Source organism: Squalius cephalus, assembly GCF_949319135.1.
Source record: "Squalius cephalus genome assembly, chromosome: 22".
Lineage (NCBI taxonomy): Eukaryota > Metazoa > Chordata > Actinopteri > Cypriniformes > Leuciscidae > Squalius > Squalius cephalus.
In genome coordinates, this window is record NC_137143.1 from 7,797,343 (window position 1) to 7,856,410 (window position 59,068).

At 36.1% G+C, this 59,068-nt stretch overlaps 2 protein-coding genes across 2 annotated transcripts; both read right to left on the reverse strand.

Moving 5' to 3' along the window:
* Positions 1-7,643: 7,643 nt before the first annotated feature.
* On the reverse strand, positions 7,644-21,314 carry cdh27 (cadherin 27). Its single transcript, XM_079856521.1, has 17 exons — positions 21,183-21,314; positions 16,848-16,964; positions 16,383-16,532; positions 16,148-16,292; positions 14,490-14,653; positions 13,055-13,186; positions 12,579-12,761; positions 11,591-11,886; positions 11,017-11,159; positions 10,558-10,785; positions 9,883-10,104; positions 9,526-9,647; positions 9,315-9,410; positions 9,112-9,198; positions 8,929-8,964; positions 8,733-8,819; positions 7,644-8,615 (listed from the first exon to the last, which is right to left on the reverse strand). The coding sequence occupies exons 1-17, from the start codon at positions 21,204-21,206 to the stop codon at positions 8,385-8,387; spliced, it is 2,463 nt and encodes an 820-aa protein (XP_079712647.1). The 5' UTR covers positions 21,207-21,314; the 3' UTR covers positions 7,644-8,384.
* Positions 21,315-26,806: 5,492 nt separating this feature from the next.
* On the reverse strand, positions 26,807-55,695 carry LOC307150691 (dysbindin). The gene is made up of 4 exons (XM_079858122.1): positions 55,401-55,695; positions 33,371-33,520; positions 32,375-32,518; positions 26,807-28,126 (listed from the first exon to the last, which is right to left on the reverse strand). The coding sequence occupies exons 1-4, from the start codon at positions 55,441-55,443 to the stop codon at positions 27,864-27,866; spliced, it is 600 nt and encodes a 199-aa protein (XP_079714248.1). The 5' UTR covers positions 55,444-55,695; the 3' UTR covers positions 26,807-27,863.
* Positions 55,696-59,068: the final 3,373 nt, after the last annotated feature.

Sequence of the window (59,068 nt, forward strand, 5' to 3'; positions counted from 1 at the left end):
CTGCAAGTTTACTTGCAAGTTTTCTTTAAGTGAACATAACATTATACTTACAGTTTGCTATTTATATATTATTTTTGCACTTGCAGTATAGCCTACTACTATGTTCAAATTATGTTTTATACTTGAAAAATACATTCACAGGGTATATACAGGAATCAGTTAAATTTAATACCTTTTAAGACCCCTTCCATACATTTTAAGACCTCATCACCACTTCAAGTTTTAACCGTTACATCGGTGACACCTTACATTTACTATTGATTGTAAGATAGCACAACTAAACAGTCTTGTTTATACTATATAACAGTTTTTGATAACTCCTTATCAATGCAACATTGAAACAGAAAAGTGGGAATGAAGCACAAGAGAATTAATTGAGTGACTAACCCAAATGCAAGGTTTATTAGAAAGAGAAACCAGATTAGACCAATAAACAAAACAATTGAAAAAAACTTATGGAAGTGGGAAAATAAACCTTGAGTTCACAGAGTATATTCAAAAGATGTATTTGTAACATCAACTCTTGTAACTGTATGCAAACCATAGCTCTTTTGTGGAACACTTCTCATGACAAACGCATGACTGGCCATAGGCTACAGTTTAATTACCTGTGATTAGGGTACGGAGTGCTTGATTTGATGCACCAGAGCAAGTGTCAGTACTTTTTGAATTTTACTACATTGCTTTGCTGGCAGTAAATGCTGTGAATCCATGATAAATCCAAGCACTAACTCGCAGTTATATAAATGCACTGGGTGGCGCTGTGGAGCGTGTTGATTGTATTTGATCACATAATGTCATCGTCTGCCTCGCGAAGTTTGGAATTACTTGGATGAAATTGATCTTACTAAATGATATTACAAAATGGAATTACTTTTAATCAAATTAATTAATGATACTGAGCTATCATAATATCATCACCACGAGAAATCCCATGAAATCCAAACACCAGTCGAATGGGATGACAGCTATCCACCACTGCATTCACGACAGGTAAGAGCAGCTGTAGCCTACCTCGAGTGAGCGAGATGATAACTTATCTGATAACAAAATGATTTTGAGACATACACTTCCTTTAAAGCTACACTGTCTAGGATTTACTCCCATCTAGCAGTGAAATTGTATATGACTACCAACCAGTGGCGGCTGGTGATAATTATTTTTTGGGGGGGGGGGGCAAAATACAAACCAGAAACAAAAAAGCTATTTTGATCTCTTTTTATTTACATTTCAGACCAACAAAGTAGTAACAAAAAGCATGTTTCCTACTTGAACATAATGTTGCTCTCCTTTATATACAGACCCTTTTATTTTATAAAAAAAGGCTGATTGCTTGCAAAGTGAGATATTTTAAGCCTTGATTTGTTATAATTTTGATGATTATGGCTTACAGCTTATGGAACCCACAAAATCAAAAAAAATTAAAATTAGAATAGCCTATTACATGAAATCACACTGTAGTAGTTACACAGTAATCCCATGGTCATTGAACCAGGTTTTGGTTATTTTGGCAGTGTGGGCACTGGGCAGGTGAAAATCCTGCTGAAAATCATCTTCATCTTCATAAAGCATCTTCATAAAGCTTTTCTGCTGAAGGAAGCATGAAGTGCTCTAAATGTCCTGGTAGACGGCTGCATTGACTCTGGACTTCCAGGACATTAGCCCATTCAGACCCTGCGTCCATTACAATGGACATCACATGTCAACCCCCCTTTTTTTACTTCTGGAGCATTTCACCTAGTTTAAAGCCTGCAGTCCATTAGATTGGACGCTTGTCATCCAATCAAATGGCAGTAAAGCTCTGCATGTAGTAATTATAAAAAAAACACTACTTTGAAGAGAAGCATGTCAGCACTTCACTCCAATCACAGAAGCAAGCAACATTTTCTATGGTTTTATTTACATTTTTTGATATGTTTGTCAGTATTTCATAGTTTGTATGTAAAATAGAAAGATTGAACTTATTAATTAAAGTTAAAAATCGATTGTAGAATTTCAAATTTTAAATCAGGATGTGTCTGTCCATTAGAATGGTTCAAAAGCCTGTTACTGAAATCACATTCCAGTAATTGAAGTCCAGTAATGCTGATTGAAATTTCTTATATAAAAAATAGTTTTTGACCTTGAGAAAAAGCTTTAAGTATATACTAACAATTTTTATGTTTATTATTTAATTTTATGTTGGTACATTTTTGTGAAGTACACCTGCTTTGACCTGACGTCCATTGAAATGGACAAAAAAATTACAATTAAAGCCAAACATTTTTTTTTTTTTTTTTTTTTGGTCTCATTTATAGAAGCCTCATGAGCTGGGAAAATGTACTTTTATATTTTTCAGAAACTTAAAACATAATTCAGGTCTGAAGGGGTTAGAGCACTTCATGCTTCCTTCAGCAGAAAAGCTTTATGAATTGCATGGCATCTACTTTGTATTCTTTATAAAGCAATGTTCTATGTATTTGTCCCTGTCAAATAAATATTAAATAAATAAAACTCATGCTAACTTAGTGTTTAGCTAACGTTAACTTAGTGAAGATTATTAGTACCAGACAAAAAGACGACGTCTAACGTTATATGTAAAAAAATTGCACATTGAAACATATGTTTGCGATGTCTGCCATCATATTCCTGTCTCTCTTCAACGTCTCGTAAGTTAGCATGTGTTTGTTGTAGAGAGTTCATCTGCTGTCAGTCAATCCTGCATCACCATGGCGCACACACTTACCATGCTTCGTCCTCTGACCTCTGTCACTTGCCTGCTGCTGGATGTGTAAATCTGGTTGTTCCGGTCCAAGATCCTTAATCTTTTTTTTTTTTCTTCAAGGGAAAGTCTTGAGAAAGGGGTTTTTTTGTAAATAAATAACAGAATTTGGATTAACTGCTGCCATTGCGTAATAAAAAGTGAGTGATCAGCCTAGTAGCAAGCAAGGTTATTGGTTATTTCCCGCCGCGAACAGTTGAATGACAGGTGACGAGAACCAATCAGATTGGATAAAATAACATGTATCCAATTATGATTGGCCAGGGACGCAACGACTTGCGCCCCGAGGAGGATCTTTAAGAAACCAATCAGAGACCAGCTTCAGGTCACATGCTGCCCGAGAATTTGTGTACTTACATAAACACCCATGTGTCCGGCGTCCCTCGCCCATGAAACGTATTGAAAAACATAGTAAATAGTTAATCGATTAAAGACAGTTTTTTATTAAATTCTGAGGCTCTTACTACCAGCCGGCACATGAGTAAACTATTATTTTTATTTTTTTTATTTCATTTTAATATAATGTTTTTACACATGTTAATTTCTGAAATGTTGATGGGGGCGGCGCCCCAGCGCCCCCTATGGACGAGCCGCCACTGCTACCAACTGAATATAGCCCCTCCCATTCCGAGGGCGTTTTAACTCCGGTGGCCGTATTATTTCAGATCTGCCGGTAGTCGCGAGTAATCTCCCCTCGCATTCATCACGGTGCCACTGAGTGTAAAAACGCAAAAGGCAAAGCTTGAATTTCCAGGTATGTCCCTCTTTGGCTAATGTATTTTCAAGATGGATGCGCAACATGGCTTCCGCCATTCGAGCGACTCGCTCGTATGTATTCTAAATTGCAGATTATACACTTACGAGAATACTTAATTAGTTGGTTGAAGTGATTACACATTAATGAGAACGTATAATTTTGAAAGAACAAAGTGTTTTTGCTAAAAATCAACTTAAAATATTACACAGTGTAGCTTTAAGTTTCATTAAGGGAGACAGGTTTAATATTTTTAATACTTTTTTAAGACCCCGCGGACACCCTTAACTGTAGGCTACTTTAATTTTAAAAACATTTTATTAGCTTCATGCATCCCTTTTTATCAACACTTGAATGTCGGTAAGTTTGATAAAGAAAGGCAACATTTTAAACTAAAAAGTTGAGAAAATCACATTTTTGTCAAAGACTACGCCTTGATCAGATTCAGAACAATGATTAAAACACAGATGGAGTGGATCGAGTCCAACAACCCCCAAAGCTTCACAGTCGTTTTCTCTTCATGGATTCGACATTTCATTTGGTAACATTAAGCAGTTTTGATTTACATGCTGTTTAATGTTTGATGATCACGTTATTTTACATTTGTGTGAGCAATCTTCTATCACTTGTTTCAGCTCCTTCTTCTCCAGTGTTTTTTGATCCGGAGATTCTGTACTAGAAGATGTGTCATAGCGCCCCCTACCGTATAACAGTGAAAACATAGATAGCTGAAAAATTCAGTCAATGGTGGGGAAAGAGTAAAGTAGGATTAAAGTAAATTCCTATGTACACTACCAGTGGACTAGCTTACACAAAAATTCAGATACGCAGAATTAAAACATATCTGTTTTATATCAATATTCTAATCAATATTTTCAAACAATGTAAGTTTCATACGACTGTATGTGAAAAACAATGTAAAAGAAGTATATTTAATAGCTACTCGATCAAAAGAGTTAACACAATTACAAGCCAAGTATACTTTGAATACTTAATTATACTTTTAAGTCTTAATCAAAAGATTGAGTACGATTACAAGTACAGGCCAAATATACTTGGACTTTTCTCAGTACAAGTCAAGTACACTTAAGTGTAATTTTAAGTATATTTCTGAGAAATACATAAAGTATATTTGTTAAAAGTATATAAAATGTAGACTGAAGGTCACCGTGATTTTGCCAAGTAAGACATGTTCCTGGATCAACATATTTTGTTGATCCTGGAATAACATTCCTGTCCCAAAATGTAGTCCTTACCCTATCCCTACCCCTAAAGCTAACCCTACCCATAACTTTTCCCTAAAATCAGAGGGACATGATAGGTGAATAACACTGATGTCGAAGCACCTCACCCTGGGTCTAAGCCTAAACTTGACATAAACTGTAAACTTGTCCCTCAAATCTGATTGGTTGATTGGAAAGTTGTTCCAGGATCAACAAAGATGTTGATCCAGGAACATGTGGCACTTGGTGAAATCACGTTCACCGTAGAGGGTCAGTATACTTTCTTGTTTTTAGTTTAAAAGAAGCATACTAATAGAACACTTGAATAAACTTATTTTTCACAAGGGACCGCACATATACTGTTTTACAGTTTTTTCCAATTGCTAACACACAATTTTGCAAACTAGGCTGGTTTTATCAAAATACTTAAAACAATTCACAAAACCACACACCCAAACTGCATTCTGCAAAATGAAGTACTGCAACCAAAACTACATATAGCATTATCAAAATCAAACTTTTGCACAAAATGGCACACAGTTTATTCATATTACCAGATTTTTGTCTAACCAACTACACACTGTTGGGCATAATGAAAAGCAGTCTCATCTTTAGTGTGCTTTTCAATCGTTCTAAAATAGTTCAATTTGTATACATTTTTCAGAGTGTTCACATGCACAGAAATATTTGCAGACACACACACATGCTGTTGAAACATTTATTTTTTTTATTTTTCACCAAACAAGTCAGTGCAACATATGCACAGCAGATATATTTACATTGGACTTAACACACATATGCTCACAAAAACAGTAAACTGAAAAAGATTGAAGTGCTAACAATTAACCATTGAGGTGTTTGGCCAGGTGGCACATGTATTGGCCAATTAGCTCATGTAGTGTCATTTTGAATGGCAGTGTCTTGAAATGGCAAACATGTGACTTTATGTCAGATTGTTGTGTCTTATGCAGAGAACTGTATTCAGTGCATTTAAAAAGTGCCATTTCGAATTGCAAAATGTGTGTAAAGCAGAAAATGTGTTTAGGCTTTTGGAGACTTGAGAAGAGGTTTTGCTCTCTGTATGTCAGTTTAAATAATTGTGCTGTGCATGTCATTTTAGTGTGTTAGTAATTGGCAAAAACTAATGGAATTTCTGTCTACACCCTGCAAATATTCCTGTCAGGCAACATTACATGTGGCCCATGTAAAAAAAAAAAGTTTACTTAAAAACAGAACACCCATATTGTTCCCCCTACATTCCCATATAACTTTAAGTTCAGGTCATCCACCCTTTTCATTGTTAACAAAGAATCTGAATCCCCATTTCCAGGACCAACATTCAATTGCATCCTGCATTTTTTCTAGTATTATCCATTAAATGTAAAATAGTATATATATATATATATATATATATATATATATATATATATATATATATATATATATATATTATCCTTATGAATTGAGTGCAGGTTTAGTCCAAATGTATTGTTTAGTTAAAACAAAGAGTCACGATCGCTTTATTTAATGAAAAGATTTAGTTTAGGCTATTATGCACATTGATCAGCAAACTTAAACAGAAGCTCATCCGAACCTTCTTGACACGTGAGAACAAACCTCATTGGTTCTTGCGGAAGCTCAAACATGCTGCGTAACACACGAGAATGAACCTCATTGGTTCTTGCTGAAGCTCAAACATGCTGCGTAACACACGAGAATGAACCTCATTGGTTCTTGCTGAAGCTCAAACATGCTGCGTAACACACGAGAATGAACCTCATTGGTTCTTGCTGAAGCTCAAACATGCTGCGTAACACACGAGAATGAACCTCATTGGTTCTTGCTGAAGCTCAAACATGCTGCGTAACACACGAGAATGAACCTCATTGGTTCTTGCGGAAGCTCAAACATGCTGCGTAACACACGAGAATGAACCTCATTGGTTCTTGCTGAAGCTCAAACATGCTGCGTAACACACGAGAATGAACCTCATTCTCGCACGTCAAGCAAACATGCTTGAGCTTCCGTTTATCATAATTGATGTGTGCATTGATGAATGTTTATAATTGAATAAAAACCTAAATTAGATCTTGTCAGCTTATAAAGCGATCGAGTCTCTTCAGAAAATTTGGACTAAACCACTCAATTCATATGGATTAGTTTTACAATCTCTTTATAACCTTTTTTTAAGTGTCAGATTGGTAGTTGCGTAGCTGTCAATGAAGGCACAGAAATTGCTCAGATTTTATTACAAATATCTTCATTTGTGTTCTGAAGATGAACGAAATGAAATAAAATGAATGACAGAATTTAAATTTTGGGGTGAACTATCCCTTTAAGTAAGAAAAGGCACCATTTTTCCCCACTTAAGCACTAGGTCAAGGCAACAATACAATGTTACAGGTAAGTCACTGTTTTTGACAATTTCATGATTTCTTATATATTTTTGTCGATTTTTTGTCTTTCCACTTTTTGTTGTGTACATATATAAAAAAAGACATTTAAATAGTTAAGATATCCAATCATCTTACAAAACAGTACAGCTAGGAAAATATGCACTCAGCATTCTTTTATAAAATGGAAAACCCTAGGCAAGTGTCTGAATGCTTGCAGAATATTATATACTATTTCAGGCATAAAAAATCCATTGTGGAAAATAATAATAATAATACAAATCCCAAACAAATTGTCCAGTTTACCTATGAGGGACCCCATCTATTTATTTATTTTTGTTCCTTTTGAAACAAGTTGCCCTTCTGTTTAAAATAACCAGTCTTGTATAAGAATGTAAACCTCCTGAGGCTGGATTCACGAAAATCTTCTTAAAAAAGAACTTTAGAAATTTTTAAAAGTCACCATGAAATCAAAATAGACAATTCTTATTTTCCACTATTTTCTTATATTCCGCTATTTATTATAAATTATTATCCGTGCACATCAACATTTTTTTTAATATTCAAGTTCCCTCGTAATCTTTCATCAAAAAAACTTGCAACGACATTTCTTCTCTATGACATGTTTACTGGCACGAGCACATGAAAACATGTCACTCACATGAGATCACAGCAATAGCAACAACAAAGATCCAATCAATCCAATCAAGTCCCGCCCTACATTTGATCTTGTTTGAGAATCTAGAAGATGTTTAACCTGGATATGTATGTCACAATAGGAAATGAAGGACTATCAAAACTTCCATTGTATGCCAACTTCAGGATAAATTCCATGAAGTTCATAAGAATATTCCTCAGGGCACTGCTTAAAAAGATCTTAAGAAGTTGTCAGATATTTTTTTAAAGGGTTAATGTTTAAGAAAATATACATTATTTGTGAGTTCACGAGAGCGCCACGACGCATGCGCGAGAACTGAGAAGAAGCGTTCACGATCATTTGATGGGAAAGTGTGAAAGGTAATTAAGCCATTCATTTTGCAGCATTGGCAAGGCACTTTTACGTTTTCTCGTTGGTTTCTCACGATTCAGACATCCAGGAAATGCACACTTTAGAACCATTTTAAACACTACATCGAGACCAATCTTTTTTTCTTTTTTTTTTTACTTAAAAAACGAAAATAACAAGAAAATAGCAATTACAAATAATTGTATTCTTAAAGAATGTTTTGTGAATCCAGCCCCTGATCTGTAGACTATCTAGTCCCATTCTTCATCACTGTTTTTGACCTCATTGCTGGGTTACAGATAGAAGCCAGATGTTTAAATGCTGGTCCAAGATCAGATAACTGCTCAGGATCAAACTCATTAATGGGCAGGTCTATGGGGTCAAGCTCTGCAACGTTCTCAGAGTTGTCCTCAAAAGCGTAAATCTGAGGCTCATAATCAAGCAACTCATTTTCTAGGGACTGTATTGTATGCAGCCTCTGAAAGTTGAGAAAGAAATTTGTTCAATGAATGAATGAATGAATCAGTGTTGAATTTATCTGTTCCTTGTCTGTGGAATACTGAAGCTGAATCGGCTACTTTGGAACTTACAGTACCTGAGAAAGCAAGTTTTGAAGAGTCGATCGCCTGATGAAATAGGAACTCTGTCTTCTATGTGAGCTCCTCCTGATAAATGTTGAACCCTAAGGGGTGTAAGGAAAGCCCTGTATATTACTGACTTTAAGATTTCACAAGAGAACCATTTTACTGAACAATAACAAGTTTAGATGTGTTTCAATGATTAAGATTTACCTGGTAGCGGCTTTCACTCTGTATTTGTTTCCACATCTGTTTCATTGGTACAGAAGACAATACAGTAAATATTGAACTTCCACTTTTACTTTTGAAAGGATGTAAAACATTACATGAATTATTTTGAAATTAGTCATTTTTAAATGATTATGACAATTTCGTAAATGAACACTGCTGTATTACCTCAATATAATTCTGTGATCTGTCTCTAGACCAACACTCATCCACTTGAACTGGGAGACTTCGAGTGGCTTTAACGTTGCTAGATTTCTGTGGCCAAGAAATGAAAAAAATAAAATAATTCTATGTAGTGTAAAGAAGGACAGTGGCCATATGAACTTAGTATTTCCAAGACCTTATTATGCAACAAATAGAAATGTTTATACCCGCTGAATGTCAGATGTCTGTTGAACCCCATTATTGACAAGAGTTGCTTCCTTTGACTGACTAACAGATGGTTTCTTCAGTAGAATAGTCGGGACCTTTATGAATGTAAATAATAGATGAACAGTCATTTGTTATATTTAAACAATTGACTTGAAACCAAAATCCAAATCAAAAAAGGAAAGCTTGATTTAGCTTAATGTCAGATATTACCATACAATCACTGCCAGGTTTCTCAATGTTAGAAGGCAGAAGGGCATCTTCAAAGACATTGTCTACCTCGACTAGGGACTTCACAGTCCCACAAGAGCAAGTGAGGGACAGCAACAGGCATGCTAATAGGAAAAATGGCTTTTAGATTCAAGATTGAACTTTCTTACCTACAACATCAAATATTAGAAATCTTAGTGCACTCCCACAAGTACTACCAAATCCTTGTTGTGCCAGAGGCTAAAAGGCTGTTAAAAAGGTTTTCAATATGTCCTGCCCCAATAATAATAGGACAACACGGGATAAGAATTGTGTTTATTCATCACTTTTATGGGGAATTTAACAGAATCCAGTGCTTACCCAAAATCATCAGCGCGGCAAAGATGGTAATTCCCATCACACCACTTCCTACTTTTTGCTGTGTATTGCGCTGCAGCAGACAGTTTGGTGAGACAGCACAATCACATGCAGCAACAGAGAGATTCTGGAGGACAAACTTGCCCTGCTTATCAGAGATTTTCACAATCAGTATGTACAGACTGGCATGAACGCTTTTATCCTTCACCAAATGCACTGTGGTACCTAAAAGACAAAGTAAACAAAAGACGAAAGGTGATGGTTAAGGGTTTTGCATCAGAGCTTAGTAAAAGACTAACCAAATGATTGAATCAGCCTGAAGGGGTTGTATTCGCTATAACAACCGCCTCGCTCTACATTATCCCGCTTATTACATGGCTACCTACCAAATAAATCAATAATTTGACACAAAATATTGATTTAAAAAGGAGTTTATTGATTTAAAAACGATTGTATTGCTTCCGCTAAAGAAAATGGTCCATTCCGTCTCTACGGTTAGAATCCTGCGTCCATAGCAACGCTCTGTTTTTCATGGCAACGGTGTGTTATACTTAGCAGCGGTCTGTTATCAAGAAATAGCAGACCGCATTCTACATTAGAATTCAACCAAGCCATGTAATAAATGATAATAATCATCACCTGGTGAGTTGACAGTGGAAATGGAAAGATTTCACTTACCATGGCTGGGGTCAAAGCTCCATTCACCCTTATGATCTCCTATTATTTCAAAATTGAATGGTCCGCTGTACGGATCTCCATCAGGGTCATAGGCTGTGATCTCTGTACTTGACACTTCATCAGACTGACAGACAGAAACCATGTTCTCCTTTAACAAGGGGATATTATCGTTCTTGTCTTCGATGTAGATCTGAATTGTTGCAGTGCTTGTCATTGGAGGATGGTCATCTGGTGTGGAAAATCATAATTCGAAAGAGAAAAAAAAGAAATAATACTTATATAGAGTGGATAACAGTTTTAGTAAACTATGAAGGTGTTGTCTGTGCATCCGGCCTGAGACACTATGATAGGCTCCAATGTAAATAAGACCCTACATAGGACAAGCGGTGTGGAAAATAGATGGATGTAGGTTTTCACAGTTTTTTGCAAGCCAAATACAAAACAACCATATTGTATTACCCATCTCTGTCACAAGAACAGTGACTGTATAAGTCCCGTTGGTCACATGACTTGACTCTCTGTCCAATGTCTCTTTTGCAAAGATTTCCCCGGTTGTTTTGTCTACTCTGAACCAACCTGCAGGATCTTGTTCAATAGAATACCTGATGGGAGGAAACAATAATTTTAACAAGCATATATCTGGATCCCCCAGAGTGGCATCAAAAGGTTTTTTGACACTTTTAGACAGTTAAATCACAGTCAAAATGTATATCTGTCATTATATTAGATAGAAAATAATGAACAGAATTTTCATTTTTAATGACTTATAAGCAACTGGTGTCAAGGTGATTTTTAAGAGAGGAACTGATTTCAGACACTAAAATTTCAAACAGATGTAGTTCATTACATTAATACCAATATCTATTGTTTTAATTCAAACAAACTTCTTTGTACTATTTTTCTTTTAAATAAATACCATATGGTTTGATACTTTGTAATAGACTGCAACAACACCCAGACATTTTTAACTGTGGCTTTAGAGTCCAAATGGAGTTAAACGATTCTGATGAAATTGAACACATGAGAAACATACTCTAGTTTGTGAGGACGTCCGGTGTCAGGATCGACTGCTGTCACTCTGTCCACAAAAGCTCCAATAACACCATTTTCTTCCATAACTATTTTCCTTTTTGGGTCTGGGAAGTATGGAGGGTCATTTGCATCTTCCACTGTTATAGTAATATTAATAGAGGATGGTTTTGATGGATTTGTGATGACAGTCCAGAGGCCATCTGCAGGTTTAGCCTTCACCTCACAAGAGAAATAAGGCTCTTCATTCTCTACAGAGATGGTGAGTTTATGTTCTGTTTGTTTTTCAAAGTCTAGGGGCTGCATGCAGAGAATAAAAAAAATAATGTACATATCAATACAGCAGGTATGTGCTTGCTGCATGCTAAGAAATAAACTTGTCAAGACGACACTGCAACAAAATAATTTACAGTATTTTGATTTATGAATATTTCCATTTTCTAAATAAATACATCTCAAAAGCAACACTAAAAGGCTTAACCCTAAACCTCTAAAATGAATAGTGTTAAGATAAATCATTTTACATTTATATTTTATACATTTATATATACACAATATGAAATATGAATTCAAAGAAAACATTTTCATTCAATTAGCCTATAGGTTAATGAATAGCGACGATCTAAACACACACACACACACAAAAAAAACACTGGTAACAACATGCCACTTCTGCCCCAATTTATAATTTGTTATTTTATCTTTATACTTCAAAATTAAAACAATATTGTCTACTTCAAAAATCTAAAAACAGTAATGTGTCTACAAATCCCTCATTACCAAATAGACACAAAAAACCTTTGATATTCACCATAATGCAATGTAATAATCACAATTTTCCAGAGACACAAATCTTACAAATGTTGATCATCTTGCCCTACTAATGACCTCTAAATGACTCAGTATCCCTGAATAATAATTTGTTTTTGTGATAATGAGATCGTGAACACTAGAATGACATTTACAGAATAACTAACAGTGTGTAAACATACCTTAATCACTGTGAGGATTCCATCATTGGTGTCTGGATCAGTGTGAATGGAGAAGTAACCACCTTTGTCCCCTTGTATGGAGTATCTGACCCTCCATGCAGCAGTGAGACGCGTGTCAGTATCAGTTGTGTGTATTTTGAGAGGGGAGGTACCTTTTGTCCCCTCCATTACATTCCCTGGACCCTGAATGAGTTTGAAAATAAATAAGTGAATATATAAAATAAAATAAAAATCCCCAATTTTTTTTTTTTTTTTTTTGGCTCATACGATTAAAGTCGCTTGAGTCCAATGTTTCCTGCCATTGTACAGACAACAAATATTTTTGTGTCCTGCAGCAGAAGGAAAGTCAGTTTTGGAACAGGGTGAGGGTTATTTTTTGACTGTACTATTTTAAAAGTGACTTTCTTCTGAGTAACTATTTGTAATACCATATGCAATTATTTGAAATATTATATATTAGACAGATTAACACTAACCGTTTGCCCTGTGATAACTGGTATATGGTTGTTGCCATCCAGAAGATTGATAATTATTGTCGCTGTGCTTGACAACTTTACAGCTTCTCCACGGTCCTTTGCTTCAACTATTATAGTGTATTTATTAGCCACCTGAAAAATAAAACCGGTTATGTAGGGTGGTGCAGGTAGGACATCACTTTGTAGGCCAAAACGCGGAAGTGAGTTAGCATTTTAGCACTTTGGGTTCCATGGTCCCGAAGTCAATGTTTTTTTTTTTTTTTTAATGGGTTTATGCTTAAATGTCTGAAATAAGGTCTGTGGTGAATACAAACTCAAGACACTTTCACGCTTTATTCTGTGACATAAAATATACCATTATAACCCCACTCATGATTTTTTTTTTAGCTGTTACATTGAAAAAGGCGGTTGCTAACAAATGACTTAATGGGACTACAGAGGTTGTCGGGGACATTAAACGTCATCATGCTGAACAGGCACGTTTATTTTTATAATTGTGCTCTTATAAACTATTCTAACTCAAACTTTCTGGACAAATGTTTTTAGATAATAACTGAAATAGTTGTCAGAAGCTTAGTGGTGGTGATGTTGACCTTGGTATGGTTCGTTTATAGCCTACCTTTAGCTTTTTACTTCTGGCAACTGCTCTTAGGCTTCAAAATGTATTAAAGTTATTCATCTGTGAAAATGATCTTGATGTATCATAAACTTTTATCACAGAGCTTGTTTTTAGCAATAATCCAAAATCTTATGGGAAAATCCTATTGGGTTTTTGTATAGGGAACCAATGTGATGCTAACTGCCGGTTGGCCTACAAAGTGGCGTCATACCTGCACCACTCTATACTCTCATATACATACTCAAAAAGTTCACACGCTAACTTTAAATCACCTAGTAAATGTCAAGATATTTTAAAGACATGTTTTCACATGTTACTTTAACACTGTGACTGGACTGTGATGCATGTTGGTTTGTCAGGCACTAACATGATGGCTCATGTCTTGTTACAGCAATATTCCAATGTTAGCCTGACACACAAGTTTTACAGGCATGCATATGCCATAGGCCATAGTACATTATGGCCTGAATGCACTGTGCAAGTAACAAGAAAGTAATAATATATGCATTAAAGGAGAACTCCGGTCAATTTTAACATTAGTACAGAGAACAACGACAAAAATCGGTGTTGCCTACACCGTGTTATCCTCTTTTTAAAATATGCACCCTGTTGACTTCGATGGGGCAAGTTTTAAAGCTGCTTTTAGCCTCTTAACATCCTTGATGTGTCCTTACAAGTTTTTTGTCGTTGTTCTCTGTACTGACAGCACTCCAAATTTACAAAAAAATGAGCTCAATGTTAAAATTGACCGGAGTTCTCCTTTAAGTAATCATCCCAGTACTTGCAAATTATGCCTTCGTTGTATGTGCTTTTTACCTCATAATCAAAGCATCCTTTAAATGATATTGCACCACTGTCTTGGATATAGAATTCCATATTTTTAGTGGCTGGAGTGACGGAAATGATTTTGTAATCAACGGTGGAATTCAGACTTCCCGGTGCGTCCTTATCAATTGCTAATACAGCTACAACAAAACTACCTGCAAACAGATAATATAAAGAAAATGACTTCATTCCTTTGTTTATGGAATAGATCTCCCTGAAAATGAATATGTTATTACAACCAAAGGAAATGTTATTTCATCCAAACAATTACAATTAAAATGGACTGATTACGCTTCAAAAATGATGCAAAACAACTTCAAACTGGATTTCAGATTTCATCCAGCAGCACATGGATTTGATTTGAATACAGTGAAATAAACATCTGCAAGTTTCACAAATGTAAGTTTACGGTGAAAAATATAAATTTATAAGCTGTAAACTGTTGTGACTAGATCATTGAATTAGTCATTGGAACTTGAGAACCGAAGTAGAATGTATTATGCAGAAATGTGGATCAAGCGATTCATTGAAAATATGTGACTCACAAGAAGCATTTGTCCACAAATTGAACCCCCTTACTTCTCTTAGGGCGGATGTCAAGATTTTCGATGAACAACAACTCAAACTGTCACACAAACCCTGTGTGGCATGAAAAATTTGAAATATAGCAAACACGTCATATAGACCACCTTCATAATACTTTCATGATGTTCTTTTTGCAGTTTAAATCCACATTGTATAGAAAAGAGAAACCAGTATTTTGTTTAAAATTCTGTGTTCCACAGAAGAAAGAGAGTTATAAGGGTTTGTAACAACATGTATGTGAGTAAGTAATAAATTATTCCCGGTAATACTTTACAATAAGGTTTACAATCATTTGTTAACATTATTTAATGCATTAACTAACATGAGCTAACAAATATATTTTTTTGCAGAATTTATTAACCTTTGTTAATGTTAGTTAATAAAAATGTTCATGTTCATGTTACAGTAGTTCACAGAGCATTGACTAAAGTTAACACTTTTGACATTACAAATGTATTAGTAAATGTTGAAATTAGCATTAACTAAGTTCATTGTTAGTTCATGTTAACTAACAAATGATATCTTATTGTAAAGTGTTTCCTTTTAAAATCTTTTAAGATAAATATTTTTAAGAGCTTATAAATAAGAACTTATTTATAAGACCTTGCAAATACAATGTGTATGTGTTTCTTCAAAAATGTGAGTAGGCTAAGGTTAGTATAATTACAATTTATATATATATATATATATATATATATATATTTCACTATACTAGTTTTCACATTTTAAATGCCTTTTTGACCTTTTTGTCTCAGATCTATGCATTCAGGCTTAAAATATGAAAATGAATAAATTGTAATAAATTTATTTTCTTTTTTAACAATTCTAATAATATAGAGTAAAATAAGTATATTTCAATAATCATTGTGTGAAATTTACATCAAACTTTCTAACTCATGTAACTCTTCTCTCTTAAGTATATCTTCTAAAAGTCAACAAGACCAAACATGTCTTTAGTTGAAAAACAGCCATATAGGATTTGCAAATTAAGGTGCAGTAAATCAAACCTAAAACACTCATGATTACTGTTGATGAAAATGCTACAGTTAAGCAATGATACTGACCTTGTTTTGCTGCTTCATTTATAGTGACTTCATAAACTTTCCTCTGGAATATCGGCGGGTTGTCATTGATGTCCAGTATGTTGACCTCCATGCCTAGTTGTGTGTCTATGGCCAAGTTGGACGTATTTCTTGCTTGAAAGGTCAGCTTTGAAATGGTAATGAAATTAGTTTTAAACCTTCTGTATGCCCTTCATATACCATCTGATAAAAAATAAATAAATCTGACTCCTCTTACCATCAGAACACTGTACTGCTCAAAGTCGACTTTACGGTGGACTTTAATGACTCCTGTTTTCGAATCAATAGACAGGACACCCTTTGGGTCTTCATCCACACCTCTGCCTTTAAGCATGAACTCCACTATATAGGTACGGTCCAGTTTAATCTAGAATTTGAGTAAAGGAATTTTCTCAGGAAGGCAAGTTTTATAACATTATGTTTGTGGCAAAAGGAAAATTAATTATGTCATTTAACATAATTAAGTTGTTGATTAAGAATTTTAGTTTTCATTTTTATTTAATTTAGCAACTTGGGGCTAAATGTCCTGAATATTTATTTCCAATTTTATTCCTTTATTGTGTAAAATTTGAATTGAGGTAGCAAAGTAAAATAGAATAAAATACCATCCCAAATCTAAATGTTTTGTATTATTTTATGATTTAAAACCCGCAGTACATTATTTGCGAGCATTGATGCTTACCTGCCCCAATTCATAAGGGAAAGGCCCCGGGTGTTCCTCCACAATGTCAAAGGAGTCTATAATCCATGATCTTTTATGGCGTCTGAGAGGCTCTGTGCTACACAGACAGATAATTCCCTTTCAACAGAAACAGTGTGTGTTATATACAGTATGGCTTTAAACAAGTTTAAAAATATGCATTAGAAGCAGAAAAAAACAAGATTGATCAAGAGCAGATCATATGATCAAATCACAGACAAAATCTTTATTTTGGAAATAAGAATGTAATATGCAGTGAAATATGGAAGCAAATGGGTAGCAAAATTCAATTTGAAATGTAACATGCAAAATGATTGACAATGCAATATGTAAAATGCAATATGTAAAATGGCCGATCACGTCTCCGCCCCGTCCCACTCTTGTCAATCACTGCGTGAAGTTTTTTTTTTTTTGATATTAAAAGAATATTTATAGGTAATTCTGAGGTCACCCAGCCCCCCACATGCTCCAAATAAAATAGTCTTGTTCGTTTTTGTTGGTTTGTGCCAGTTAAAGTTTTGTTTGTGCTGCTTCGTTTTTTAAGATAGACATTTAACAGGTGATGGTGTCACCAGCCCCTACCTGCTCCACATTCACACAAAATAGTCTCGTTTGTTTGTGCCGGTAAACGTTTATTTTGTGCTGCTTTGGTTTCTTAGATATTAAAATAATATTTATTGGTCATTCTGAGGTCACGCAGCCCCCCACATGCTCCAAATCCACACAAAAATAGTCTTGTTTGTTTGTGCTTCGTTTGTGCTGTTTTGCTGCTTCGGTTTTTAAAATATTAGACATTGAATTATAGACAATGATGTCACAAGGCCCCGACCTGCTCCACATTCACCCAAAAAAGGCTAGTCTTCTATGAATTTGACCCGTCAGATTCCGTGACCCTATACATTTATTAATATCTGATCAAGATGCTTTATAAAATAGAAAGGGGAGATGGTTACACATCAATTGAGTCACTTTCATTACATTCAGTTATTGTGAGGGACCAAGCAGTCAAGGAATGAGGGCCATAGAAATATGTTCCCAAAAATATATATTTTACTGAATTCAAAAAATCATATTCAAAGGTTTCAAAAAGGAAACAAAGTTCAAATAATCAAAATAAATGTTTAGGCCTATAAACGAGATCAACAGAACAAACCAAACTCAAACAACTGAGTACATGTAAAGACAAACTGAACTGATCTACAAGCTAAACATGAGGGACACATTTATACAAACGGACTAGTCCAAATTAACACATAAGGGAAGACAAAAACAACAACTTCACTAATACAACAACAAAATCAATACCAAGGCCAGTTAAATAATTACTAATTAAGTGCATATTTTTAACACAATTAATAAATCTAGGAAAAAGAACAAGCAATTTGACAAAGATTGTTTTAGCAACTCAGTAGCCTATGTATTTTCAATAATGTTTAAATGGTGTAATATTTGTGAATTTGATTATGTAGCTACAATCCATTTTCTTGCGAGTGCCGTCAAGATCATACACATAATAGACCTTTCTCACAATAACCGGAAATACGTAATCGTTGTGGAAGCGGAGTTCCTGTCAAGCGTCAACACACCAGAAAAACATAAACCCGGGCAAGTTTAAAATGGATCAAAGAGTCTACACAACTTCATTAACGGATTTGCCAAATATTACATTTGCTGATGTGACGACTCGTGGAGGAAAACTCCGTCACCAAAAAGAAAAAAAACGAAATAAAGGGTAAAAAATTGTCCACGAGGAATTTGTCCATAGATATCAAGGTAAGTAGAGAGCGATGCTACTGTTACTGAACTGTTAACTAAAATGACACATCATTAGCGTGTCAAAAGCTCTTGCTAGTTGCTTGCGCCATTTGTTTCTGTTGCCTTGACCGCGGAGGAAGTAGATTACCACGACGATTGCGTATTTCCGGTCACAAATACGGAAGTTGTGAGAAAGGTCTATAGAGAGTAGACGGCGCATTGACTACTACTGCCTACTGGCGCTGACGAGCCGTGGGGCCGCCATCTTGGATCGGTCACCCGCTCCACTCAGTGTAATCTGTTTGGCAGGTGCAATGAGCTGTCAGCGCATTGAATTAATCATACCTTACTAAATACCGAACTGATGTTATATCTTTTTTTCTTTTCTTTTTGTTTGCTGCAAAAGTCATACATGTGATACAGGACACATGGTTCGGCATATTTTAATATTCTGATATATGATATAAAGTGACCAGATGTCCGAGATCAAAACTGGGAACATAATTCCTGAAAAGGGGGGATATGCCTACGTTAAATTTACAAACTATTCCAAAGACTGTATCATGTTTGCCCAGTTGTCCTGCACTCTTTGAGTAAAGCTCCCGCACCTGGGTTCTTAATGGTACCTATTCTCATCTCTACAGTATCATTACAGCCTGATAGAATTTTTCCATTCTTTTGCTACTGTTTAAGTAATAAAAAAGTTTTGAAGATAGATATCCTTTTGAAGTTACTGACTGCTCCTTTATCACTGCTTTCGGAGACATTAGGAAATAATTATTCTTGTGCCACTGTTGAATCTGACAGTGATACCATCCAGTGAGTCTGGAAGCCATTAGATTATTTTCTACTGCTTTTGAGACATTTTAATGTATTTTGAAGTCACATGCTTTTACGGGTCTTCAAGTGCCTTATTTGTAGTGCCCTGGTATATTTGCCATAGTTGCCGTTTTGGGTCTGCTGTTTTGTCACCCTCTAAATCCAGAGTTACATAATATATATATATATATATATATATAATTTTTTTATCAAGCATTTTTAATAAATAGTATATATGTATGCATATTATGATCAAATATATTGTATATTTTGTATAAAGTGTATATTGTGAGACTAACCAACCCCCCACCCAAAAAGTTTTTTATGGTGCTTTTTTTTTATGGTGGGGCCCATAAGACTTGATTCAATTCGAGCACTGCTCGCAAGAATACCGAGCCCCACCTTGATGCAGTGATTGACAGAGCGATCCGGGACGGGGACGTGATCGGCTTGGAATGCATTTTCAATTTGCACATTGAATTTTGCTACATTCATTGCGGGGCATTTAATGAAAATGCAATCGCAAGTGTCTTAACTGTGAGTGTAAATGCAATTAAGAAAAATAAAATTTAAATAATAATTTTGCTACAGTTTTAGCTTGAACATGTTAAAATATCTAATCATTTCTGTAATACATTTTAATTTAAATTTTGCAACTTATAAAGCGTTAAAATATGTATTCAATTTACATATTAAAACTAGTGTATGAAATGGCAAATGTAAAATATACAATTCATTTTTCATTTTCATTTTGCACCAACGTTGCACAAATGTAATGGAAAATGTAAATTCAAATACAGAAATGCACTGCCATTTTACATATTGCATTGTCATTTTGCATATTACATTTCCAATTGAAGATTGTTACTCATATGCTTCCATCGTAAACATGCCATTATTTATGTATAAGATGGGGGTAGTGTTTGGGGTTGTATCCCCAAAACAATCCATCTGCTAAACCAAAAGGTAAGATAATTAGTTTCTCAAAAGCAGTCCATTAGATGAAGTTATGATGCCACTGCTTTGTTTTACCATTCAAAATGCCTTTCAATCATTAACATTCGGATAATTTTTAGTCATTTCTGTCATGAAGGCAGGGTCAAAGGACACTCTTTTTATTTATTTTTTGCGTACGATTTGAAACTCCTTGAGTTTGTACTGTATATGTTTACATGAGAATATTCAAAGTTGTGAAACAGGTTTGGGAAATCCTATACTTGACTCTTCTTTGTTGCTGTTTTTCTCAACTGACCCCCAGAAAGAAAAAACCTTGATAGTGGCTCATGTTTCAGAAATACACATATAAAAGCACAGTCTTCCATAAGATGTCAAATAATAATCATTCCAATCACCTGAACAGATTCAAGACTAAAAAGGTTCCAACAATCAGAATATCGGAACACATACTGAAGGAAAAACACGGATAGAAAAGTATTCATGAGGTAACATGAATCAACGGTTTTGATTACATTTAGTTACATTTAAATTGTATTTATTTATTTGCCATTAGGTTAGACCAACATAACAAGTAATTTAAGGGTCAGTTGAGGTAGAAATAACTCCTTATTGTAACAAAAGCACTTTAGCATTTACTATTTCTTTCCTTTGCAAAACAATGTAAAAAAAAAAAAAAAAAAAACTATTCCAAGCAAGTCATAGAATGAAACAATTTTTGATTTAAAGATCTTGCTGAATCTTGAATTAACCTATTGTATAACTGACAGAAATACAAACTTTACTTACCACAAGCACCAAATAGCTGAACATTGTGGCCGTCAGTTCATAATTTGAGGCAGAATGAAGTAACACTGAATCTCATGAACTGGAATGCTCAGACCTGCTTCTGCTTTGGACTGAGAGCACAAACATTCCTGCGTAGAGCAGAAGAGCGCAGGTAACTACACCCTTGGGCAGTGTTAGTTATATAGTATCAGTATGCAGTGTACACCTGTAGACATTATAGAGAGAGACACATTACATAATGAATCTATAGGGGAGATAGAGAGAGATATATATAGAGAGAAACATTTTTAATAATTTGCTTTCCAGTACAAATATCTAAACATTCTTATGACAAGATACATTTATTTGATTATTATATAAACGTTTTTACAAAAGTTTGTTAGATTTGATTAAAAACAAAAGAAAATAAATGCCAGTATGTTAATATCTTGTTTAAGGATGTTTAGAAATTTTTACTGAATATATTCTTATTTTTACTGAAGATCTTTGTAGTGAAGTCGAATCACATCCAAATCCAAATTATAGTGCATGAACTGCAGAAGCAGTCACTCAAGCCCAACCAGGTGTCAGTAAATCGCCCCTTCATAGGTCACACCTACGATCACACCTGCATTACCAGTCAGTGCCTATAACCTCGAGGAGACCACCGCCATTTTAGTGACCACACCCGTCAATCTCCAGAAAGGGCTAAAACACAATCAATCACGAAAGTAGCCCATATAACGTTTTAGCCTTTGTCCAAGTACTCTGAAGTCATGCAAATTTTATTTACTGATGTCAAACCTGTTTAGTGCCCAATTTTTTTTTTAACTAAAAATGTATGAAAATTAGGGTTTTTTCACACCTAGTTCGTTTGAACCCTCCAAACACTCTCGGATTGGTTCAGCGTGTATGTGAACAGACCAAGTGATCTCAGACCCCGCTAAACAAAAAGCGAACCGTACTCAGACCACCTCAGGGGGTGATCTGAGTACGGTTCGTTTGTGGGTCCGTTTGTGGTTCGATTTCTTTGTGATATGTGAAAGCAATGAGGTCCCGGCCCACTTTACATTTCGATTCGACATGTACTGCTTTTGATGAAATATCGTAGGCTACTATCTGCTACAGTGCATTGCAGTTCTGGCGCCTCCGTCTCAACATACTGTACAAGGCGATGTACATTCACATCACATGTTAACGCAGCGGTAGAGTTACACTCACACTGCAGTTATTCGCAGTCATGAACGTTTATAATTTGCGTATGTAAATAAATGCAACATAACATTGCATTAACATTTCATTTGCGTGCTGTTCTGAGCGCATACACACATAGCGTAGAGTAGCCTACTGAGTACTGTTATCTTTCGCATTTTATTGGGCTTAAACTGTCAAATACACAAAAACTATTACATAAAGTCGAATCTGTCTAAAGTGAAAGTAGACAGTTGAGATAAAATAGGATGCGTGTCTGTATCCGTTCTGCATGAACTCTTAAATTGGCAGCAACCAAATAGCTGCCGCTAGTCCTTAATTAAAACAACACAAGAGAAAATCACTCCCTGCTCTTCATTGCATTTTATTTTTTACATATTTTGTTTATTCAATTTTGTATTTGAATGGTGCTGTTATATACACCTACTGTGGCTGAAAAAAATAAAGCACTGTTTATTTATTTTTTGTATATTATGTTTCATATTTGTAATGTGCATCTTTGTTCTTATTTTTAATAACAAAGATAAAATAATGTAATACAATTTTTTATCTTCACCCACTATAGCCTACATGGTCTGTCTTTAATTTTTGTGTTATATTTTGTTACTTTGTAAGGCTCTGTTTTTAAAATAGGGACATTAGTTTGGCTGTAATGCTCAATCACTTGAAAACTGAACATGAAAAGAATCGTGATGAAATCATGAATCGCGATTTTCCTGAAAAAATCGTGGTATTATGTGTTTGCAATATCGCCCACCCCTAAGAGGCTATAACAGAAGAACCGCGTTACAATGCCACGTAAAGTAAAAAATAATACTAATAAATAAATAACGACAGAAGTACATGAGCACCCGTGACAAATTGCGTTGAAGTGGGGAGGGGAGTCGACTGAAATGAAGGATTTCTGTCCCTTCTACAATAACCTGGATAAAATTTTGGGTGCAAGCGCTTGTCCTTGTCTGACAGGTGTTGTTGAAGGTTATTTTGAGGTTGTGGTGTGGACAAGAAAGGGTCTGAGATCACTTCAATGCTAAAGAGGACCAAAAAAAGAACCGGGTTCTCTTTTGAGTCCATATATTGTGAACACCAAAAGGACTGAGGTCACTTTCGGCTGGTTCGCTTTCTGGTTCACGTTAAGTGAACTGGGTTTGGTTCTTTTAAAACAAACTATATGTGAAAACAGCCTTACATTTCATACATTGAAAAAAAAAAGAATACTTTGGACCAACTTAAAAAACTAATTTGTTACAGACAAATTCATTAGTTTTCATGTTTATGCTTTGGTTCAAACTCTAAATGTTGTTTTAATATTAATTTTTTTTTTTTTTCAATTTACATTAATACTAAGTAAAGATTATTATAAAGACTATACCATACTTAATCAATATATTTTCTTCAGACAGAAGTCAAAATGTATAATTGTTACCGTTGTGTGGCTGTACTGAGCACACAATGTTGGAGAATAAACAGTTCCCTTTCAAGGGCTTGTCTATGAAGAACCAATCAAATTGTAGGGAAATTATGTAATGTTTCATGGCATTTTCACCCATTCTCCTTTTTTATAAAAACTGTTGTATTTGTGTTTGCTATGGGATTCTCAATGAAATTTGTCTGAGATCCTCAGGCCATGATGTATTCTTCTTTTTGGGGGAGATTCTATGGAGAACTGCTCGGGATCTCCTTCGGCCGTGATTAAAGCATTTAAAGGACATTTGCTGAAGTCTGTTGGTTTATTATTGCTGCGCAGCAAGTCAGATAGGGGAGCAAGTTAGTTAGGTGACTCGGCCGACGTCAACTGTTGACACGCTAGAGTATAAATATTATTGAACGGGGACGACGACTGTAGACGAGACCCAGAGAAACAAACTTCGACTGTAGATGTTAGGGGACGTCGATTGTAAACGAGACCCAGGTACGTAGTTAGGTTTAGGGAAAAAATCTACCACACATTCTTTTGCGAGGCTTGGATCCCAAGGCTCGGGTCCAGCTGCTGCCAAGGCACAGCGGCAACTTCAGACTTGGGGTTGGCAAATTTGTCAGTGGGGTTAGAGATGGGCCCAGCCTTATCTCTGCCTTCACCTGACAGATCCAGTGCCTTCTCTCAGGGTTTGGAAGCACACACTGCAGTTACTTCTGCTCTGACAACGCATTCTCATCCTAGGGCGTCATATACTGACGCTTTTGACATTTTGTCTACATCCAACGCACATGGCACCGTTTAGCGTCAATATGAGATGCAGATAGCTTTGTTCGGTTATGGGTAGGTTTAGGTCTGGGGTAGGGTTAGGGTTAGACCGCTAGGAGGCGCCTTCTGGCCCATATCTATCTGCATCTCATATTGACGATAAAGGGTGCCATGTGCGTTGGATGTAGACGAAACGTCAAAAGCGTCAGTATATGACACCTTGGGATGAGAATGGGCTGGCCCTGATTGAGACACCGACACTGCAGCTATCAAGTTCTGAGGAACTAGATGTTGTTAGTTTCGAAGCAGGAGATACTGAGGACTCACCACCTCAGTCTTATGCTTTTGAGGAGCTCATTGAGGTTGTAACGAGTGCAGTCAAAAGATTAAGCATCTATTGGCTGGCAGATAAGCAGGACGTTCGTTCGAAGAAGCAAACTAGATGAACGCTTCCTGCCCTCTCGTTCACAACCTCAACGCCGGGGCCTTCCGTTTTTTCCCAATCTCCACACCGAGGTGTCGAGGTCGTGGTATAAACCTGTTTCATAAAGAGTATATAGTCCACAAACATCACACTATTCTTCTATCACAAACTATAAAGAGCAAGGTTATGGGGAAATGCCAAAGGTGGAAGAGACGCTCGCAAGCTAGGGTTAGGGTTAGGGACGCTCACAACACGTCAGTTGGTCACTCGTTACTTAAGGTGTGGTTATGAGTACATCAGATGTAAAGTGGAGGGAGTTGGTCAGCTGTTGTACTCATAACCACACCTTAAGTGATGAGTGATCCAAAAATCACAACACGTCAGCTGGATCACTCGTCGCTTAAGGTGTGGTTATGAGTACATCAGATGACCACCTTCCCCCTCTCTTAGTTCAAGGCATCGGTCAAGGTCTTTTACCTTGGCAGTATGAGAACACTCCCAACAGGAGGCTGTTCAATCATTTAGATTTAATGTAAAGTGGAGGGAGTTGGTCAGCTGATTTATCTGAAAGATTGGTGAGATTGCTAACTTGTAGAGCCTCTTCTGTATTATCAGCACAAGGAAGACACAAGTGTAATAAAATAAATGTTATTAACAAAAGATAAACAAGAATAACTACTAAATCAATGCCATGAATGATAAAGGAATAAAGTGCATAAGATGCATAAAATACAAGTTATTAAGTTGAATGTGGCTATGGAAGAGTTACGTTATCTTATGGAAATATAAACTGTTGTTTATCTTCTCTGAAACTTGACATTTACCTTTACCTTTCTTTGCCTTAATCTTTCTTTACCGTTCTTTACCTTTAAAGGTAAAGAACCTTATTATGCATTAAACAAAAAATGATAGATTATTTGTTATTAACTTGCATCAGCTATATTACCATAATGTAAATGTAAAATAGAAAACCTTATGCTGATAATATACAACAATGCCAAGATCTCTGGAAAGAGGTTTGGTTAAGTGATATTTAAGTTCCACGTGGTCAAGTGAGCAGTCCGATGACGGTGACGTCTTCCATTGGTTGTGCTGGGTGACAATGCAGTGGGGAAACGAGCCGGAATCCATTTCAACTGCCTTGAACACGAAGCTCTGTGGGATGCTGATCTCCTGGAGCACCAAAGGGTCCTAAAATCTGGGACATGCAGATGAGGCCCTGAAGTAGGTGCAGAAGATCCTTAATCTGGAACACGCAGACGGAGGGACCTTGAAGTAAAGGTTTGCTCTCCTGTGCTTAACCTTGTTACAAATGAAGACCTCCGATTGCAAAAGCCTCTAAAAGCCACCTATGTCAAAAATTAGATAATAATATTGAGTGATTGCTCTCCACACATAGTATATGTGTGGAAAGCACACGTATACATAGTATAGTATATGTTATTTAGCAATTTTGATTACTAATAGACTAAAAGGTAGAACATAACAATAAGACATGAGAAAGTGCGTCCATATTATCCCTATATATACTGATTGGCTCTATCACTGATGGGCGTTCTGGCGTGGTATGGCTGCCGTCGCATCATCCAGGTGGATGCTGCACATTGGTGGTGGTTGAGGAGATTCCCCCTTCCATATGTAAAGCGCTTTAAGTAGCCAGAAAAGCGCTATATAAATGTAATCAATTATTAGTATTATACTCTTGGCTGTGTTAAATACATCAAAGTGGGGTTAACCTCAGACCTGCATATTTTTCAATCAGTTTCTTCACTCATATATGGAAATATGAGAAACAATTAAAAAATAAATAATTAAATACCAATACTCTTTATCTGGCATTTAGCTTTATTTTGATAGCAAAGCATAAGGTGTTTTGGACATCAGACAGGAAGACACATTTATTGACATTCTTAACCTACACACCCAACAGGTTTAGGCCTCACGAAAACTGTCAAGAATGGGTCATATTTCACTCCCAATCAAAATGAATAAAAAATAATAATATTTTGCTTAAAGAAAATGAAGTCTATCAGTGCAAGTTACATAATGGGTTGTGCATGACATAGTATCCAGGTTACATTTTGGGTGGTTATGGGTGGTTAAGAGGAAAGAAGGGGAAAAAGTTTAGCATGACCTTGGTGCTAACAACGTCAAGATCATGGTTTGATTCCAAGGTAATGCATGAACTGATAAAATGCATATCTTCAATGCAATAGACACTGGATAAAAGTGTCTACCAAATGCATAAATGCAAAATAATGCCAAGATACAAAAAACCTTATACGGATAGTTCTACCAAAAATGAAAATTATGAAATGCTTCCTTAAGCAATTATGAAACCAAAAATTAAAAATTGAACAATATGAGTCATCTGCCACCCTGAACCCAGAAACTAAGCAATTCAAATGGTATAAATAAAAGGCTTAATTTTCTCTATGTTTTCTTTTCTTTTGATATTTGAGGTAAAATGTTTGTGTGAGACTCACCTCAGCAGTTTTAGTCTCTCATTGTTTGCAATTCAGTTGACCCTGTTTGCATTTAGTGTCGCTACAGATCAGCATCAATCTTTGTAAAAAAGAATTGCAAAATTTTTGTGGTGTGTATGTGGTGTCAATAAACCTGCAGATATTTGTTGCCCCAAAAGAGCAAAAGATACAGTTAAATAATAAGACGCAAATGACAATACAGAAATGCAGGTCTGTCAAAGTGTGACACTCCCTGTGTGGCGTAATAGGGGCCTTGTATGTGTTACATTTCGCAACGTTCATGAAGGTCTTTGGTAGATTGATTTATGGCTAAAACCACGCAACCCAACCCTAAAACAGTCTCAACCTAGACATGTAACTTTTCCCAAACCGTCAGTAATAAATGGCAAGGCAGGTTATAATGAGAGGTCAGAGGGCAGGGGCTCTTCATTGTTGCCTGTGGGCACCCCTGTTTGCAACAGGCTATCTTCATGCACGTCTTCATCATCTGATTGGATGACAGGAGTGTTTGATCCGTCCTCATTGGAGGCCTGACTGTCACAGGTGGAGTTTGAAGAAGTGGACAACATACGTGTTTTGATCTCACAAGGGTCAGAAATTCTCAAGGACATGTCATTTCTCCTCAATCCATCCTCTTTTATGTCAGTGTGGCCAAGTGCTGGAGAACAAATTGATTATTTGTTAACTATGGAATTCTATGGAAAGATTTTTGCTCAGATCTGAGCCACATAGCTTCAACATACAATGAGTGACTGTTTCTTTTGACACTTCCCTGTTAATTGGTTATCAATAAAAGGGTTTTACTAGAAAGCATTCCTTTTTGGTGCTGTAAACGATCTTTATTTAACAGCACCTAGAAAATGTTCTTACCACCTGACAGACATCACTGAAATAGTTGAACTAGCTTAAATAGAAATCACACCTTAAAGGGATAGTTCACTTTGAAATTAAATGTTGGTATGTTTTAGCTTACCTCAAGGGCATCCAAGATGTAGGTGTCTTTTTTTCCGCAGTAGTTTCAATTTTGATATTTTTAGGTCAAACCGTTCTTGTCTGACAGTCATATCATGCAGGTCTATGGTCACCCCCTCAAAGAGCATGCACAGAGTCCAAATTAAAACAATTCCCCATCGTCCAAATTAAACAGTTCCCCATCGTAAGTACACATTGATGGCCTAAGACACGAAACGAGCGGTTTGTGTGAGAAAACAAACAGTATTTATATTGTTTTTACCTCTTATAACACAGCCACATCCAAGTGATCTGAGGGCGCGAGCGCATCCTGGTGTGTGACGTGTGCGCAGACTGGTGCATAGATATATACACTAGATGTTGCCTTGGCTACGGCAGTTCATTGGAACGAATGTCTTTAATGCGACATCTAGTGTATATATATCTATGCACCAGTCTGCGCACACGTCACACGGCAGGAAGCGCCCGCGCCCTCAGATCACTTGGATGTGGCTGTGTTATAAGAGGTAAAAACGATATAAATACTGTTCGTTTTCTCACACAAACCGCTCGTTTCGTGTCTTAGGCCATCAATGTGTACTTACGATGGGGAACTGTTTAATTTGGATGATGGGGAATTGTTTTAATTTGGACTCTGTGCATGCTCTTTGAGGGGGTGACCATAGACCTGCATGATATGACTGTCAGACAAGAACGGTTTGACCTAAAAATATCTAAATTGAAACTACTGCGGAAAAAAAGACACCTACATCTTGGATGCCCTTGAGGTAAGCTAAAACATACCAAAATTTAATTTCAAAGTGAACTATCCCTTTAAGCCCTGTTCACACTGACAGTATTTAGATTGATGGGATTGCAAACCCTGTGTAATTGCATTGATCAATGAAACTGTCTGTGGGACAGGGTTCGCACTTAACTGGTTTGACAAAAACAAATCACATTTGCTAGTGGGTGTTTCAACTCAACTGCAGTATGCAGCTGTATGAGGCAAATCATTGTCTATACTTCAGTACACTGCATTGCATCACTGTTTTTTGTTTGTTTGTTTGTTTTTTGCATATAGTTGATCTTATTTTATTGGTGGTCTCTATCACTCATTTTGCCAGAAATCATGCAGATCATTCGTATGTCCCCCAGATTCATATGGCACATAATAAACACATGAAAAAGGGTCCTATGTTCTCAGGGCCCTGCGTCGCCCAGTTTGTTTTATGGTAAACAAGAAATACAAATGAAAAGGTTCATATTTTCTTTATGCAGAGCTTGACATCAACACACGCCAACCCACCAAATTTGGGTGGATTTCAGCAGTGGTGTATAACGCAGTCATTCCTACTAGCCATTTTGGTGGGTTAAATTTTATATATACAGTACCAGTCAAAAGTTTGGAAACACTACTATTTTTAATGTTTTTGAAAGAAGTCTCTTATGCTCATCAAGCCTGCAGTTAAAAAAACAAAAAACAAAAAAAAAACAGTAATATTATGAAATATTATTACAATTTAAAATAATGGTTCTCTTTTTTAATATACTTTAAAATGTAATTTATTTTTGTGATGCAAAGCTGAATTTTCATCAGCAAGTACTCCAGTCTTTGGTGTCTTATGATCCTTCAGAAATCATTCTAATATGCTGATTTATGATCAATGTTGGAAACAGTTGTGCTGCTTAATATTTTTTTATAACCTAAGATACTTTTTTCAGGATTATTTGATGAATAAAAAGTTAAAAAGAACTGTATTTATTTAGAATGGAAATATTTTGTAACAATATACACTACCGTTCAAAAGTTTGGGAACAATTACTATTTTTTTTTTTGAAATTAGTACTTTAATTCAACAGGGATGCGTTAAATTGATAAAAGGTGATGGTAACGATTTATATTGTTAGAAATGTTTTTATTTTGAATAAATGCTGTTGTTATGAATAAATGCTGTTAACGTTTTACTCATCAATGAATCCTGAAAAAAGTATTCCAAAAAAATATATTAAACAGCACAACTGTTTCCATCATTGATAATAACTGAGCATCAAATCATCATATTAGAATGATTTCTGAAGGATCATAAGACACCAAAGACTGGAGTACTTGCTGATGAAAATTCAGCTTTGCATCACAAAAATAAATTACATTTTAAAGTATATTAAAAAAGAGAACCATTATTTTAAATTGTAATAATATGTCATAATATTACTGTTTTTTTTTTGTTTGTTTTTGTTTTTAACTGCAGGCTTGATGAGCATAAGAGACTTCTTTCAAAAGCATTAAAAATAGTAGTGTTTCCAAACTTTTGACTGGTACTGTATATATACATACTTTTTTTTAGTTGTAGTCTTTTAAAAAGGCATCTTAAATAATAAACAAAATGTAGTGTTGTCAGAAATATAGATTTTTCGATACAGAACAGATACTCTCCGATAGCGATTTGACACACAAACCTGCCTCCCCTTACTCATTTGTCTAATTTGCTCCGAATTAATATTGTTGGTGTAACAGAGCTCGAATTTCTGCATGAGATTGCGCATATTGTGCATAATTTTATTCATTACCGCAGATTTTGTGCTCACACCCAAAGTGCACGTTCTTTTTCGCTGCTTATTGCGCTTAAACTGTCAAATACACACAAAATAATGTCAAAATGCAGGTCTTGGCGAACATTCACGTAAACAGCTTGTGAAACAGTATAATGGGTCTATGTGTCAGGTCTTAAGGTGACATCAGCTTAAAATACCTGCTTTGTTACCAAATTATGAATATATATATATATATATATGGCAGTTCTTTCACATTGTCTCTATGTCAAAATTGTGGCCAGCGTAAAGGCTAAGTGGCTAGTAACTTTGGAAAACCACTAGCCACAGTGACTGGTGAGCAAAAAAGTAAATGCCAAGCCCTGCCTATATGTAGTAACATTAAATCAGTTCATGAAATATAAAATTTTCAGTTCCACAGCATTGCCAAATGGCTTTCAGTATAATAGGTCTAGAGTTGAGGAAACTAAACAAATGGTTGGAGTAATGGATTCACAAAAGGTTATAGCCCTTATGTTAGGGATAGAAGTTTATTTTTATGGCTCTGGGAAAATGAGTCCTGAACTTTTAAAAGGTTTACTTAATGTGTGTTAACAGACCATTGAACTGGGGAACAGGACCTAGGAACATATTATGTTCATTATGAACATAGGTATGCTTCCAAAATTGTCAACTCTCATTGAAAATGAGGTTGCTTTGTTGCTGGCATGCTACTCTGAATATATCAAAAGTTGCTATATTTGTTGTGTCACAACCTGGGTGCAAATTCACACACTCACAGCAATTCCTAACTATTTTACGTTTTGAGGATTTGGTTGATAATTCAGATGAATTTGTACTAATTCATTTGTACATTTTCATACAATCTGCTTATGGTTTACAAGCTGTGTAGGTGTGGACCTTCATGCTTATTTTCTATGTGAATTACATCATACAAATTAATTTGAAATCACCACCTCCTTAAATTGTCAAGTTCTCCCATGAGAACAGGTTGGCAAATAGTCCACAATGCCACTCCATATACTATTACATTGGGAAAAAATATGATCTTTTTGGTAGTAACTATCACTTTCAGTAGATATAAAAAAAGACTACTTTGTGTACTACAGGGAACTTTGCACCTGGTTAGGTAACAATTACACTGCCGGCAATTTGCTGCAACAAAGCAACCAGAAGATGTCAATTTCAGGTGTCATGAGCAACAGAGACTGATGGCAATGCAGTGAAGTAGAGTTCTACTTTATGCAAACACCAAATGGCAATGCACACAGTGGAGCCCATGTCACCTGATACCTGATACAGTTGGATATTGTAGTCAAGCAGGAATACCACCTAGCAATACAGAAACTTGTGGACCCACAATCAGTGTGAACGGCCATTTAGACTGGTGTGGAGTTTATACCTGGAAGAGGAGATGTCAGTGCTCCTTCCTCTCCGCTGGCACTGAAGAAGACATCCAAGGTCTCCTGATCAGAGATGTCCATCAGGTCCATCTGTTCTAGCATATCGACGTTCACCTCCATTGATGAGATGCTTCCTAAGGGAGCTGCAATAGGAGGGTCAGACACAACATGTGAGATGAAAAGAAAATGATTAGATGTGAATATGGCTACTTATAATCTTCTTTAAAGTAGGTTTCATCTATATCATCACGTCTTAAATTAAAGATCGTCTTTCAACCTTTAAGTGGATTTTGCTATAATGTGTGATATTGATCTATTAATATTGTGTGTGTGCACCTGGTATTCCCTACGTTATGGGGACCAAATGTCCCCACAAGGATAGTAATACCAGTCATTTTTGACTTCCTGGGGACATTTTTTTGCTCCTGGTGAGGAAACAGCGTATACATTGTATAAAGTTTTTTGTAGATTTAACACTGTATAAAGTTTTCTGTGGTGTCTAGGTTTATAGGACGACAGAATATACAGTTTGTACAGTATAAAAATCATTATGTCTAAGGAAAGTCGCTTTTAAACATGGAAACCAGTGTGTGTGTGTGTGTGTGTGTGTGTGTGTGTGAGAGAGAGAGAGATAGAGAGAGATGATAATGACAGTTCTTACTGTTTGAAGCAAACACAAGTTAGCTTGTAGTCAATTAACTTTGAACTTTGAAAAAAACAGTTGGTCTACATCATATCTACTTTCTGATCTTGGTGTAATAATCTTAAAATGTATGACATTTGTTGATCTTCAAGCTGTCACTCTGGCAGAGATATTGTTTTTCCTTAAATAAGTTTGACAAAAAAAGTGTAAAGTGCAATTTTCCTAAATTTACCTGAAAACTTTGTATAGCCTAAATTTATCAGTTTTAAATGAACTTTTTTAAAGGCCCAAAATTATTATTATTTTTTTTAACTGAAACGAGTCACCCATATATGTGTGTGTTCAAACTCACGTCTCTTATAATCTATCTGCAGGTGTGCAGAGGAGAGGTAGACATCCACATCGTGTTGAAACACCTCCTCAAAGAATCGTTGTCTCTCTCTCAGCCTCATTTGCTGGGCCGACTCTGTGTCCGGGACTCTCTGTGCATGTTCTGTCTCCGCTATCAGCAAAAACAGGGACAGTAACTTTAGTCAAATATTACATCAACACCCATTAACAGGATATTTGCTTAACACCACATTTTCTAAATTTTAAGCAACAGTTAGTTCTACAATTCTTTGAATGGACAAGCTGCACTCTAGAACCTTCTTCCAAAAACACAGCAACAATCCACCAGCAGGGGGCATAAGTTACTTGAAATCTCTATACTCACTCTATCATAACATTGAGATCTAATTTGTTTTTGATCGTTTGTTCAGAGCAACAATTAGAGTTATGTGCATTCATTATGCATGTCCATTTAGTAATATCTCTTCTAATAAAATTCGGACCAGTGGTTCACAGTTTTTGTGTGCCTTGTGTACTTCAGCCAATTTTGTAGTAGCCTAAATTAAAGTAAAAAGGCTAGAAAGAGAACATGATGTGCTAAGACAAAATAAACATTTGAGGAATGTATGAGAGTGTTACAGATATAATATGAACATTGTGTATCAGTTTGTTCAGAATGACTGATGAGTCAGAGCAGAGGACAGATAAACATTCCTTACCTAAGCCTTATTTGACAAGCTGGAATGAATATATAGGTGGTGTGTATTAGGCTCCTAAGTAGATTATTCCTTTTAAATATAGGACATCATGTAAACATGTTCATTTGTGTGTCTGTTTTATAGAGACAAAATAGCTAACAAATTGTCTCCGGAGTACTTTTAAAACCTTCAAATGGAAAAATGGTCGATAAAGACACTAAACAATCTCTGTTTACTTCAAAACAAGTTTTATTTGAAACGTCATGCTCTTTTTATATATACCTTGGAGTGTGAACACATATACTTAACCATGGTACTGCCATAATACTTTCTTGAATAAGCAGTAATCAATGTCTTGTTTTGATAATCATATAAAACATGTTTTACCATACATTAAAAACATGTATGAATGTGTTTTTTGACAGTAATATTGGCAGGCAAAGAAAACTGACCTTTGACCACCGGTCTATATACGGAGTCCTCTCAATGTGTGTTAGCACATGCACAACCATCTCTAAATAGACAATATGAGTCATCTGCCACCCTGAACCCAGAAACTAAGCAATTCAAAATATAAACATCCCGTTCTGGGTAAAGCAACGCTGGAAAACTAGTATCAATATCAGCTTTCATCAGATGCAGTTTTATAAACATTTAAGAGATGTAGTATTTAGAGTGCATTCATTATGCATTTTTTTATTGCATAAGAATCTTTTTACATTACACACAAGCAACAATTATGTGTTGTCAGTATGACATGTTCAGCCTGACATTTGTGTTTCACTGTCCTTGAAAAGTGACACGGGACAAGTATCAGCTCAACTGAAATAACAGCCCTAAAGCTTGCACCACAGCTCTAAAGTGTTAGAGAATGGCATTCTTTTTCCTTTCACAAGTCATTAATACATCCAGCCTCACAGAGACAGTGTCCCGCAACTCAGCCATAATTAGAAGGCACAGGCTGAGCCTGAAATAATTGGATCTTCCTTTTAAACCTGGTCTAAAATAGGAATAATGTAAAGATTATCTGGTTTGTGCTAGGAGAGCTGATCGCATTCAGCTGCTTCCGGACGTGCCGTAGAACAAGGCTGTCAACAGAGGGGGATAACTGTGAACATTATCCCAGGCTCTGTATATATATATATATATATATATATATATATATATATATATATATATATACAGGTGCTGGTCATAAAATTAGAATATCATCAAAAATTTGATTTATTTCAGCAATTCCGTTAAAAAAGTGAAACTTGTATATTATATAGACTCATTACATGCAAAGTGAGATATCTCAAGCCTTTATTTGTTATCATTTTGATGATTATGGCTTACAGCTTATGAAAACCACAAAATCAAAATCTCAGAAAATTAGAATATTACATGCAATCACACAGTAATTACACAGTGATACCATGGTCATTGAACCAGGTTTTGGTTCTTTTGGCAGTGTGGGCAGGTGCAAATCCTGCTGGAAAATGAAGGAAGCATGAAGTGCTCTAAAAATGTCCTGGTCGACGCTTGCGTTGACTCTGGATTTAATAAAGCACAGTGGACCAAAGTCCTCTTTTCTGATGAGAGCAAATTTTGCATCTCATTTGGAAACCAAGGTCCCAGAGTCTGGAGGAAGAATGGAGAGGCACACAATCCAAGATGCTTGAAGTCCAGTGTGAAGTTTCCACAGTCTGTGCTGGTTTGGGGAGCCATGTCATCAGCTGGTGTTGGTCCACTGTGCTGTCCACTCAACGCAGCCGTCTACCAGGACATTTCCAGAGCACTTCATGCTTCCTTCAGCAGACAAGCTTTATGGAGATGCTGACTTCATTTTCCAGCAGGATTTGCACCTGCCCACACTGCCAAAAGAACCAAAACCTGGTTCAATGACCATGGGATTACTGTGTAATTACTGTGTGATTTCATGTAATATTCTAATTTTCTGAGATTTTGATTTTGTGGTTTTCATAAGCTGTAAGCCATAATCATCAAATTTATAACAAATAAAGGCTTGAGATATCTCACTTTGCATGTAATGAGTCTATATAATAGTCTATATACACTTTTTTAACGGAATTACTGAAATAAATCAACTTTGTGATGATATTCTAATTTTATGACCAGCACCTGTATATATATATATATATATATATATATATGTGTGTGTGTGTGTGTGTACTAGGCCCCATGTGGTGGTGCCATTATAAAATAAAATCAAACAGCTTTTTCTGGCCCACCATTTTTTTCTACTTTTGATACGTGTTGTTTGTTGTCATATTTGATACATCAGACTTTTATGATGCATTTGATAAAGTATGATATAGGAGAATACGGAGCTATAAAAAAACAAGAGCAAATATATGCAATTTGGTATTTATATGGCCAAAAATTAAAATTCTGATAGCTTGTAATGTAAATCAATTAAATCTTCTTACATAAAATGAATATATCTCCCAATAATATGTTATTTAAATGTTTAGTTTTATGATCAAATCTCTGTAGTTTTTTTTATAAACAATAAAAAAGTTATTCTGACATTTACTTAATAGAAATCAGTAAAGATAAAGGTACCATGATCTGAATGGGGAAGTTAATTAAACCAAAAGGCTTTTTATTGGCCAAAAAAGTGTCAACTTGTCGACCAGATGACAGAAGGCGTGTGTAACAAATATGTTACAGATTTATAGGCTTAAACTATCAGTGCACCTTTGAAGTACAGCATTTATGAACCATATCTATAGGCAGAGTTCATTTAACACTGTGCAGTAACTTTCCAAAACCAACTGCCAACATGTGTTTACATTATAGAGACCATCCTCCACCACCAATGTTTGAGCAGATGTCTCATATATTTTCAAACCTTTATGCATTTATTTCTATTGTGGAACACCTACAAACATATTTTTTAAATGTCTCAATGTTGTTGGTTTTTTTCATCCAGTTAAAGTCAATGTGGGACATAGGGTGAGTAAATAATGACAGAATTGTATTTTTTGAATGAACAACCCCTTTCAGACACTCCCAAAAAAGAAAGATCACAAATATAAACTCTTTAATATCTCATTTGTTCTCTTAGGGTAGCAAAATACTTTTGCGTATTGTAAGACTGTGATGATTTTATTTCCTTTTTATTTATGTTAAAGAATCCATGAGTCATCACATTTGACAGGCAAACCGCCAGAGTAGGCAGTTGTGTAAGACGGGGTCATTCTCTCTCGCCTGGTGGTGGCAGTGAGGACGACGGGAGGCATCCAGGGGCCACAGCGCTGTCACTCTGAATAACTAATCAGATCTGCTCTAGCTGACCATTGCAGCCAGAATGGGCAGAGTGGGAGTCCCATTTGTTTTTCCTTCTGACAGTACTGTGTGGCTCAGCACAAAGTGTGTGTAAACAGGTTTGTCTTAGGACTGGGCAATAAATTGAATATTTAACAAATATTTGTGATGGTTTATCATTGCATGGTTTATAAAATTGAGCAACATTATGAATAACCCAATGATCAGTTTTGTGATTGCGAGTATGAGAGCATTAACAGAGATGTTGTAATCTCTCGTTTAAACTTTAGTAGTAAAAAGTTTGTGAACTTGATTCATTTCCGTAAATAAGTTCATTCCATTTCCATTAATGGATTCAAAATGCATAAATGTCAAACTATACAAAATATCACAAGATCAAAAATTGTCACAAAATGAAACTTCATGTGATCTAGCTGCTTGACTTTCTTCAAATTGTCAAGACATTATTCAGATTCTTAAAAATTGAGATGTGGTGCTCATATGATTGTGTTGTACCCTGATACTGCTCCTCTTCCATCCAGAGCTTATATTGGTTCTCACCTATGCAAAAATAATTATGTGAGTAGTAAAGTTGTCTAAATCATCCTTTTAACAGTGGTGGGTGGGGACCTTTTTTGTTTGTTTGTTTTTTGGTAATCAACAGAAGAATGTCACAGATGCTACCAAAAGAGCTTTAAGTTACAATGAAATGAAAGTAGCAACAGTTTATATATATATATATATATATATATATATATATATATATATATATATATATATATATATTAGGGCTGTCAAATGATTAATCGTGATTAATCGCATCCAAAATAAAAGTTTGTGTTTACATAATTTATGTCTGTGTACAGAGTATAATTATTTTCTATATATAAATACACACACATGCATATATATATATTTAAGAAAATGTGTTATTTATATGTAAAATATTTATATATAATATAAATTATATATAATATAAATATATATATACACAGTATATACATGCAAATATTTCTTAAATATATACATGCATGTGTGCGTATTTATACATAGAAAATAATTATACACCGTACACACACATGTATTATGTAAAAACAAACTTTTATTTTGGATGCGATTAATCACGATTAATCGTTTAACAGCCCTAATATATATATATATATAGTTGAGTGAAACAGGTCAGGTTTTCAAAAAAGAGAAAACGTAGAGCGGGGACTTGATTCTTTAAAATGTGGATATGGACTTGCAGTCAATTGTATGAGAAGGGCTGAGCTTTTGGTGGACTAAATAATTAGAGAAGTCCAGCATATGTCACCACTAGATCAAGTTATGATATTTTGATAAAATATTATGAGATTAAAACACATTTTTAAATAATACATATTTGTTCAGAATAAGATGAATAACATGTATTTAGCAAACTTACACTTGAACGTAAATTAAACCCAGAACATTCCTTCAATCCTGCAGGGACAAACTAGGCTTGAAGCAGGAATTCATCACAGTGGAACTGAAATAAAGTCTTCACCTACAAGTGGCATTCTAGTATCCAAATGGCAAACCATTCAACACATAAACTCGGCTCTTTGAACACTGCAGGGATCTCCTCTTGCATTTTTCCATGACCTTGTTCAAGTTTAATATTTAAAAACATATGGCTGTGTTTATATAAAAGGTTAAGAAAGGTTGAGGCACTTAAAACTCGACAGACATGCCATGAATGGATATTGCATAACCAGGGTGGTATGACTCGGTCCTTGACATCTGCCATGTGCATATTTGAGTGTGTGCATGTGTGTGAAAATAAAATGATGACTTGATGCTTCTGAAATAACGCAGGGTTAAGTGCTTTGCTCAGGGGTGCAGTTTGTTTTATTCTCTGGCATTCCCTTCCAGTCAAATCACATTTTCTCTGATATGATCGAGAAAGGAGCAAGTCAGGGCAAATGTGATTTGACTGAGCTATTGTCCTTAGAAAACCAAATTTTGTTGGCCACTCTTGCACTTTGCAAAATGCCAGTGCAGTGGACATGGTGTTTATTCATGTCAGCTGGCAGATCTGGCAGAGCTCGTGAGTGTTCCTGACGTCAGGGTCACATATCAGCTTGTAGGCAGCAATAGCTACATTCTATTCATTTACAATACAATACTTAATTTAATGTACAGTACTTCAATTCTTATTGATTGATGGGTCATCTCGTTGATGGGTCTTTTGACTTTTGGGCCATTTAAAAACACCCAGAACATCTAGTAATGTCCTAGAAACTATCCAGTACACCCTAGAACAGGGGTACCAAACCGTGCTTCTGGAGGGCTACCCTCTGCAGACTTCAATTCCAACCCTGCTTCAGCACACATGCCTGTTATTTATAATAATTCTTGAACACCTTGATTAGCTGGTTAGCTAATTAGCTTTATTAGGGTTGTAGTTGAACTCTTCAAGAAGTTAGCCCTCGGGAGAAGGGCTGGCTTCCCTTTCCCTAGAAACCTTTCCCTAGACATATTCTCTGAAAAACCCTCTGTAACCTTAGCAACTACATATAAACACCTTGGCTACCACAAAGAACAGGGTAGAAACCATGTAGGAAAGCTCCTAAAACCAACAACCCTGGCAACAACCAAGCAATCTGCTCATTAAACAGCGTCAGTACAGTCAAATCAATAATATTGGTGGATATTAAGTGTCCCCAATTAAGGAAGCCAGAGGCGACAGTATAAGGAACCCAAACTCCATCATGTGACAGAATGGAGAAATAAACAGGGAGAAACCAGGCTCAGTCGGGGGGAGGGGCAGTTCTCCTCTGGCAATGAACGAAAACGTAACAACCACATAGCTAATTTTGATTGTCAGTTGTTGGAGCTTACGTTAACAGTGCAGTAGTGGATGGAGTCAGATCTGCTGTGGAGTAGTATGTTCCACAATTGATCAGCCACTGTTTTCCAATCAGACTAAATCAGTGATTGATTTAAAGTGAATGACTTCATCACGAGGCTTTCTGAAGCTGCCCCAAATCATCCAATAAGATCATTCATAAGGCAAGTAAACAACCGCATGAGGATGAGATCACTCTATTTTTCTCTTCCTCTCTTGGACTCATCTCTTTCTCACATTCATCCCCCTTTTTCAGACTGTGCTGTCCATTCACACAGTAGTAGGTTGGGAGGGGTGAGCAAGACTTGTTAGATCAAAGCAGAAGAAAGGCGGATTGTCTGTGAGGACTGATTTGTCATTTTCTCCATACAAGGCAAAGCACTGTTTCCACCCCGCCCTACCCCCAACTTTCTTTGTCATAGTGGTTCACATACTAAAGCATTCTGGGGATTATGATCCAGCAGGGTACCGGAAATGGCACAGCATCCATACAGGCACTTTCAGAGACATGCCAACAGTCTTAACCTTTTCAGACACAAATAAACACGTCATGCAGCTCTTGATTTTTACAGATCTTGGACTCATCTACAGGAATGTATTCTGTCTGTATAAATAGTCAGTCATAGGTTTGTGTAATTACCACAGCAGGAATGCCTTAACCACACATCAACCTCTTCCAGTCATCTCATCCAAAACATTTGACTTTCAGAAGCATTACAGCCCCACAACAAACTAAAACCAGTCCACCACATCCCTCTGAGGACAGTTTGAAAACAGGACATGGGAAATGAACTTTCCAGATGAATGAGTTAACAGTTCATGAGTTAAACCTCAGGGACTGAGAGTAAAAGCCCTGACTTACTAAGAAACCATACCTTAAAATATAACTAAAAAGCAGATGCTAATTTCTCTCATTGAAAAATGACAAGAGAATGTTTCTCTAAAACAGATTTTACCCACTTTTGACAAGTATGGTAACCATAAACCAGAAATGGGGATTTTCAAACCCACAAACAAAAATTATTTGAAGTCATTGGATGAAGGATGTAGTATTCAGCTATAAACACAAGCTCTTAAAGGATTAATTCACCCAAAAATGAATATTCTCTCATCGTGTACTCACCCTCATGACATTCCAAACCCATAACATTTTCGTTCATCTTCAATAAACAATTGAAGATGTTTTAAATTAAACCTGAGAGATTGCTGTCCTTCCATTGAAAAATCATTCCACCAAATATTTTTATGGGTTAAAAATGTTCATAACGAGATCGTAAAAAAAATCCATATGAATTAAGCAGTTTAATTAATGTCTTCTGAAGAGACTTGATTGCTCCTACATATAAACATTGATCAATGCACAAATAATAAAGTACATCAAATATGGTAAAAGAAAGGTCAAAGTGCTTGCTTGACAATACACTGGGAAAAAACTTTAGTTCAGAAACTGGTTCACCATTTTAAAAACACTCCTTAGACATGGTAAACTCACTATAACACACTCTCAGATTTCCCTTTAGCTTTCTGCTTTGTCAGCTAAGGAATAGAGGTGGCCGATATGACCAAAAACTTATATCATGATATTTCCAAATTTTGTTTCATGATAACGATATTGTCACCACCGGTTGCAGGAAACACGATGAAGATCAGGGTCAAAGTGGCGGGAAACTGAACAAAGGAAGACAAACTAACTAAAAAGTCCATGATAATGAAACTAAGAATGAGTGTGAACAGGAAATGAGGGAGGGAGGTGAGGGTGGGGACTTTGGAGGAGGACGAGGAGTTGGGAAAGGAGGGTTGGGAGGGATCACTGATAACAGATCACAGTTAATGCAGGGCGAGGATTCCTTCTCTGTGCTGGTTGCGCGATGTCTGTGAGATGATCACGTCTCTCAGGGGCAGTTTGCACTACATCGTTTTCAACTAAAAACGGAAAACTTTAATGCGTTTGGGCCATTTTGTCCGGAAAACTTTCTGCATTTTGGCCCAAAAACCTTTCAAAGTTTAAGTTTTTGAAAATGATACCGTTATTGTCTCTGTGTGAACTACAAAAACACAAATTTGTGAAAATGGCAACATTATGCGCATGTGTATTAGGGCTGTCACTTTTGTGAAAAAGTCCTGTTCGATTTTTGAGACATAAGTGTTCATTGAATCGATTGTAAAATCGATTTTCCATGTCTAAAGACGTTTCCATTTTCAACGCCAAATATAGGCAAATCCACGGACAACTAACAGGCATTAGGACAAACGTAAAGAGGGTGCTTGAGACGCGCACAAGTCAGCAATATTTCTAATGATTTATTGGCGTGATGTTTCGTGCACAATGACAAACAGGAGTGCAACATTCTCGAAAAACAATAAGCAGAGTGGACTGCCATAACATCAATGAGAAACATTACTGCAGGCTTCAACATGGCTGTGTTTATGATTAGAAATGTCAAACAAATTTCACCTACGTAGGCGACTGTAGCCCGAATCTGTACCTGTATGCATGAGACTGTCTGAATACCGGCAGAATTCACATTTTTGTTGTAAAAAGAGACACATTATGCAGAAGTATAATTTGCTGTTATGTGTGTTTGTCAGAGCCTGCAGTTGCTGTGTGACGCGTGTTCGCTGCGGGTATATCGTGAGGAGCTGGACGCGCTCCGAGAAAAGGCCATTGAAATCGATTCCCTATTTTCGAAACTTGTGTTGGTTGGTCCGATCGATTGTGCAATCGATTTTCGAACATAAAGTGACAGCCCTAATGTGTATTACGTCACATGTTCAGTCTATAGGTGCATAGTTTTTCATTACAAAGTGATCCCGGCAACTACTGGCCTGGCATGAATAATAAAACATTTTTAATCGATTTCGCGGATCCTTGTGAACTTGGATCGCTTTGACAACATTGCCGTCTGTACCCAAAAAAATGCAAAGGAAAAACTTTTCCATTTTTAGTACATCATTGTCATGTACACGTGCCCTTCAGACAACACTCAGAAACCATCTCTCTTAAAGTGTGCACATATAGCGAAATGAGTTGTCTTTCGCTGCCTACAGTGCTTAAAGGGATAGTTCACCCAAAAATGAAAATTCTGTCATCATTTACTCACCCTCAAGTTGTTCCAAACCTGTATGAGTTTCTTTGTTCTGCTGAACACAAAGGAAGATATTTGGAAGAATGTTTGTAATCAACAGATTTCGGTCCCTATTGACTTCCATAGTAGGAAAAAATATACTATGGTAGTCAATGGGGACCGAGATCTGTTTGGTTACAAACATTCTTCCAAATATCTTCCTTTGTGTTCAGCAGAACAAAGAAACTCATACAGGTTTGGAACAACTTGAGGGTGAGTAAACAATGATAGAATTTTCATTTTTGGGTGAACTATCCCTTTAAACAGTTTAAAAACACTTGTTTTTACACTGCAATACTTAAAAACACATGCAAATGATAAGCTTTCGTGACCACATAGCACAGCAACATCACAGGAGCGTAACCGTAAAGACGATAGTCCAAGATCTCTACCGGTTGACAAATTTATACCAGTTAATCATGTCTACCAGTATTTTGCCCACCCATACTAAGGAATATGCAACCATGTTACCAAGATATTAGACTAACAAAGTTGCCACAAAACTCCAGTTTTGATTTCATGGGTTATAAATACATATCCAGGATTTATATACTAATGATGAATACATTTATTCATTAAAGCATTATAACTGATTAAATGCAAAGCAACTTATTATATCTATGTACCATACAAGAAAAACAGCTTGTCTAAGGCATAACAACAGTCTATTATCATTTCCATTTGCTAGGATCATTATGTAACACTCAGTCCTAAGCACAATGTGATGATGTCACAGGTCTGTTATAAAAGATGTCATGCCATACCAATGTCATGATTTGTCAGGTCATTTGGAGCTGCTGCTGTTCATTAGTGTTTCCCTATTTTAATGATCTCTGCCATCCATCAAACAGCAGACAGAAACATGCCACACTGTATTCGGTTTAAATAGCAGTCGTCACTTTGCAGTATGTCCACATAATGTGAAGGGTGATGTACCCAAAAATGCTACACACTAAACAACATGCTTCTTTGGAGCTATGGACTAGTGGTTAGCACTGATGCATTGACACACTGAGCATGTGTGCATGAGAGTGATGATACTTTTGAGTCTGGTTTGCTAGAGTTTTTGAAAAGCATCTCTAACATAAGTCATGTTTGTCATTTCATTACTTTTATTGTATCATGTAGTACATGATACAACTACTGAAGTACAACCCATCAGAAGAAAACAGCATGTATTTTTGGATTGTTATTTAAAGTGTTTGTGTGTGTGTGTGTGTGGTTTTTTTGGATTGTTATTTAAAGTGTGTGTGTGTGTGTGTGTGGTATTTTTGGATTGTTATTTAAAGTGTGTGTGTGTGTGTGTGTGTGTGTGTGTGTGTGTGTGTGTGTGTGTGTGTGTGTGTGTGTGTGTGTGTGTGTGTGTGTGTGTGTTATGGTGATATCAGTGAAAAAATCTGATTTTGTATTCATCTTCATCGTCCGGTCGTCTGCCTACTACACCAACGCTTAGACTTCATGACAACGTTGTTTTTGCTTTATACGTGAGTAATTTTTTTTTTTTTTTTTTTTTTTTTTTGCTGTTGTTGTAATGTTAGCTATAGAAACAGAACAGTTTTGAGTGACATTGTTTGTCTGGAGCGGGTGCCACTGGCGACTAAAAACAAACTCTTGCTTATACTCTTGTGTACTGTATGTTCATTTTTCGCTTTTTTTATGAAGCATTATTTTGGTTTGCTTCAGCTATGATAAAGAGACATTCACTCTTGCATTGCAAATTTATTATTTTGGGGGCGGAGCAAGGAAGAGAGGGGCGTGTTTGTTTGGGTTGATTTAACTATCAACAGTGTTTCTCAGAAATTGCTTACTGCCCCTTTAAGTGTCTGAGAATTACCAGAGCATATTTCTGAAAGTCTGCTAAACCCTTTTATAGAAATAACAGAAGCATAAATAGTTACTGCATGACCCAGAAATCCAGGTTACACAACTGTGGTTTCCAAAACAAACTGAATTATTAATAGTGGGAGTATATGTGTGTGCGTTTTGAAAATGAGGAAACCCAGAAACTAAATATCTTCAGTTATCTGACAAAGAAATGATTGTTAACAAGCTAAACTCCAAGATATTTAATTCAGCTTTTATAAGGCAGCAACCACCAACTCTATTAGTTCTATTTTCAGAGATACTGGGATTCACAGAAAAGTCCCAGAGAACAATGTGAGTGAAACAGACTGAGAGGAATTTCTATATGATTCCACAAGATGAGTAACATGAAAATGAGTCATAAGGAAAGTATGAAGCATGGAGTAAGGAACAAGAGCAAGTGCTGTCGACCAAAAGTACTTGAGTGTATCTCTTATCTTTTTCTCATTCATTTGCCCACACTATATAAGCTCCTAAAGTGAGAAGATAAAAAGTAGTCCTTGTAGGTTCATTGAAATTTCTCCCGACTTTTCATGCTATCATCTAAAGACTTTTAAGTGATACATATAGTGCTTTGAAAAAGTTTGTTGCGATCTGATTTTCTGTATTTTTTTAAATACATTATACACTAAATGGCATATCAGATCTTCAACAAAAACATATGAATTATAAAAAGTTACCCTTCATGAACTAAAAAAACTACAATTTACATCTTATGTCATGTATTTATTATAGAAAGTTATAGAACTGCCCACTTAAATAAAAAAAATAAAAAACACACATTTTGTATAGGTATGCATAATCTCAAAAAGACAAGGGGCAAATACTTTTTGACAGCATTTGTAGAGTCAGTTTGATTCACAGTCTTTATCAGAGTGAAGTGTCATTTGTTAAAAGTCTCTTCATTAGTGCAATTAACCCAGAATCAGCCACTATGCTTGAACACACACACAGTTATAAGGATAAAACCAAGTATATTTTAGCCCAAAATTAATACATTTTGATTTTGAATGCATCAGTAGGTAACAGAATCAAGTAGGCACTTCTCCTTTTTTGGAATTAATGGTCGCTAAAATGTGAAGCGTAATTTCCAGTAAAACATACCTCATCCATTTAGTCTATTTTTCTCTGTCTTTGTCATTCAGTTTTTACCATATTGTCTTGTTTTGACAAATCAGAAACATTACCATAATTATTTGTAACACAAATGAAGACAATTTGCTCCATTTACTTGTGCCATTCAACAAGTGCCATTCCAGATAAGTCATTCCAATGACACCATCCTAAACATCTGGAGTGCAAATCTTTTTGACAGACATGGACATTGTACTCATAATTTGAGCAAAATTGAAAAATAGTGTAACAAATACTCATGTGGCCAATCTAATTTCCAGTATCAACCTCTAAGCATGTGTGTGTCTGAGACCAGAGAGTGTGGGAACTTGGATTGTATACAGTCCCATCTGCTAAAAATGGCAGAAAAACAATTTCATTTAGAGGGATTTCAGGAACAACAAATCTAGAATCCAGTTAGCTTTGACAGGTTCATCAAGTTATCAGGGGTCTCATTTATAAAACTGTGCGTAGGATCCTTACTAAAAGTGTGCGTGTGCCAGAACCTGCGGAAAATTCCCTTTATAAATCCCATCATTTAGTAGCCTATCCTTGCCTTGTTTTTGAATAAATAAATCAAATATTGTAAAATACATTTCATATAGTTTTTCTCAATCTTTTCCACTGGCCAAACAGTATTTTTAATTGATTTATATTTTTAATGGAAACAGATAGGATAAAATATTTTCTCAGACAATCTGCTGTTATCATGATAAGCAATTATCTCTGTAGTTAAAACATTAAAACACAACATGCCACAGGAAAAGTGTTCAAAAGCATTGCATCCACTACAAATATTTATATTGAACATATATATATATATATATATATATATATATATATATATATATATATATATATATATATAGTCCATGAGCCAGGGCCCCAAATTTGGTCCATCGGTATCAACGGGGGGGCAAATGCTATCATTGTTTTTTGGCAAGGTATACACCCCTAGTATTAGAAAAATCACGATAGCAGTGCAGCGGTGGTAGCGAAATCACTTTTTTGAGCTCATGAAGTTACTAACCCCCTAAAATAAATTCCGTTTTTGAAATCTGGTGTATATCTGGTTTAGGCTCATGCTAGGGATATTGTCAATATTCTATAATATGGTGCTTGGTATCGCTGGAAAGGGGACCTTTTAGGCTTTCATTTATGCCCAGTATTGAATCTGCCTGACAAACACAGAGGTCACAAGACTTCTTTAAACCAGAAATAACACACATTTTTTCACAATTTCCGCCTAAACTGTATGCTTTCTTTTATCCCTGTGGCATGAAAGAACACCACGGACACAAAACTCAACAACTTCAATACTCAAGGCACTCTGATGACTCAGAAAATGTATAATATACCCATACTATTTATTTGTGAGAGCCTTAAATTAGACTTGTGCAGCCAGCACAAGTCTTCAAAATAGAATAGAGCCAATAGAATGGACAAACAGAATACCCTATTAGTCCAGGGCCAAATGGCCTATTTATTCATGTACAGTTGTAATAAAAAGTAATTGTTTCAATGGTGTTGTCAACATAACACTTGTAAGTGGTTTAACAAAATGTTTCTATCGTGTATTTTGATATTCACCCACTTTCAGTTAGAATGTCAGAATGTAGCTCATGCACGGAATGTTGATGGATTTTGAAAGTTTGACAAGGTTTTGTCAGTTTTGTGAAAAGATTGTTGGTTCAGTTGACTGGTTATAACAACACTATCAACTATGCCATCTTCAATCAACTTCCATTGAGTTCCAGGGGTATTAAATGTAAGTACAAAATACTTTTTCTCTTGTGCTTGTGAATTGGTGGGGGATAGTAGCAGAATAGTAGCAGTAGCTAATGTAGGCTAGGCCATTTGGCCCTGGACTAATAGGGTATTCTGTTTGTCGGGGGGGGGGGGGGGGGGGTTAAAATAGAATTAACCATTCTATTTCATCAGAAACAATCTGAAAACAGGGCTTTAAGTGTAAAATACCGAACTTGTCCTTTAATTTAGCTTAAAAACTTTTACATAGGAGTCTTAGCTTAAGAGCGATTTGGGGCCAATCTGAGAGCAACTCTGAGCAAGGAAAAGACAAAAACTTTCATCTTAGTGAGGAGGCGGGGCTGACCCCGTTGCTATGTATGACACAATCTTTTGAAGACTGTGATTGGCTGGTTGTCCAAAAAGGAAAAAAAGAGTGATTTTAAGTATAGGGTCTATTCTAAGCCTTCACTTTGAAATTGCATGCGACTACATTACACACTGCTGCAATGTTGCATTTTCCCAGTTGCCAAATATAGTAATGTAGTGATTACTTATTACTTACTTATTACGCTGTGTCGGAGATGTTAGCGCGTCTCTAAGATCAGTCACAAACATGATCCCTGCTCGATCTAATCTATAGCATCTTATTAACTCACTGTCATCCATTGTCTGCAACACATTTTTTCTCCCTCTTCATCTTTCTGCCATGTTCTCCTCTGCTAAAGAAACTCTTCAGCCTCTGAAAAGTCCTCGTCCGTACTCCTTACAATTTTGACCTTAAGACCTCTTTTAAGGGTTAAGATGCTTTCTGAATAATTTTTTTCTTTACTGGGATTTTTTCTTTAATTTTAAGAGTAAACGCCCACATTTCTAAGAATTTTCTTAGAATTTTGTCACTAGGAGCTACTCATTGCATTAAGATTCTTTATGAATACCCAGGTATATTTGGCCTGTACTTGAACTCAATCTTTTGATCCAGATATACTTAAAAGAATAATTAAGAATTCAAAGTATACTTGTCTTGTAGTTGTGTTAACTCTTTTGATTGAGTAGTCAATTAAATATACTTTTTTTTTTACATAGTTTTTCATATACAGTCTTATGAAACTTACATTGTTTGAAAATATTGATTAGAATATTGATATAAAACAGATATGTTTCTAATTCTGCATATCTGAATTTTTGTGTAGGCTAGTCCACTGGTAGTGTATAGCAATTTACTCTAATTCTACTTTTTTGTTTAAAATGTTGCCTTTCTTTATGAAACTTACTGTCATTCAAGTGTTGATTAAAAAAGGATGCATGAAGCTAATAAAATGTTTTTAAAATTAAAGTACAGTTAAAGGTATATTTTTAAGTGCAAAAATAATATATAAATAGTAAACTATAAGTATAATGTTATGTTCACTTAAAGAAAACTTACAAGTATACTTGCAGTATAAACTACAAAACTAGTAGTTTACTGAGAGTACACATCAGTTTGTACTTTCATAAACTAAAAAATGTACTACTTGTATTAAAATAGTAAACTACTAGTATACTTATAAGTTCACTTGTAGGACAGATGCATTACAAATGAGAAACCTAGTTGTGTACTTAGTTTACTACTCTTACAAATACTAAAAATACTAAAAGTGGGCCAATTTAGTCCCAAGCAGCATTGAAATAGTACACAAGTTTACTACAAGTACACATTGATATTAGTATACTTACTACATAAAGTATACTTAAAAAATATACTTGAAAATTACTTAAGTATACTTCATAAAATGAACATGAAGACATGCACTTTTATGATAAAGAGATGCACTTTTATGATGAAGAGATGCACTTTTATAATGGATAGATGCACTTTTATGATGGACAGATGCACTTTTATGAGGATAGATGCACTTTTATGATGGACAGATGCTCTTTTATGATGGAGAGATGCACTTTTATGATGAAGAGATGCACTTTTATGATGGATAGATGCACTTTTATGATGGATAGATGCACTTTTATGATGGATAGATGCACTTTTATGATGAAGAGATGCACTTTTATAATGGATAGATGCACTTTTATGATGGATAGATGCACTTTTATGATGGATAGATGCACTTTTATGATGAAGAGATGCACTTTTATGATGGACATATGCTCTTTTATGATGGATATATGCACTTTTATAATTGATACATGCACATTTATGATGGATAGATGCACTTTTATGATGGATAGATGCACTTTTATGATGGAGAGATGGACTTTTATGATGGATAGATGCACTTTTATGATGGACAGATGCTCTTTTATAATGGATATATGCACTTTTATGATGGAGAGATGGACTTTTATGATGGATAGATGCACTTTTATGATGGACAGATGCTCTTATAATGGATATATGCACTTTTATGATGGATAGATGCACTTTTATAATGGATAGATGCACTTTTATGATGGATATATGCACTTTTATAATGGATAGATGCACATTTATGATGGATAGATGCACTTTTATGATGATGGAGAGATGGACTTTTATGATGGAGAGATGGACTTATGATGGAGAGATGGACTTTTATGATGGACAGATGCACTTTTATAATGGATATATGCACTTTTATGATGGATAGATGCTCTTTTATAATGGATCTATGCTCTTTTATAATGGATAGATGCACTTTTATAATGGATAGATGGACTTTTATGATGGATAGATGGACTTTTATGATGGAGAGATGGACTTTTATGATGGATAGATGCACATTTATGATGGATAGATGCACTTTTATGATGGATAGATGCACTTTTATGATGGATAGATGCACTTTTATGATGGAGAGATGGACTTTTATGATGGATAGATGCTCTTTTATAATGGATAGATGCACTTTTATGATGTACAGATGCTCTTTTATAATGGATAGATGCACTTTTATGATGGATAGATGCACTTTTATGATGGATAGATGCACTTTTATAATGGATAGATGCACTTTTATGATGGACAGATGCTCTTTTATAATGGATAGATGCACTTTTATGATGGACAGATGCTCTTTTATAATGGATAGATGCATTTTTATGATGGATAGATGCACTTTTATGATGATATATGCACTTTTATGATGGATAGATGCACTTTTATGATGGATAGATGCACTTTTATGATGGACAGATGCTCTTTTATAATGGATAGATGCACTTTTATGATGGACAGATGCTCTTTTATAATGGATAGTTGCACTTTTATAATGGATAGACATTCCAATAATAGATTTTTACAGTGATTGATTCCTGCCGGTTCCATAATGAGACTGGCTGCACAAGTCTAATTTAAGGCTCTCACAAATAAATAGTATGGGTATATTATACATTTTCTGAGTCATCAGAGTGCCTTGAGTATTGAAGTTGTTGAGTTTTGTGTCCGTGGTGTTCTTTCATGCCACAGGGATAAAAGAAAGCATACAGTTTAGGCGGAAATTGTGGAAAAATGTGTGTTATTTTTGGTTTAAAGAAGTCATGTGACCTCTGTGTTTGTCAGGCAGATTCAATACTGGGCATAAATGAAAGCCTAAAAGGTCCCCTTTCCAGCGATACCAAGCACCATATTATAGAATATTGACAATATCCCTAGCATGAGCCTAAACCAGATATACACCAGATTTCAAAAACGGAATTTATTTTAGAGGGTTAGTAACTTCATGAGCTCAAAAAAGTGATTTCGCTACCACCGCTGCACTGCTATCGTGATTTTTCTAATACTAGGGGTGTATACCTTGCCAAAAAACAATGATAGCATTTGCCCCCCCGTTGATACCGATGGACCCCCCTGGCTCATGGACTAATAGTAACTTCAGTGATTTCATGTAATTTAAGTGTTTAACTCCATTAATGAGAATGGCATATTTAATCTAAATATTTATATCAGAAGTAAAACATAGTTTTATTCATTATTTTATTTATTTAAACTGTTAATGTAAACATGCATTGTATTTATGATTAGGACTCTTAATGAAGATTTACGGTTTTCCTTCATCTGCCATTAGATAAAAATGCGTCAGTTTCACTTAACGGCCCAACGCGCTCGCTGGCGCGGACATTTAAGAATGGATGGATGTTTGCTTCGTGTGATAGGCTTGGTGAGTGAAATTATATTTGTATTATCTTTCTGTATATGTAATTTTCTTAAAATGGTCTGTCTAAAAGTAACCAAAAAGACATTTAACTCCAGCTCACCACCATCGGTGTCGCCAAACTGCTCCGTGTCCAAAATGTACGTTCGCATGGGTCAGAGTTTGCGTGCAGGTGAAAAAATTTTCCCGTCAAGTTTTTTTTTTTTTAATAAATGACAACTTATGCGTTGGAAGTGGCATATGCCTCTTTCAGGGCCTGTTTTGTGTGTACGCAACAGTTATAAATGAGGCCCCAGCTCTTTAAATGTTTGGTCAAAACAACGGAAGCCCTTTAGAAATAGAAAATCTACATAACAGATCCCCCCCCCCCCTCATTCAGCCAAGGAAATGTCCAAATAAGGGAGGTATTTTTAATGTTGTTATTAGTGATTCTACAAGGAGAATAATAGGTATGTTTTGTCACACATTCACATGAGACCGGGGCTAGTTGCCACATGAAGTTATATGCTTTTAGTCAAAAGTCCAAGTACCAACAACACATGTGCTGCAAATTGTTACCAGATAAAGATGACTAGGATGAAGGAGAGTTCAAAAAGGTTTCAATGCACAAAAGGGTCTTTTAATAAAATAATCCATGAAGAGTAAGGGAACATAACAGCGTGTGTAACACGCACACACAAACAACAACTGACAAACACAGAGTAAAGGTGAGGAACTTAAAAGACAGTGATAATAAGGAGATGACAAACAGGTGTGATGATCTGATGAGTTTGTTTAATTGTTTATCTGTTTATTTGAATCCCCATTAGCCACTACCTAGGTAGTGAGAGCCGATGGAGAAGAGTGACATCAGGAGGCCAAGGCGATGTCGGGGCGACGATCATCTGAGGAGGAGCCAGACTGCCAGAGGACTGAGTTGATGCCGGTGTGATGAAGGACCGAGGAGGCGTACCTGAAGGGAAAGAGGAGCCCGCTGCAGCCGTAGGGGTGGAGGAACGGAGTGTAGCAAGTCCATGGTGGAGGAGCAGTGACGACTGTCCGGTGGGATGAAGGAACCCGGTGAAGCCGCAAGGCTGACGGTGTCTGGTGGAGCCGAAGGTGGGAGGAGCCAAGGTGGAGCCGACAGGTTGACAGGCCAAGACGGAGTGAGACAATCTGAGGCAGGAGGTGGAGCCACTGGATCTATCAGCTCAGGCGCTAATGGTGGTTGCAGGACCTGAGGCTTGACGTGAGTGCTTGGCATTGCAGGAGATGGCGAAAGGCTGACAACCTCCAGCAGAAATGGGGCTGGAGGACTGGCTGAGCTGGGCAGTGACGGAGGCAGAAGAAGACTAGACAGGGTCAAAGGTAACAATACATTGTCCATGCAGGTGTCTGTGCTGTCTAGAAACAGCGATGAAGTTTCAGAGGAAACAGGAAGAAAGTTCATACAGTCCATCAGGAACAGTGATGAAAAATCCAAAATGGGGTGGGATAGGGTGGGAGACAATACCTCAGCGCAGAATTCAATCAGCCAGTCCTCAGTCTCAAAATCCACCCACATACCCTCGGCCACTGATGTCGTGGGCTCACACCCCTGGTCAGACTTACTGAGGGACTCCTCTTCCGGGATGAGGGTCCGCAATGACCTCTTATCTTCGGGCAGGCTGATACAGTAACGCGCTGCAAATACTCACAATGCACATACGATCAGGATGTTAAAATAAATCTTTCAGGTCATCAACAACACCACTGACGAATAGACATTGAACAATAAGCATGTCCGAGCCAGGTTCATCACTTGTTGTGAGGAATTGCAGCGCGTTTCTGTATTTGGTTGTATTGTATTTGCTGCACTCGTGTTTTCAAACTGATGAAGATGTTCTCTTAATTTGCTGGTGTTTTTTTTCTATTTGCAAGAGTTTTCATCAGTTGCAGAAATCTTTGTGCTATTTGCAGCACGTTTCTGTATTTGGTTGCGTTGTGAGTATTTGCAGCGCATTTCTGTATTAGGTTGCAATGAGAGTATTTCCAGTATGTTTGTGTATTTGGTTGCAGTGTGAGTATTTGCAGTATGTTTGTGTATTTGGTTGCAGTGTGAGTATTTGCAGTATGTTTCTTTAATTGGTTGCGTTGTTGTGAGTATTTGCAGCATGTTGCTGTATTTGGTTGTGTTGTGAGTATTTGCAGTACATTTCTGTATTTGGTTGCGTTGTGAGTATTTGCAGCGCATTTCTGTATTTGGTTGCAATGTATTTGCAGTATGTTTCTTTAATTGGTTGCGTTGTATTTGCAGCATGTTTCTGTATTTGGTTGTGTTGTGAGTATTTGCAGTACATTTCTGTATTTGGTTGCGTTGTGAGTATTTACAGTGCGTTTCTGTATTTGGTTGCATTGTGGGAATGTGGGTATTTGCATTGCTTTTCTGTTTTAGGTTGCGTTTAGTATTTGCAACGCGTTTCTGTATTTGGTTGTGTTGTGAGTATTTGCAGCACATATGTTGGCAAACTGATGAAGATGTTAATTTGCTGGTGTTTTTTTCTATTTGCTGGTGTTTTCTTTATTTGCAGTGCCTTGAGCTCTCTTGCCCACCGTAAATTACATTGTTTTCACTGGCAATAGTTTTGTATGCTGGATTCAAACTGAATAGAATATTTTTATAAATTCATTATGAATTCTTGAAACTAAAACTGAAACATCAGCATATATTACATTTTTTCTGCTGCAAACAAGTAAACAAAACCATACTGGCATACATCCGGTAAAAAGTATAAGATTTGTTTTCAGGACAAGGGTTTTTTACATAAATGTCAGGTTGGGGCAAGTTGTCATATGTTTTATATTTTGTAATTTTATACATATTTAAGGTTTTATATTTTGCAAGTCTTTAACATTTAATCTTTTTCATTAATTGCTTTGTGTTCAATAACTATTTTACAATAACAGGTGGGCATGCCAAATGACAGTGAGGAATGCAGTCAGAAAAGTTAAACTTCTTGGGAAATAAAGGGAATTTTTAGGGTTCGTATTGATTTAGGAACTGATTATCAAAAATAATAACCCTAAACTGAGAAATATTCACTGGAGTAAACAGTGTGACAACTAGCCATACATGTTATTTAATGATACTGACTGAAACACAATGATTCTTCTTTTGATTAGTGACTGGTCATCTGTCATGCATGTTTTCAAGCAGAGTGTAAGAAGAGTCATATCTTTATGAGCAAAATAATTCAACAAAATGTGAAATACTCACAGGGAAGACGTTTGTTGTGCAGGTTCGTCCCCTTTGAGCTCATGACTCCAGAGTGACAGAGATGCACAGCTGTGAAAACTGAGTGCTTTACCGGCAGTTTCAGTCAGTCTGCCGTCCCAGAGCAAGACTGGACTCTGACACAGCTCATCTCCCTCTCTGTCTCTGAGACTTTAGGCTGTAGATTCAGTCGTGCACTTCCTCTGCAGCAGCGCCAGTGGCCGCGTCTGTCTCTCTGCTCAGAGTCAGACCTTGGGTCTGGGGCAAGTGGATCATACCAAGTCCACCCTCACGGGAGGAGGAGAGTTGAATTTACAGATGGGATCAGACAGAGGAAGGAGGGAGGGGTTATGTAACGAGAGAGGAAGTGCTAAGAAAATTAAAGCTAGCTCTGTCTCTCAAACTCTCTTTGTCTTAGAGGTCATTCCATGAAAGGAGATGGGTGTTTCTTTAACATTTGATGAAATGCACTAAAAACAAATCGACCATTAATGTATTCATTTTATATTAAATATAAACTTAATTAAAATAATATTTTAATTAAATTTAAACTTATGTGTGTGTGTTTGTGCGTATACACAATGTGTGTTTTTGAATAGTAACACTAAAAGGCAGTCAATATATAATATAATGTATAGTGCATTAAATTTCAGTGCTGTTTAAAAATCATCCTGTGATGTACCTCATGGTTAAGTGTGTGCTAGATAATAATAATAATAATAATAATAATAATAATAATTTGAGGAGCAATTTGGATTTGGACCACTTTCAGCTGCAGTACAACATTTTTGTGTGCACTTAGTCTAGTTTTAAGATACATACAAAGCGCCATCTAGTGGCAATTAAACAAAACCAATAAGATCAGGGTACGTTTTTGTTTATTTATTTATACTTCATACTGACCTGAATATTAACTTTAGGTGTAACTTTAGGTGCTACTGTACAGTACATAGTGTTACCGTCGTACATTTACAGTTAAAAACTGCCACTTGTGTAAATGTTAGACTAAAGAACACCCACATACAAACTATGAATCTAAAAATATCTAAAACAATAAATGGCATCACTCAAGTAACAACTGCAACATCTAAAAAAATAAAAAAACACCTTTATTTTATTACGGATCGAATAATTGTTGTTTCCTCAGTACATTCACTCACCACTGATGACAATATTGTATGAGTGTCTGAGTCGCATGAGTGGCTGAGAGGATCAGAATTGAGGTTAATGTTGCTCTCTGGTTTAGTACTGAAACTCTGCTTCAACTGTCCTTAGAAGATGTGCAGCTGAGCTTCTGTTGCGTCTGAAGATTAGTTTACCACAGCTGTAAGAGTGTGTGGGATGTGTGGAAAACATGATTGTATCAGCATTAGTTCTCTCTAAATGTCACACACACATATCTTTACAATCCAGACTGACATTCATGCAGTGTATGTGTATGTGTTTGGAGGGGTGTGTGGTGTTAAAGAGCTCTTATATGACTCAGACAGAGAATCCTTGCGACTGTGTGTGGGCTTCACTTCAGTGTTTGTGGTCGCAGCATGTCACTAACGTTTCAAGTGCAAACAGAATAAAGCAAAAGTGCAAATGGGTTACCCTGATAATATTGACACATCTGACTGATGTTTGGGTTCAATTTTGGTGAAGGAAAAAACTATGTAAAAAGTAACCCCATTGGAAAAACATGAAATTGGAGTTTCCCATCACTCAAGAGAATTTCATTTCAAGAGATCTGCTGTGCGCAAACTACAATCATATTTTAATGTAGAAAAAGGTTAAATGTGTAGTTTCTGCACCACTAGCAGATCCATTTGGTGGACACTTACTCAAATTATTTATAGTGCATTCAATGTATACATTTTTAGAAGTAGGGTACAACGCGGCTAAAGGCACACCTTAAGAAAAAAATTGCTTTTCACTATTCCCATAGTGTATGATTGCAGGGAAAAAAAAAATGTCTGAACATTTATGGAGCAACAGATTTTGTTTGAAAATAAATCATAAAAGTGGTTTATTTTGTTTAAAAATCTTATAAATGTATGAGGTGGCAAGGTGGGCCTTTTACCCCACACACAGGGCAAAAGGCTCACCAGCATGGGGGCAAAAGGCAAACAGTAAAACAGTATTTATACAAATACTGTAGTTAAAATAATATATATTTTTTAATGATGTCTAAGCTCAAACCTGCGCAAAACAATCACTTTAACAAAGTTTGTACTATTTTCTGTTTATTTTGATAAATAAAACAATTAATTTTTGTTCAATAATTATACTGTAATTAAAATATGTTAATATAAAATATCTTTTTTATCTCATAATCATTTAATTTAGATTTACAGTAGTATCATTCAATGATATTTTATTATGTAAAATGATTAATATCATATTTTTAAATATGATGGTTTCATTATAAATAGTATAATAATAATAATAATAATAATAATTCGTTACATTTATATAGCGCATTTATATACTGAGACCTCAAAGCGCTTTACATAGATGGGGGAATCTCCTCAACCACCACCAATGTGCAGCATCCACTTGGATGATGCGACGGCAGCCATATTGCGCCAGAACTCCCACCACACACCAGCTTACTGGTGGAGAGGAGACAGTGATGAAGCCAATCAGTATATGGGGATGATTAGGAGGCCATGATGGACAGGGGCCAAGGGGCAAATTTGGCCAGGATGCCGGGGTTACACCCCTACTCTTTTTCGAAGGACATCCTGGGATTTTTAATGACCACAGAGAGTCAGGACCTCGGTTTAACGTCTCATCCGAAGGATAGGGTTAGGGAAATAGGGTGATTATCTCTATAAAGTGGACACCCAACTTAATGTATGATATTACCATGTCATGTCAACAAATGGAAAAGTCAGCCAGCTGTTTATTATCATGCTGATTATTGTGCCTTTTAGCCCTGACAGCAGGGGCGCCTTTTACCCCAAATACCATACTTTTACATATTCTTCTGTTATTGAAAAACTGTTGCAAATCATTAACAAGACTTTTGTCTCAAAATATATTCAATAATTTTAGTGATTCTCATTTGCTACTTAAATCTACAACATAAAAAAAAAAAAAAAAAAAAAAAAAAAAATTACATCAAATTAGCACAAAATCAACTTTGTGCTGCTGCCCGTCGATCGCGTCAAGGATCAGCCAAAAATCCACGTGCATCTTGAAAAGCGGAAGTTTTGGAAAGTGCTGCTGCAAGTTTTTGTGCCATCTAGTGGTTTAGAGGAAAACAAAATCAAAGGAGCCTTTTACCCCTGTGGAGCCTTTAGCCCCGTTTTACCTATATGTGTTTCCTGGGCTTTAAACCTTGACTGGGCAAGTAAGCAACTACCCAGTGAACACCCTAACGACCACTGATTACCCCAAATCAACACAACTTGGCAACCACCAAGAACTTCCTAGCAATCACATTAGCAATTGCTCAAAACACCTGTCTAACCATATAGCAACATGCTAACAACTGCTGAGAACACCCTCACAATCACACAGCAACATCCTGGAAACCATCCAGAAACAGCATATCCACATAATAAACAAGCATTCACAACACCTTATCAAGTGCATAGCAACACCCTTGCACTGACACACGAAACCACATAGCAAAGTGCTGACAATGATTCAAAACACCTTAGTGACTGTATAACAACAGG

Excerpts from the sequence above, each read along its gene's own strand:
- cdh27 (XM_079856521.1), bottom strand. The coding sequence starts at position 21,206 with ATGTTCAGCTATTTGGTGCTTGTG. Across the intron at positions 14,654-16,147 it reads AAATGAAGCAGCAAAACAAG|GTAGTTTTGTTGTAGCTGTA; the intron begins GTCAGTATCATT and ends ATCTGTTTGCAG. Across the intron at positions 9,411-9,525 it reads AACCTGGCAGTGATTGTATG|GTCCCGACTATTCTACTGAA; the intron begins GTAATATCTGAC and ends ACATTCATAAAG.
- LOC307150691 (XM_079858122.1), bottom strand. The coding sequence starts at position 55,443 with ATGAGCTCAAAGGGGACGAACCTGCACAACAAACGTCTTCCCT. Across the intron at positions 32,519-33,370 it reads GCAGATAGATTATAAGAGAC|CTCCCTTAGGAAGCATCTCA; the intron begins GTGAGTTTGAAC and ends CTCCTATTGCAG. Across the intron at positions 28,127-32,374 it reads ACTGACATCTCCTCTTCCAG|CACTTGGCCACACTGACATA; the intron begins GTATAAACTCCA and ends TTTGTTCTCCAG.